Below are 66,845 nucleotides of genomic sequence, written 5' to 3'. Positions count from 1 at the left end.
CAGCGACTTGGATCTCGGTTCGCCCCCGCGGACCATCCTTCCAGGGCAAGTTTTTCTTAGTGTCACTCGATTTCCTGAAGTGGGAGAATGAATACCCAGTGTAGAAAAGGGGGAAGAAAAGCGTGTTAGCATGAAATATGGTCATCTGATGACTTGTCCATTATGTATTTGAGGAAGTGGAGATTCTGAAGACCTTCACCTACTCAAGGAGAGGAAATTGCCTCTGTCTACACCAGGACCTCTTACTTTTGCCACTGGTGACATTTTGTGTCCGATAATTCTTTGCTGTGGGCTGTCCTGGGCATTGTGGGATGCTCCTACAGTATCCCTGGCCTCTGCCCAGCGGACGCCAGCAGTCCTTCCCCAGCTGTGACAGCAGAAATGCCTCCTGAACTTGTCAATTGTCCGGGGGGCGGGGAGCTGGGGGGAGGGGGGCAGAGTTGCTCTGGGTTGAGAGCCCCTGACCCAGGCTCAGCAGGCACATGGGTGAAGTCTGGACTGTGTATGTCATGTCCTCTCTGGCTAACAATAATTGATGGAGTTAAAACTAGTAGTGGCTTCTGCTTGGTCACTGGGACAGCAGAGCATTCACTGTTCTGCCTTGAGAGAACAATTTTCCTGTGTTTTAACTAATAAGGCCCTTGTGATGGCTGGATTCTGGGCACCCCAACTAATAAGCGTGCCTATAAGGCAAAGAAACCAAAACCAACGTCCTCCCTGATTGCCAGGGAGGGGGCGTGTTTTCTTTCCTCTCCCTCTCCTGGATCCATGCAGTAATTAGCCAAAGTAAAATGAATTTTAGCTCATGCTTAACTGCCTTTACAGCGTACTCGCCAGCACGGATGCAGTAGCGCTAAACTAATTTTTTTAATAAATTTAAAAAAATGATTTATTTTTATTTTTGCCTGCCTTAGGTCTTTGCTGCTGCGCGCGGGCTTTCTCTAGTTGCGGTGAGCGGGGGCTACACTTCGTTGCGGTTCGCGGGCTTCTCATTGGGTGGCTTCTCTTGTTGCAGAGCACGGGCTTTAGGCGCATGGGCTTCAGTAGTTGTGACACTTGGGCTCAGTAGTTGTAGCTCGCGGGCTCTAGAGTGCAGGCTCCGTAGTTGTGGCGCACGGGCTTAGTTGCTCCGTGGCATGTGGGATCTTCCCGGACCAGGGCTCGAACCGATGTCCCCTGCACTGGCAGGTGGATTCTTAACAACTGCACCACCAGGGGAGTCCCTAAACCAATTATTTTTTTAACTTTATGGCTTTAAATAATCCTTGGCTCTGAAATTCCCTGTACCCCTCAGCTACGTAACCACAGCCCCCTCTGCCCTAAATCCTTTTCTTATACTTTTGTAGCTTTTTAAGCAAGGCCCCTCTTTAGGAAGACATAATCCCTTCTCTGTAGAAAACATGAAAGACCTGAACAAATCAAGATTTCTCCATGGAGAATTCAGCTAGTCCTGTGCTTAGCTCCAAACAAGGAAGTCCATCTCTCTACCAAGCATGCCATTACCCAGACTAATGCCTGACTTGAATAACAAGCAAATTGTTGTGCTTTTAATTGTACCCTGCTGTGTCACAAAGCTTGTGAGGGAGGAATGTGCCCAGCTTCTCCAGGAGAAACAGGTGAGGCCTCTAATCCCCCTTTTCTGTCACCTTCCCCTCTCCCTTTCCAATCCTTTCTCTTCCCAGCAGAGCAGAGGGACAAAAAAGAGACAGCTAAATTATGTTTAAAATGGAAGAGTCTAAAAGAAGAAAAACGGTGGTCAGTACTGACTTGGGAGAGGATGAATTATCTATCCACAGCCTCTGCAGTGTGGCCCATTTGAGGACAATCAGTGCTCTCACCGGCTTGCTGGAGGGTGATATCTGAGAGCCTAAACCAGGCTTTCTCAGCCTCAGCACGACTGCTGGGTGGGGTTGGATGCTTCTTTGCTGTGGGCCTGTCCTGTGATGGAAGAACATTTAGCCTCGCGTAAGCTGTGACCATCCAAAGTGTCCCAAGACACTTTCAAATGTCTCCTGGGTGCAAAATTGCCCCTGGTTGAGAACCACGGCCCCAAGCCCTTCCATATTGGGATGTACTTGCTCTCTCTCCCAATCTCTTCCCCCCCTCCCCAGTACACAAAACCCAAGAAAATCATGGTTCCTGTGTTAAAACTGGGGAGATCAACGTGCTCTTCATGTAGGTAGAATGAGCGGAAAGGAAAAAGACACTGACTTGCGTGTAGTCAGGGGACAGAGTGGGAACCTCCTCAACGCCAAGAGTGAAAAGAGTCTTAGGATGTGGGTGTGTTTGTGGCTCCGGCTGGGAAGTGGCAATGCCCCTGGTTGAACAAGCCAACTTTCGAACGCCTCTACCCTGTGCACTTTGGAATCGGGCTTGCTGTGGGCGAGATGAGGAGTGATGGCGAGGCTGCAGAGATGAAGGCGCCTCTGAAGGTGCTCACTGTCTCCTCCCACACTACTTGGGACAGGGGAGAATTACCCAGCTTCACAGAGATAGCCATTGCTCAGACAATGACGATCCTGTCTTGGACCTAAACATCGGGATGAAAGAGGGCTACTGACAAGACAGACGTTGTGCAAGCATGGGGTTGCACTTTCATTACAGACGTTGAGGCAAACATTTCACTCCTGGTGATATAATGAGACCTCCCTATTTTTAGGAATTTACAAGAAGCATTATTGCTTGTCCTTACCGGCCAGAAGGAAAGGCGGGAGAGCGAGCACACTGCAGTGAGCCCCCATGTCCACTAGATGGCGGAGTACATCTTCCTCAGAAGCCGGGCGGGCAGCGCTCCGGGCAGCTCGTTGGCCTAATCAAGACAAGGGCCACTCTACTTTTGGGAGGCAGGCGTCTCCTGTCATTGTCGGCACAAACAGCCCCAAACAATTGCACTGACCACACAGCTCTAAGCCACGTTCCAGGGCACTGCCGTCTGTTCAGGAGTGAATGCTGGGAAAATAAACCACGCTGCTAATTTGCTTGATTGGGGGCAAAAATAAGATCTCAAGTGACAGTGGGTGTGATTTATTTTTCCAACAAGAATAGGGGCAAAGCCATTTCATCCCCCCCCCCCGCCCCAACTGCAACCATAAATGAAAGCAATCACCTAATTAGTCCTGAATTACTAACTGGCAGGGTAAAGATCTGCTGGAATTCAAGCTGAAGTGGGGAGTCTGGAGAAAGGGATGTGATTTCTGCAGGGGAGGAGGGGAGGGGTAGGGCAGGGTGGGAGGGGCGGGAGGGGAGGGGAAGGCCTGAAGCCCATTGTGAGGTCCTGCGCCCCTGTGGTCTGGGGGCCGTGCTGGCCCTGACCCTGGGAGAAAAAGAGGCTCAGTGATGTCTTCAGGCCGTTCATTTTGTGCAGGAGAATGACTTTATAAAGTGAAGGAAAAAGAACCTGTTGGAGAAAACCTATCCGAGAGTTTCTCTGAAAATGCTACAGATGGAGATGAACTGGCTTGGGAAGGAGAGCACAGCCCTGTGGCGCCTGGCCACCCCGCTGCTGGTGGACCCCCCAGGAAGGTTCTGTCACGGAAACGACAGGCAGATCTGAAACCAAGTTGGGCTTTACATCATTAAGAAATCCCCCAAAGGAATGGAATAAAGGCCTCCTTTCACACTTTGGGTTTTGCATGTGTCCTGAGAAAGCGCCTCTTCCCCAGCTGAGACAGCGCGCTGTCCCCGCGACCCAGTGAGCGGCCCTCGTCCTGCGGGGAAAGCAAAACAGCAGCGGGGTGGGTGCGCGCCCAGAGCTGCCCCTCTCCCAATTGGTTTGTTCAGGGGTGACTTCTTGCGTTCTAGTTAGATGTGACTTTAATCGAAGTGCTTTCCTAAGGAGATTTATCACAACTGTGAACCGTCAGTTTGCACAGCTGCTGCTCTTTTAGGGAAACGCACAGGCTCGGGAGGCGGAGGGGCCGGCGCGGGCTCCCCTCTTTCCCACGGACCGGCCCGCGTGCCGCTCGCCCACCTGAAATATGTGCGCCGCGTCCTCAGAGGCCGCCGCTTCGGTGCTCGGGCTCCTCTGCTGTTTCTGGCTGCTGAACAGCCATCTCCTCTCTCCTGGGAGGGGCAGCTGGTTTCCTTTTGGGGCGCTCCCCTTCTCCCCGTCTCAGCACCTGCAGCGGAGACGAGGCTGCCCCTCTCTCCCTGCACGCTGTGGGCTGGGTGTGCAACACGGCTCGGGCCACAGTCCCCCCACCCCCACCCCACCCCCACACCCCCGTCCCCGCCGACCCCGCTCGGCGCCCACCACAGCCGGCAAAGCCCACACGGGGCGCTCAGTTAAAGCTGAACCTTAGGTGAAAACCACGACTTTTTAGGGTGTCTTCAACATTGCATGCAACATACTTCTATAAAAAAATTACTGTTTATCTGAAGTTCAGCTTTAACGAGGCGGGCATCCTGTGTTTTGTCTGGCAGCCTTCTAGGTTCTAAAGAAAATGTCCAGAGCAGATCAAATTGGAATCAGCCTAGGACTTTTAACTGGAGCTTTGGGACTGCTAGGCTGGTAGGATTCATGCTTGCAACCGCTGGGAGCCAGCTTTGCTATCATGTGGGGAGAGCTGCTTGAACTAGAAGCCAACACCACAGAGAGCAGACCTGTTTCATTTGAACAGGTGGATCCAGCTGTTCTTGAAGCTGGCCCGGTGGGTGGTAGAGGTCAGGGTGCTGATGGCCAGGAGGGATAATAATTTCCTACCCCTCAAATCTGGGAAGTGAAAACAGCAGGGCTGAATGTGCCCACGGGGCATGGCTTCTGTTCAACTGGAAGAGTGGTGAATGGCTATTGGGTGACCAAAACAGTCGGTCTACTATATTCTTACTTGGTTTGCTAATTGTTTTGCTGCATGTAAACTCTTTGTTGCATTAGCTCTTGTTCATGACATCATGTCTGGAGACAGGGTCTGATAGACTTACATGTGGAATTGGAGACTTAAATTTCAAATCTGCCTCTGCCTGGTTGAGTGGCTTTAGAGTCCTCCTAACCTCTACAGTGTTGAGTTTCTGGGTCTGAAACCGAAGGACAGAGGTTATCGTAATCCATTTGGGCTGCTATAACAAAATACCAGAGTCTGGGTAGCTTATGAACAACAGAAGTTTATTTCTCATAGTTCTGGAGGTTGGAAGTCTAAGATCAGGGTGCGAGCAGATTCACAGTCCGGTGAGTATCCTCTTCCTGGGTCACAGTTGGCGTGTTTTCTCTGTAACCTCCCATGGCAGAAAAGTCGAGGGACCTCTGCGGGGTCTCTTTTATGAGGGCACTAACTTTGTTCATGAGGGCTCTACCCTCATGACCTTATCACCTCCCAAATGCCACACCTCCTGATACCATCTCTTTGGGGGTTAGGATTTCAACATATGGATTTTGGGGGAGGCAAATGTTAAATCTATAGCAGAGGTACTTTCCCCATAGGATGGGGGAGAGGGAAAGTATGTAAGCACCTGTCATAGGGCCTGGTGGGGAGCAGGTGCCCCATACAGATGTTATTACAAAATATTGAGTATAGTTCCCTGTGCCATAGAGGAGATCCTTCTATCTGTTCTATGCCTTCTTTGAACGACCGTAGCACTTGTTGTCTGTATCATTTTTATGTCTGTTGTTGCTTTGTGACTGAAAATGAAAAATTTCTATTTGTCCATGTCCTGGCCCTTACATAAAAATGTGTTCATTTATCTATTTCATATTTATTGACTACATCTTAGACACCGTGTTAACTGCTGGTTCTAGATGTTAGTAAAATATAGACCTTCCTGCTCAAAGGGTCACAATATTTGTGGGAAACCAAAAAATGAACAACCTATGTCTCTAAGAGCTTTGTACTTCCCAGAGAGAACACACCTCGTAGGTACAATGAATACATGTGTCATACGTAAATGTATAACTAGTTAATGGGATTATACACCTGAGATAACTGCTTTTCGATTCTGACGAAATGATGATTATATTTCACCAGGAGCTCAATACCACTCTGAGAATGAGGGCTGAACCCCCGACTTGACTCACTGCATCGCTTTCCTATATAAAAATACACAAGTCTGTACATACGCTCTAGAAAAAGGCTTATCTGGCATGAATTTCAGATAGCAAGAAGAAAACTTCAAGAGGTTCAGAGAAGCATCCAGAAGCTCAGATGATTGTCTGGCACTAATACAACTTGCCTGACAGGGAAATAGAACTGTAAATCTCACAAAATTAAATGATCTTTTAATAATTTCAAAACCTCCTGCTATTAATTGGAAATTCTAGAAGAATAGCTTCTTTTAAAATGTACTGATAATATGCTTTACAGCTTAATATTCAGAAGCCTATGTTTTGGCTAAGTGAGCTTCAGGAAGGAAGGAAATTTGTGGTTTACCTCCACTTACTTTGGAACCGCTGGTTCCAAACATCTACTTCTATGCACAGTCATCTTATCATCTGTAAAATGGAGGCAACTCTAAGACAACAGAGTTACAGAGATGTTGCACAGCTCCATGTGTCATTGTCTTCCTTTGTTTCAGAATACCAATGACATCTAAGCTACTACTGAAAGAGTGCTATATTATTTGGGGTCATCTAGTGCAGCTCTGTCAAAGTAAAGAAAAGGGACCTAGAATGACTATAATTTTCCCAAGAGGACACAATTATTTTATGGTAAATCTGGGACACGAACCCTGATCTCTTGGATCCCATTCCATTGTTCTTTCATTGGGTTCTGAACAACCCAGAGAAATAAAGAGAAACAAAACTCCTGTGTGCTGTGTCACTGGTACAGGGCATGGCAAGATTGGAATTGGAGCACTACATATTAAGAGGTATCTGAGAAATTCTTCAAACTAATTGAGATATATACCAGGTACATAGAAAACAGTATGTTTTATGAAGATGATTCTGTGCAATGAACAGAACTGGTAACACACACTGGAAGGTGAATTCTCGTTTTCTGGCACCTTGAAAACTCCACCTCAACATACACGTTAAAATAAACATTTGAACTGGGTCATATTTAATTCTGCATGCTCTTGTAAGTCAGCAAAATATTCCATATATCATTTGTCACTCACTTTTTAACTTGACTTTGAATTTCTAAAAGTCTTTCCAAACATAAAACAGAGGTGGGAAAATGGTATACGGGAAGCTGCAGAGATGAAATAAGCTTATTTCACTAGGCATAAAGATGAATATCCAAACAACTTCTTCATGGCTGAAAGTGTCCAAATCTACTGTCTTCATTTTGTAGTCAACGCTTCCGGAAAAATATGCTAATGGATTCCTTATTACCCAAATGCCCCATATCAGTTTCAGTAGGTATCATTATATACTATGGAAATTTTTCTCAGTGACAGTGAAAGACATCCTGGCTGAACATCCCCCTGCCCATGACACAGAGATGATGGTCTCACGCTATCTTGAAGGCATTGGAGCCCACACTATCCATTACTAATATTAATGGAGGATAAAACTTCATATTCTGTTTGCTCTATATTTGTTAAATCACTTCTTCCCTTCATTAAACTGGATGGCCCATAATTGAGTCTGTAGTGTGTCTATCATTGGAAACAGAACAAAGTTTTGTTGGTTTTATTAATGTCATACGTTTCAAGGGAGGGTCTATTAAATAACTAAGTCTAGTTTCACAGTTACAAATAAATTATGATGTAACTTTGAATAAATTAAGCTCATCATAAAGGAAGGATGCTGAGAGTTGCTACTACCCCTTCCTTGAGGGGCTCTCGTAAAGCACTAAGTAAAGTAACAGCGGTGTATATGTATGCATATATTTTCAATGATATTTGTACAGACTTAAAAAGAACTCTACAGAATGCATTATAAAAACCTTAATGCTGTGTGTCCCTAGTTCCCAGCTCTCTCATTAAAACTACTTAAATGAACACAATCTTATCTGTTAGGATAGCTATCAGAGTACTCCAAATATTACTTCTTGCAGTACCCTGTCCCAACCATTTGCCATCCTCTTCCCATTAGTCCTCAAGTCAGAAGCCCCGAAGATCTGTTCATTAATTTATGAACACATTTCTTCATCCAGCCAAGAAAATTGATTGATCCCTTACCAAATTTCAGGCACCATTCTTCAGTATGATTTATAGGCATGTTCAGGAAACACAGCAGTGATTAACACAGATGAATATAGTCTCTCTTGAGCTGAGAGGGGAGAGAAAAGTAAATAAGCAAATATAAAATCGTAAGTATAGGGCTTCCCTGGTGGCACAGTGGTTGAAATTCCCCCTGCCGATGCAGGGGACACGGGTTCGTGCCCCGGTCCTGGTAGATCCCACATGCCGCGGAGCGGCTAGCCCCGTGAGCCATGGCCGCTGAGCCTGTGCTCCACAATGGGAGAGGCCACAACAGTGAGAGGCCTGCGTACCGCAAAAAAAAAAAAAAAAAAAAAAAAATCATAAGTATAAATATGTAAATAAAAATTAAATAAATGGATAGAATAGTATATCAGGTAAGTGTTGGAGAAAAACAGTAAGCAGGGAAGGGAGATGGAGATTGTTAGCTGGTAGGAGGAGGCTGCAATCTGAAACTAAGTGGTCGATGAGGGCTTTCTGGGGAAGATAAAATATAAGAGGGAACTTAAGGTTGTGAGAGGGAGCAAGGTGCATATCTGGGAAGTGAATAGTACAAGCAGAGGGAACAGTCAGATGGAAAGGCAATGAGGCAAGAGTGGGTTTGGAGTATCCAAGGAGCAGAAAGGATGTCAGTGTGTGGAAAACAGAGGGAGCAAAGTGGAGAGGAGAAGGAAACAGTCAGACAGGAAACAGAGGCCCACATTTCTAGGGCTGTGGACGCACTTTGAGGACTTTGCTTTTCCTGTGAAGGAGCCATTGAAGAGACTTAAGTGACATGATCTCACTTATGTTTTAACAAGATTTCTCTGGACGCCATGTTGATTAGAGACTGTAGGAGAGTAAGGACAAGCCCCAGAAGACCAATAGTTGATTCAAACAAGTGATTACTCAAACATGGTCCCCCTCCTCTGCATCAGTAAGGACGCAGAGCAGAAATCGGCAAAAAATGGCCACAAATCAAATCAGGCTCTCAGCCTGGATCTGTGGGACTGTGAGCTAATAATGGTTCTCACGTTTAGAAAGGTTGTTGAAGAAAAAAGCGTAGAAGTTACAGAAACTGTATAAGGCCCACAAAGCCTAACTGCTTAATTCTTTTTTTTTTTTAAGGGCAACTCATTCATTTATTGTTTAAAGATTGCAAGACAACTTCTGAATTTATGTAGCACAATTTAAATGTTTTACTTTTTTGATAAATCAGAGTATAATAGAGAAAACAATTAGTTTCCAGTAATATCTATATCTCTATTCAGAATTAAGTCTTCCACAGACATGTAACCTGGAAACAAAAGCCTGTTACAATAAGCAAAGCTTCAACAGAGCTGCTACTTTTTGGGCCAGGGAAAGGTTCATCCCTATAGGAGGAGGATGTGCTATGTAAAATGGCTGCAAGGTCACAGCCTTGAGGGCGCTGGAAGTCTATTATCCTATCCCACATTAAGTAGTTTGGTGAACTTCAAACGTCCGTTCATCTGCAACCAAGCTGGCAAACTTTAACTGATATTTCAAGCAGGTAAAAAATAAATTAAAAGAAATCCTTACACTGATGTTCCTTGATTCACACTGTTAAATGGTTCATTAACATGTGATTCTGGCTAAGAATTACATTTGAGACTCCTTGCTCAGATTTTGGTTAACAGTACAAATCTTTCAGAAATTCAAGTTCTTATTAATCAATAATTTGTCAGCTAGGATACATTCAGGCATGAGCTGCAACTACAGAATAGGTGCACTGCCTCAGCGCTGTGGAGAGACATAATCCAGAACGCTACTAGCAGACAAAACATCTGTTACTAGACAGCACAGGTGCAGTACAGCAAGACAAAACCATATATTCACGTGTGCCGCGGACCAGCCGGAGAAAGAGGATCTCACAGCCCAGGGTCAGAAGGGAAGGGGTAAGGAACTGAAGTAGCACGGACGAATGGGGTCAGAAGGACCAAGACAACTGACGGTTGCAAGGCAAATTTTATTATGCTACAGTTGCAGATAATATAGACTAGAAAAAGGAAGGTTGCCAGATGGTGGTTTACATTATCTACAGACTGTCTCGGCTCAAGGTTAACTTCCCTGGGAGAAAACCCATAAACCCAGAAGCATCAAAAATAACCTGCATGTGCAGGGGGGAGACAGCTTTGTTTGTCTCATTTTACATTCTTTCTGATCTCTGGGCCCTGGTGATTTATCTCCCATGGAATGGAACAAGGAGGGGAACAAGTAGGGACAGTCCCTTCGAGCGGCGGCCGCATGCCTGGCATGTCCTTACCTGCTCTCAAGGCTGACTGCTTCCCACAGGTCCCTCTTTTTTATTTTTTAACTTTTGCTGCAAAATAATTCCATGAAGTTTAGTGCCGAGAGTAGTATACCGTTGCATGAGGATACGAAACAGACATGAGAAGATTATTATCAATAATAGGCAAATTATGGCCAGGGTAATAAATCCTGACAACCTTCCAGTAATCCAAGACTGAGGGTTTAACCACTTTAAATGATCCAGTAAAGTTTGAATTACATCTTCTGGCGAAACATCAACAAGATGTGTATTTTGTATATCCTGAATTTCAGCATTTAATTTCTTAAGATCAAGACTAATATTATTATCTGACCAAACACTCAGCAGATGCATTTTTACTTTTTCCCATTCCCAAATACAGTCACTGGACTTTTAAGGAGTAACACACATCCATGTATACTTTGCATGACAAGCTACACGCATCCTCAATTTTAATGCTGCCATCTGATCTCCAATCCCCAAAATTGCCTTTTTAAATTCACCTAACTTGTTATTAATCTGTAAATCTATGTGACTTTGTAAAGATAAAGCAAGACTGGTATGTTGAGATAACGGATTAGCAAAGTGAGCATGATGAATACTCTGTGAAAGAGCAAGACCGGCAGTAGCCACGGTAGCAGACAGAGCAGCCGAGGCAAGTAAACTTACTATTAGCCACCCAAGAAAGCGTCTCCTTCTCTGCAAGGCTTTAGAGAGTTCCACCCATGCCTGTACTCCAGTATCTTCATACCAAGGTTCTCTCAGATGTACAGGCACCATAACATACATGGGTTGCTTTAGTATAAGCACAGATTGCGTTCCTGCAGAAGGGAACATACAACTGCTAAAAGTACAATTAACACAGCTAATATTATATCCTCCTTTGGAAGAATTACCAATGTTAATAGAACCACACAAACGTGTATATGGAGGAGCAACACAAGTTTTAACAGGTGTATTGGAATAAGTTAGAGCTAGTTTCCATATATCCCTGTTCTTTTGAAATGTGATAAACCTATCTATGATGGGAAAAGAAGAGATAAGAATTGACACCTTGGTATAATCTATAGTACACCATATTTGGTTATTATTCCAATATGCATTGCAACGTTCAAAACTGGATCCAGGAAAGTTAACAGTCATAAAAGGAGGCAATTGGTTTTTTGATTTTCTGTTAAGCATAGTAACCTTATGTCCAGCTATAAGTATCCCTTGTCCTCCAAGTAAACGCTTCATACAGAAATAATTTCCTGAATCTTCACCTGTAACCTTGGCTATAGTAATAGCGGAATCCCTAAGTGGTGAGGCGTATGAGATTTGACCTCTAATATTAATAGCTTGCCCATTTTATACCAAATGATGGTATCATTAAGATCCTCTCGTCGGCTGGTAGCCGGGCATGTAAGAGTAATGTTGGTTCCTGTAAAACGAAGGATGCCTGGAGAGCCTGACAAACTAATTGATTGATCCGTTCCCTCATAAACATCTGTATGCTCATAACTAATAGCCTTTACACATCCAGTTTCCAGATGCAATGGGCTAAGACAGACAGGATAGGTACTAAACCAGTTAGTATAATTTACATATTGATTTGTTTTATATTCCCAATAAGAGGCCCATAAACAGTTATCATTGTAAAATACAGGAAACTGTGCTTCAGACCAAGATATGGGTTGTAATAGTGGAGGATCAGGTACACAGGCCCAGTAAGTTGCTGCATTAACAGAGGGAACACATGAAATGGTTGCCAACAGAACCAAAAATAAAGTTACAGGTGTAACAGGATTATTCTGTTGTTTCACTGACTCTTGAGCTCGTGAAACCAGTTGTTTAATTTGTCCCCAAGTTGGAACATCACTCCTTTGAGTCGTCCTGGCAAGTGGTCTCCTCTTCTTCTTCTTTTTCTGAATCAACACTGTCAAATTTTCCGGAGAGGTGCAGAGCTTCTTCATCTTCTGAACTAGGTGAGCTGTGGCGAGCCATCTATTTGCTTGACTAAGCGCTCAGGAAGCCAGCAAGGTCCAGGCGCTGATCTGGGATAAGATACACACGTGACCACGTCCCCAAATCAACACAGGATCAGGACCACGCCAAGTGCTGGTTAACGGATCTTTCCAGAGGACCTCCGGAGATTAAGAGGCCAATCTTGGCTCAGCCACAAACCTTCCCCCTGCAGAGCAGCCAAATTTGTCAACAGTGAGAACATTTAAAATAAACAGAGCATGATTTATAAGGTTACGTGGTGTTGTTCTAGACAATTCCCCCCTTTTTATTTTTTCAATAGTTAGCTTTAAAGATCTATTTGCACGTTCTATAATACCTTGTCCTTGAGGGTTATATGGAATGCCTGTAATATGGGTAATTTTGTAATGAATTACAAAATGTTGCAAAAGCAGCGGGCCCATTATCTGTTTGAATAATTTTGGGAAGGTTCATGAAAGCAAAACAGTGTAATAAATGAGTGATAACATGTTTAGTAGCTCCTCCGGTCTGTGCTGTAGCACAGAGGAAATCAGAGTAAGTATCGATAGTGACATGAACAAACTGTAATTTCCCAAAAGACGGGATATGAGTAACATCCATTTGCCATAAATGTCTAGGTAATAATCCACGAGGATTAACAACATAATGTGGAACAGGAAGGTGAGGTAAGCATTGTGGGCATTGCTTAACAATTTGTCGGGCGGCTTCACGAGTAAGGGAAGATTGTGTGTGTAATGTAGCCGTCGACTGACGGTGTAGAGCGTGCAACGGCTGTGCTGCTTGTGAAGCAGTCTGATCATAACTTACCGTAATATGAGGGTGTCCAGGACATGGACCATGAGTATCAACAGTATGAAGATAATGAATGCAGTACATTAGCCATTCTTGACAGCATGACGAACGGAAAGGAGGAGTACAGTAAATTGGGACATGTCCTGCTTTAGGGAAAAGAGATTGAGGAGGAGGAGTAACTTCAACTCTATTCTTGGGAGGAAAATGTACAGGATAAAGATCACGTTTACATCGAGTTAAAACATCTGCAGTCGCATTAAGTTTAGTCAATGGACCAGGCAAGTTAGAATGAGCACGGATATACAGACCTGCAACAGGACCATCGTGGGAACGAATAAGCTGTTGAAGCAAACGAAAAGAGGATGATAATTCAGGGTTATTAGTATGTCCTATGGTCGCAGTCTCCAGAAGAAATCATAAGCTAATAAGATATTTACTATCAGAAAACAAATTAAAAGATATAGAAGGCAAATGTTTAAAAGCCATAATGACAGCATACAGTTCAACACGTTGAGCTGAAGTCAAGGAAGTTTCTTTAATGAGGTTTGCTCCGTCGTCAATGATTACAGTAGCCACTCCTGAAGAAGAACCGTCCGTAAACACCAAAGGTACATGAGGAACAGGCTGTTGCCTAATTATAGAAGGAAAGATATGAGTTAAGTTTGCTGAATTGGATCAATTTATCAGCAGGGTCATGGCATTCCAAGGTACCTGAAAATCCTGCAAGAGCAAGACCCCATTCATTACTATGTTGAAAAAGCCAATTTTGTTGACTAACTGAATAAGGGATAATAATTTGAGAAGGTTCTATACTTATAGGTTGTAAGCATCTAGTTCTACCTTGCATTATTAAATTACTAATAAGTTCATAATAAGGGTTAATAACTTTAGAGGGTGTAGTTTTCATATGAATCTATTCAATAATTCCAACAGTTTGCCATAAGACGGCAGTAGGCACATGAGGAGTTGAACAAATTATGAAGAAAATTGGAAGGTGAGTATGAATTCTAGTTAATTGTGTAGAACTGATAGATCTATTGACTATTTGTAAAGCTTGAAATCCTTCTGGAGTCATAGAGCGTGAAGAAGAAGGATCTGAGTCACCTTTAAGAACATCAAAGAAAGGCTGTAATTGAGCAGTAGTAAGTTTTAAGGAAGGCCTTAGCCAATTAATATCTCCAAGTAATTTTTGAAAATCATTTAATGTTTTTAAATTATCAACTCGAATTTGCAGTTTTTGAGGCCTAATAGTAGTCTTATCAATGTATTTTCCCAAATATAAAAATGGAGATTGTCTTTGAATTTTTTTTGAGGCAATGACCAAGCCAAATGATTGCAAGGACTGTTGTAAAAACTGAAAAGCAGTCTCTAATAAAGAAATATTATCAGTGGCTAAAAGTATATCATCCATATAATGTATGAGATATAACGATGGAAACCTTTTTCTCACAGGAGTCAAGGCCTGAGCCACATATTTTTGGCATAATGTAGGACTATTTGCCATGCCCTGAGGCAATACTTCCCATTGAAATCTCCTCATGGCTTCCTTAAAATTTAAGGAAGGCAAGCTAAAAGCAAAATGTTTTCTATCTTCAGGAAACAAAGGAATAGTGAAAAAACAATCTTTTAAATCTATAACTAAAAGATGATAATTGTGTGGTATGGCTGTTGGAGAGGGTAGGCCTGGTTGAAGAGCTCCCATTATTAGCATAGTTTTATTAACAGCTCTTAGATCCTGTAATAACCTATATTTTCCAGATTTTTTCTTGATAATAAAAATAGGAGTATTCCAAGGACTACCGGAAATTTCTAAATGCCCTAATTGTTCCAGTACTAATTGTTCTGCAGCTTCTAATTTCTCCTTTGTGAGGGGCCATTGGTCCACCCATACAGGGTCATCAGTCAGCCAAGTAATTGGATCAGCAGTGAGTGGAGGAGAATCCAAGGCCCCTAAGAAAAACCCAGACCTAGTCTATCATTTTTTATTATCACATCAATAGGATAGACAGTTCCTTGTTGATTTGTTCCCAGCCCTTTTGTGGGAAGAAATCCTTGATCCAACATCATATTAGAGACTTGAGAGTTTGGACTATAAAGTAATACTCCCATTTCTTTTAATATATCTCGGCCCCAGAGGTTTAAAGGCAGCCCAGGCAAAACATAAGGCTGGAAGTATCCTGAATGGCCCTCACTATCTTGCCATAATAAAAACTGACTACTTTGCATAGGAGAAGAACTTTGTCCTATTCTGTGAAGTTCTGTAATAGTAGGACTAATGGGCCAATGTTTAGGCCAGTGTATCTGCGTCATAACAGAGACATCAGCTCCAGTGTCTAACAAACCTGAAAAAACCTTTCCATTAATGGTTCATTTCATTTCTGGACGTTCTTTCCCTATCTTCTGAATCCAGTAGGCAGCATTAGACGATCCAAAAGCCTTTGTTTCTCTCTTTTGATGTTGTCAAATTTGTCCATGAGGTACAAAGGGCAAAAGTAGCAATTGTGCAATTTTATCACCAGGAGAAATAGTTATTATATTTTTAATAGTTTGTGCCATGACTTTTATTTCTCCTTCGTAGTCAGAATCTGTGACTCCTGGCATAACAGTTAAACCTTTCATGGTGACACTACTTCTTCCCAATAATAGTCCCATCAAACCCTTGGGTAAAGGTCCACAGATGCCCGTAGAGAGGGCCTGAGGACCCATTTCAGGAGTTAATACATATCGGGCGGAGGTACTGAGCTCCAGTCCTGCGCTTCCTGGTGTTGCTCTGGAGAGCGAGGATATTGTATGTTTTTGGTTTTGGTTAATGTCTGATTGATAATTTGAGGAGGATACACAGACATTGCCCTTATTATTTGTTGGGGCCGGGGAAGGCCCCGGGAGGAGTTCCCCGACAATGGTGGCCCATCCTTGTGGGCCACTGAGCAACCATCTTGTGCCCAATGTTTTCCCCTATTGCATTTAGGGCATAAACCAGGGATTTTCTGACCATCTGGAGGTTTTTGAGTAGGGAAGGAAGGACTAGGGTTAGAATTAAAAGATCTACATTCTCTAGCAAAATGACCTGCCTTTCCGCATTTAAAACAAGTCTTTGTTTTCTTTTGATTGTTTTTAAACCCCACTTTAGTTAATGCTGCAGCCACAGCAGCACCCTGTATGTAAGTAGGCCCAATGTCTGCACAAAGGCGAATATAATCCTCCAATGTTCCCCGTTTTCTCCAAGGTCGAATCGCAGCCTGACATGCATTATTAGCATTCTCAAAAGCAAGCTGCTTAACTACAATTGTACCAGTGAGTCCGTCCACAATGAGTCTCCCCACCGCCTGTGACAACCTATCTACAAAATCAGCATATGGTTCATCAGGTCCCTGTCTAATTGTTGAAAGATCCTCAGTTTTGTGTGTAGAAGGTCATTTCCTCCAGGCTTGTAATGCCAAATGATTTATTTGAGGATAAGCAACAAAGGGATAAGTTAATTGATCTTGTAAAGAAAGATATTGTCCTTCCCCAATCAGCATATGATAATCAACTGGAATATTATGGGCAGCATTCTTTTCTGCTTGTTCAGCAGCCCGTTCATAAAAATCAAACTTCCATATTAAATAATCTCCACCATTTAAACAAGCTCGTGCAACAGACTTCCAATCGGCGGGGGGAAGAGCTTCTCCTGTCAACCATAGCAGTAGTAAAAGGAGCAGTGGGCCCATCTGCCTATTGAGCACAGGCAGATTTTCAATCTTTCAAATCTTTAAAAGGGAGAGCCTGATGCTCCCTAGTAGCTTGTTGAGGATTATTAGAATCAGGTCTTTCTATGATGGGACAACGGAAAATAGGATCTTCTCCTCGTTTTATTGCTCCTTGTACAGCGCGCTGCAAGGGACTGAGCATTTTTACAGATGTAGATTTTTGAGGAAGACAGTCCTTATTAACCTGCAGCTTTTTCACTGACTTATCTATCATAGCCATTAGAAAATCATCCTCAGGATATTTCTCTCTTTTATGTTTAAAAGCCTCATCTGTTAAGTCCAAATGTTCCTCTTCATCTAAAATATTTAAATTAATTAGCTCTTTCGGTTTAGGAAGTGGCGACACAGTAGCTGATAATACAGTCTCTCCTTCTGTCAGAGGCTTATGTTTTTCTGACTTTACATTCAAATCAACACTATCATGAGAAGAATCTAAACATATTTTTATCAGAGTCCACAAACTATATGTAACAACAGGAGTATGAGTAGGCCCTCGAGACTCATAATAATTTTTTAAATCTTCTCCAACTTTCTGCCAGATTTCTATGTCAACAGAGCCGCCATCAGGAAACCAGGGAGATACACCATGGATATGCTGTAAAAATTCAGTCAACCGTGAGGTAGAAGCTTTATTACCCCGAGCTTTAAGCATTGAAAGTAAAACCTGAGCAAATAATTCACACTCCTTTGAGCCCTTCTGCCCCATCTTATTTTACTTCTATTGCCTTATGCCTCTATTAGTTTCACTTTTACTGGTGGCCACACATATTTTGCGTAAGGGTTCTCTTACCTGCACTTTCTTTTTCTTTTAATTGCCTTCACGCTTCAGGTCCCTGTTCGAGTGCCACTTGCTGCGGACCAGCCGGAGAAAGAGGATCTCACCGCCCAGGGTCAGAAGGGAAGGGGTAAGGAACTGAAGTAGCACCGACGGATGGGGTCAGAAGGACCAAGACAACTGATGGTTGCAAGGCAAATTTTATTATGCTACAGTTGCAGATTATATAGACTAGAAATCGGAAGGTGGCCAGATGGTGGTTTACATTATCTACAGACTGTCTCGGCTCAAGGTTAAATTCCCTGGGAGAAAACCCATAAAACCAGAAGCATCAAAAATAACCTGCATGTGCAGGGGGGAGACAGCTTTGTTTGTCTCATTTTACATTCTTTCTGATCTCTGGGCCCTGGTGATTTATCTCCCATGGAATGGAACAAGGAGGGGAACAAGTAGGGACAGTCCCTTCGAGCAGCGGCCGCATGCCTGGCATGTCCTTACCTGCTCTCAAGGCTGACTGCTTCCCAAACATATGTTGCCTTGTTTAAGCCTCAAGCCCTCGATCCTTTGTAGAAATACAATAATTTCATTCCTATGGTTTTCAATACCAAAAACTCAGCCTCCAGGAGGGCTAAAGTCTAATTTGTACTCCAAACCAAGTAGCAGTGCAGTTCGCTACTACTGAGGCTGAATCCATAAAGACTTCAACACCACGTCCAGAAGACAAGTTATTATATATAATACCCTAGAAGGTCTGAAACATAATTATCATATACATAGCTGGTCCTTCAGAGCTTTTTACCTGTAACATGTTTTTTGATGAAAGTTATTTAATGTACTGGAGATAACCGTGACTTACTGATCAAATATTTGAATACTTATACTTACCTGGGATTTCATTTCTGCTGAAAGAAAAAGGAAGAACAGGACTCACTAAAAAAACCACAAACTTTAGCAATGAAAGTAAAAATCTTAACACACACTATCACTTTTGGAAGCAGCATAGAGGGGCAGTCAACGGTAAAACACTGGTGAAATAGGTCAAAACTCTGGGCCAAAAATCCATTATTATTATCATCAGTGACAGTACCACAACTGTGCCCTTCAGAATTAATAATCGCTCCTAAGAAACTTCATTTGGCATCAGAAGATGTGTTTAAGAGAAACACTCTGGGAGGTTTTGAATCAGACTTGGTTTTTTGTTCGCCAAGTTACAGGAGAATTTTTAAAGTGGGGGGAAGGGAAGAAGGAAACGGACCAGGAAAAGAATTTAAGCCATCATCTATAAACCAACAAAGCACTGATAGTTCCAAACATTATGTCACAAACTAAAATGACTGATGTAGGCTCAAGTGGTTTATAAAACCTATAAAAAGACTACAGCAGCAAAGTCCCCATTTATCTGTAGAGTTCAGAAACTAAAACAAGGAATATTTTAGCTTAAAACCTTATCTCAAGAGAATCATATACACTTCACATGAATAAAAATACCTGAAACCAAACATTTTTAAAAGCTCCAATACCCAAAATATAAAGAAAAATATTAATCCAGAAGACTCAATCAATTCATGATAATCACAAAACGGCTGGGCAATCTCTATCTCCCTTCCACACTAACCATCCATCCCATGGAAGACCAAGGGAGATCAGACCTTCCAGACTTACCTTCCAGACCTTCCAGACACCTGGCTGCTGCAAAATTCTATGGAGACTCCTTGTGGAACAGCAGTTTCCCATCTCTTGTGTCTCTCCCTATCACGATCATGATCATGCAGGAAGCAAGTCTGGCTGTGCTATTTCTTATCATTGTCTGTCACCCATCTGCAACATGGTATTGTACGGATAAGGAAAAAGTAGTTCCCTTTCCCCCAGAAGGTTGAGGCTCAGGTACAGGGTAATTCTCCTGTGCACACAGTCATTATTTAGGCCGACTCAGTGACTTCAACAGGCTTAATCATGTGATCAGGTTTGTTGCCAGCTGCGTAATGCTCCCACATCTGTAGATAGAGCCGCTCTAGGTCCATTGTGTATTGTCTGGTGTTGAACAGAGGGCTAGATGTTCTCTGCTTCCAGACTTTGCCACGAATTTTCTTCAGGTATTCTAGATCAGTTCCCAGTTTCACAGCTATGTCTTCATATTCTTGACTATTTTTAGCAATAAGCTCAAGACAGCCTAAACAAGTGAGCTGGGAAGCTGCAACTCGGGAAGCAAGAGTCTCTCCTGGCATAGTCACCATGGGTGTCCCTGACCAAAGGACATCCATCCCTGTGGTGTGTCCATTACAGAGTGGAGTGTCCAAGCAGACATCAGCCAGCTGGCCTCGCCGAACATGTTCCTCTTTAGGAGCAACAGGTGAAAAAATGATACGGTTCTGGGGAAGGCCCATATTTTGTGCGTACTGTTGAATATTAGGTTCTCCTACTGCTGGAAAACGCAACAGCCACAGTACACTATTGGGAACACGCTTCAGAATATTTGCCCACATCTGCAAAGTAGATGGGTCAATTTTATATAACTGATTGAAGTTACAGTACACAATGGCATCTTCCGGTAACCCGTACTGAGAACGTGTGGTTACAATAATGGTACGGGGAACCTCCTCTCCAGTGGCAGCCTTAATGTTGATCTGGGTAGTTGCCAGTCCATTGCTAAGACTGAATCCATTAATTGTTATCTGGATTTGTCCTCTGTTAATCATTTCAATAACTGCCTCTGCAATAGTATTCATAGGAATGACAGGCATATTAAGAGCTGTATTACTGCTGTCTGCACTGTCTCCTCCATCAGGACATTTCATCTTGACAATTTGCACATCTGGGAGACTATCAAGAAATGCTTTGAGGTCGATGCCATTCAGCACAATCCGATTGTCATAAATGTGCCCATTGGACTTAAAATCGATGACTGCTTTCTTCTTCAGGTGAGGGAACATATTGGCATGATCACCAATAAAGAAAGTATGGGGCATATAAGCCAGTTTCTCAGAATACTGCTCAGCAACTTCAGCAGGTGAAGTTTCCTGATCAGTGATGATATAATCCATGAAAAGCACGCCACTGGTCCCAGGGTAGCCCAGCCACATTGCCTGAATAGGAGCTGGCCTGAGAGCAAAGAGTTCATTTCGAGCACCCCTGGTATAACCATTCATATTTACAAGGATGTGTATACCATCTTGATGGATGCGATCAGCTGCTTTCCCATTGCATGGAATCTGAGAAAGATCAATGAAATGATGGGCTTCTGCCATCACCTTCGCTCGGAAGTTTGTGCCATCATCTGGGCTCAGGGCATAACAGAAGACCTCAAATTTATCAGGATTGTGCGTGCCTGGAATAGACTGCATCAGATGAGAAGTAGGATGATTCCCAAAGTCAGAACTCACGTATCCTACACGCAGTCGACCATCACTGAGCTTCAAGTCTTTTGGATGTTCGTACGGTGGTTTATGAAGGACACTGATCTCATCCAAGCAGAGGTTCCCATGGCTCTCAGCAATAGCTTTCCTGAAGCCATGAGAAAGAGGATACAGCATACTATGATGAGGCTGCACAGAAGGCAAGCTATTCTTCTCCAGCTGCTCAGCCACAATGCTGACCAACTTCTTCATTCGCTCATCATAGTCTGTCCAATCACAGACAATCTGCAGGCAATGAGCCAAATCACAATAAGCGTCAGGAAAGTCAGGTTCAAGCTTCAGAGCAGTGCGATAAGAAGCAATTGCTTCTGGAATATTCCCTGAATACTTGTGAATGGAAGCCAGATTGCTGTGGGCATCCGCAAGTGCAGGGTTAATCTGAATGGCACGAGTGTAACACTGCAAGGCTCCCTGAACATCCTGCATCTCCTTTAGAGTGTTTCCCATGTTACAGTAGGCGTCAGCAAAGGTAGGACTGATTCGAACAGCCTCCTTATAATGCATCAGAGCTTCCTGCAGTTTTCCCTGCTGCTCCAATACACTTGCTAAATTTGAATGGGCAACAGCAAACTCTGGGAAGGCTTCTAACGCTTTACGATACAAGCGAACTGCCTCTTCAATGTTTCCCTGGTCTCCTTTGATATTGGCCAGGTTATTCAGAGAGTCTGCATGGGTGGGGCACAGCCGCAGAGCTGTATTATAACAATCTTCTGCTTCGGCAACACGGCCCTTCTCTTCCAGAGCGTTGGCTAGGTTGCAGTAAGCATCAGGGAAATGTGGTTGCAATTCAATAGCTCGCCTGTAGGTGTCTATTGCCAGATCCATCAGGCCTTGCTCATAGTATACACAAGCCAGGTTGGCACGTACCACTGCATGATTTGGGCTCAAGCTTAGGGCACAAAGGTAAGCTGCCACAGCTCTGTCAAAAATCCGTGCCTCTTTCAAGACATTTCCTAAATTGATATAAGCATCCAGAAAATTGGGGTCAAGGGTGACAGCCTTTTCAAAGTGATGAATTGCAAGCCAAATCTCCCCTTGTGCATTGAAAACACAGCCAAGATTACTCCAAGCTACTGCAAAGTTCGGTTGCGTCTCCACTGCTTTCAAATAACATGCCTTGGCTCCTTCCAAGCGACCCAGGGCTTTGAGCAGGTTCCCCAGGTCACTGCGAACACAGTACAAATCAGGATTGCACTGAAGAGCAGAGACGTAAGCTTGTACTGCCCCTTGCATGTCGCCTGCTGCTACCAAAGCGGCTGCCAGGTTAATATAACCATCGATGAAATCTGGTTTGAGATGCAATGCATGCCGGTAATGCTCCATTGCTTCCTGCAACTGCCCTCTTTCCTTGTACACATTCCCCAAATTCGAATAGGCTTCTGCCAGAAGAGGGTTCTGTTTAATTGCCAGAGTACTAAAGTGGGCAGATCTGTCCAGCCTTCGACACTGGAAGTGTAGAGATGAAAGTAATAAAAGTACTCCAGTATTGTCTGGCTCTTGTCTCCACAGCTGCATGCAGTGTCTCTCAGCTGCCTCAAAATCTCCTGCCTGATATTCTCGATGTGCCAACTCAGCTAACCCTTGGAAGGAAAGCATACGTTTCGTTGGTTCTGTGCTGTCGGCCACGTTGCCCACAGAAGACGCCATCTGGAGCTTCTGGAGAGAGTGAGAAAAGGGGGTAATTGAGTCCCGCTGCCGCCACTACTGGCAAGAATGTTTCTAGAGGTAGCAAATACGAGGGCAGCAGCCGTACCACTGCTTTGGCAGGCTTAAGCGGCGGCAACAGTTACAGGCACCGAACCTTAGGAACTCTGGTTGGCCATCTACCTCTCACGCTCTTGAAATCTTAATTCTTAACCCTGCCCTCTTCCACCATTTTTCTCCTAATCAGGGAATAAAAATTACCTATACACTTGCCTTAGAAGAAATCAAAAGTCAGTAGTCCAAACACTTTTTAAATTTTTGTTTTCTGTCCAGTTGGAAAGGAAATACATGATTGACTTTACTTCATCATTCATGTAGTCAATGTGGAAAACATTAGGGCCGTGTATTTCAATACAGTAAGATCAGAAAATTTTAAATTGGCCTTCCCAAACCACTAATAAGTAACCAACGTTGTATATAATGCTCAAATCTTAGAGACTGAGTTTGATATTTTAAAAGTTCTGAAAGGATTAGCTAATTTCTCCTCATCATATTTCTCATGCCTCAAACCCGAGTATTACTTTTTTAAAAATAAATCTATTTATCTTTATTTATTTTTATTTTGGCTGCGTTGGGTCTTCAATGCTGCGTGCAGACTTTCTCTAGTTGCGGCGAGCGGGGGCTACTCTTTGTTGCGCTGCCCGGGCTTCTCATCACAGCGGCTTCTATTGTTGTTCCACAACTCTATGGGTTCCTTTTTAGGTCCTATGAAGAACCCTAGGAATTAGTTCATGGAATTATAAGTTTTTGCAAACTTGTCAAAAGTGAGATATTTTAACTTCCATCAGGTAAGACCAGCGTCTCTTTCTTTGCCAATTTTCCTTCTATCATATTCCGCTATGTTGGATCATATTGGAATGGCCACAGGCTTTTTTGAAATCTGGCTAAGGAGATTTTCTTTTTTCTGTGGTACGCGGGCCTCTCACTGTTGTGGCCTCTCCCGTTGTGGAGCACAGGCTCTGGACGCACAGGCTCAGCGGCCATGGCTCACGGGCCTAGCCGCTCCGCGGCATGTGGGATCTTCCCGGACCGGGACACGAACCCGTGTCCCCTGCGGCGGCAGGTGGACTCTCAACCGCTGCGCCACCAGGGAAGCCCTAAGGAGATGTTTTAAGTGAGGCTATTATGTGATTTTCAGACACCGCCGTATGTAATTGACTATATACTATCCCATTACAGGAATAACTTCCAGTACTCATACTGACTACTCTACTGACTTAACCTAGCACAAGACACAGAAGCATAAGGACAAAAACCACCTTACAATATAGCCATGTCTTGCACTTCACAGCTCTCAAAGCATGTGCGTTTGAAGAAGAAAAAAACAACTGAAAAGTACAAAACCAGAAGCTATTCTGTGGAAAATTATTTCAATCATCAGGCATGTGAAAGATAAGTCAAAGATTCAGTTCTCATCAATGCTTAGTCAAAACGGAAATTTTCTTCTGTCAGGAATATACTCCAGGGGCTTCCCCGATGGCGCAGTGGTTAAGAAGCCACCTGCCAATGCAGGGGACAAGGGTTCTAGCCCTGGTCTGGGAAGATCCCACATGCCACGGAGCAACTAAGCCGGTGTGCCACAACTACGGAACCTGCGCTCTAGAGCCCGTGAGCCACGACTATTGAGCCTGCGAGCCACAACTACTGAAGCCTCCGTGCCTAGCGCCCGTGCTCTGCAACAAGAGAAGCCACCGCAATGAGAAGCCTGTGCACCGCAACGAAGAGTGGCCCCCAGTCCCTGCAAGTAGAGAAAGCCTGCGCACAGCAACGAAGACCCAACACAGCCAAAAATAAATAAATAAATGAATATACTCCATCAACAATGTGTGTAATGGAATGGTGTGAGTATTTTATCAGAATCCCTGTAATGCACAGACCTATAGCAGTACTGAAATCAGTAATGCATTTATAATAGTAAATACTTATGAGGAAGTAATCCATAGAGGTTTTCTCAAAGTTAACAATGAAAATTAATGTGACATTATCAATAATAAATTGTGAAGCTGAAATAAACTTTTCTAAACTATTAATAACTAGAAGCAAATTCTAATCAACCATGTTACAAGAAATCTATGTCTAAAAACTGCAAAGTTTATTTCTTAAAATTTTATTTCGAAAATACATAAACTGTCGTATGAGGAGGCAGTTAAAGAATACATAGCTAAAAGAGTGGGGGAAAAGTTTTATAGAGACACATCTGGCAGTAGTTAATTTTTAAATGTCATTTTTCTAGATTTTGTGACACCTATAGTATTGATATTTGAAAGCATTTAAAAAATTGTAATTTGAAGATTTGCTACTTCCAGGTAGAATAAAATATTTTGAAGCAAAACAACGTTTCCACTGAGAAAAACAAAAAAAGCCAAATAAAATAGCCAGCATTCAATCAAAAAGTTCTAGACAAACCAAGAGATAGAATCATATGGCTAAAATTCTAAGAAAAGAACAGATAATACAAAAATATTTATATAAGATATTGTGTATCTTTATCAGGAAAAGTCTTTATCAAGAAAAGACTTCAAAATCATCAGAATTAATATTATATTTTATTTATTTGTATGTTATATTTACATATAGATATTTATATATTTATATAAAGAACTTAAAGATAAAGCCCTAGTTAAGGCAGTGACAATAGCAGTAGCAGTGGGAGTGAAAAGAAATGGTTATATTCAAGCATATTTTGTCAGGAAAAGTCCAAGATCAAATGTCTGACTGCATACATGGGATGGATAGACGGAGTGGGAAAAATCAAAGTTAACTATAGAGGTTCTAGTGAAGATGGGGTTGCCGTCACCCAACCCAAGGGGCTGCGATCATCCCCAAAGTCTAGGAGACTCAAAGGGAAGGTCATGGTCAGAGGCAAAGTTAATTGGTGGGAAAATAAGACTCCCAGTCTCTCCATCTCCTTATACCAGTTTTTTTTTTAAACATCTTCATTGGAGTATAATTGCTTTACAATGGTGTGTTAGTTTCTGCTTTATAACAAAGTAAATCAGTTATACATATGTCCCCATATCTCCTCCCTCTTGCATCTCCCTCCCTCCCACCCTCCCTATCCCACCCCTCTAGGTGGTCACAAAGCACCGAGCGCATCTCCCTGTGCTATGCGGCTGCTTCCCACTAGCTATCTCTTCCTTATACCAGTTTTGTTTTTCTGCTCATATACGTAGCAGCATTTCATTCAAGGGGAAAGTCATTGATCTGACTGGTCAAATTAAACAACATAGTTCAAGGCACATTTACAGTGGTTAGTTCCTCCACAATTTAGAAAGTCACATTCACAATTTCCCTCTTCCTATGCCGCGGAACACATTGGCCATTCCTCCAAAGTTTCCACTCCACAGAGTGGACCAGAGATGACGTTAGCCCAGAACTGAGAGCTTGGCATGAGATGGTGTCAGCCCCACGTAGAGCTCTGGCATAAGTTATAACCCAACCCAGGTCTACAGAGAGCTCTGCATGGAATCCTGGGAGTAAACTCAGCCATAATAATGTGATTCTGTTTTTCATTTGCTTTTCTTCCTTGCTTCACTTTCCCTGGCCACTCTGACAAACAAACTTTCAGGCATTCCTGGGCCACTCACTAACTTTATTCCATTTAATGTCATCCAGATTCCCAAGAAAATTACTAACTATAAGGAGGGAAATTTGGAACATGGTGAGTTTTAGATGCCTGAAATATACAGGTCATTGAATCCAGTTAAGTAGCAAATTATCTGGATCTCAAACATGCCAGTAGAATAGCAGACTAAGCTCAATTTAATGTACTCTTACTGGAGACACATGTAAATTCTGGGTCAATTTTGAACAAGTTAAAAGCACCTAGCTGAGATTAAAAGAAAGAAAGGAACACCTGCATGTTTCAGAAAGTAACAGAGAAATTAAATCCAGAGAAAGAAGAGCGGACTGATGTCTGTGGGTTCCGTTCCTTAGTATAGGCCTTATGTAAATAGGGGCTGGAGCTAGAAATCTAACATTACCTTGAGGCCAGGAATTTAAACTCAGGATGGAACAATACTGAGAAGTTGGTACAGATATCCTACAGAAATTTCATGAGGAACTGCTTAGTCCATTAAGAGGGCCAAGGGCGGTGGTGAGGAAGATTGATATCTCTTGAAAACCTTCAGGTACAGAAAACATCAACACCTCTGAAAAGTGGGCCTGTCCTTCCCAGCGTTGTGATGGCCAGGTTGTCACTAACCTGTAAGGCCCTGTATGAATCAGAAACTGCAAGGAGAGTAATTCAAAGAAAAACAGATGCAGGATGGGTGTGGCAATAAATCCTAGGACCCTATCAGAAACAAAATTAAAACCACTCTAAAGGGAAATTTTAACAAACCAGAGCAGAGAGTATCCTAACCAGAACAGAATAATAATTCTGAGGAAGTTACTTTAGTTATTTAAGTAATATTCAATGCATTTCCATGGCCAGGCCCTTTTGAAGAATTCTAAAACATATACGAACAATTCGTTTACATCTTATATATCCGACCATCCAGAGCAAAATTCACTTAAGTACTGTACTGGTGGAAATTGGGCAGCACTATGGAGACAATAAAAAGGTGTTTACCATCAAAAAACATCAAGGTAAGAAAGAGAATGTCTAATTTTTAATTATCCTGTGGTTTATTGAAATCTTTTGGAAACCCAAAATAGAGAAAACCTAGGAGGCAAGGAAGACTTAAATCTTTAGAGATTTATCAACTCATCTATAAAAGCTTTATTAATCTCTTCTTTTAATATCATTCCTGAGAGGTATAAATGTGTCCAGTGACAGGGTTGAAGAAGCCTGAGAGAATTTCAATTGTTTACTATTCTTGGTCAGCTATTAAGACCTTTCAGGAGCATCTTGATTTTCATGGCATCATCCAACAAAAAGCAGGATATTTTACAGAAAGTCCTGGTCCACTTTTTGGCTTGCTTTTGTGTTTATGTTTTTGGTTTTCTCACATTGGGCGGTACATTAGGCTACCTATTGCACACTCCCTCATTCATGCATGCATTCATTCAAACAATATTTACTGAGTTGAGATATTTAATTAACACCCAATAAATGATGTTTAGATGAATGAATGCGCTTTTTATCAAAGTAAGTGTAAGTACTGAGAAAAATTACAGAATGTACGATCCCAGCCCCACAAAAGCGTATAATTGTGTTGAGGATATAACACATGCTGGTGAAATAACTAATATATCATATTGGACAGCTTCTAAGTTCAAAAATGAGTTTTTATAAATAATCAGAGCCTAAGGAGGACAAAGAAGGGACAGTTCATTATGGGTTGACTCTATCAATAAATGTACATTTCAGATGAGATTTGAGATTGACCTTAAAGAAAGAAGAGGACTTAGATATATGAACAGAGAACAAAAAAGGCATGGTGATAGCATGTGCATAGATAGTGTGGCCAATATTTACGTTCTTCATTAAAGACAGTCAGAGATAACCCAAATGTAACTGTTTCCATGGGTCCATTCTCAGTATCCAAACAAAACGGCAAATCCTATCTTAGTAAAACTAATGAAAAACACAGTCTTTAACAAAGACATTGTGAAGGAAAGGGGGAGAGAAAGGCTTGCATCCCACACCACACAACAAAACTTATTTAATTATTTGTTTCATTTTCTCCCTCTGAAAATTTCCTCTCCCTCTCTCTGTACGTCTCTCTTCTCCCACATCTGGCCACACTCTACCAGCCACCTTTCCAGATCTTTCCACAACTCTCCATCCTAGTTTCATTATGCCACAAGTTGAACATCTCACAGGTCTCCAGGATGCATCCTCATCACTTATTCCACAAAGACAAACAAAGGACACTTCTCAGGATCACGTTTCTTGGAAGGAAGAGGTCACGAGGAGTGATTATAAATAATATAAGGTGGAGAGCAGTGACTTAAAATACCATTTTTTCCTCTTAGAATGTGAATGCAGGGAACTTTGGGAAACTAGAACATCTAGAAAGGATTCATTGATAATTATTTATTTTCAAGGAATAAAATAAAATGTAATAATACGGCTAAACTCTGACAGTTTAACCTTTTCAAAAGTTGCTTTCACACACCTTCACTATTGGGATGTTTGATAAACACATCTTTCTTCTTTCTTTGCAGATACTGGCACCAAACTTTCAAACAATAAGAACCTTCCCGTAAGTCCCTTGCCAGGCGAGATTAAGGTATAACAATCCAAACAGATTTTTGAAGAAGATAACTGGTTGAAAGCACAGGAAAAGAGCTGGGTTTCTCTTTTTTCAACAGTCACATAATGAGTAATGTGGCAATTGGTTTACAAAGTCTCTCTCCATGAGGGGCTAAGGTTAAGATTAGAACTTCTGAGGCCAGAAGAGCAAAATAACTACAACAACCCACATATTTTCAAGAGCCGCCCTTTGGATGTGAGGGATTGATTTTTCCCACGCTTTTTTCAGCAACCCAACTGGTGTCTTTAGTAAATGACATAAGAGAATACAGTGTGGCCAAGAAGGCTTAGATTTCCTTAGCCCCAAGTCAGATATTCTCAAGTGACTGTCCACTCAAATGAAAAAGAGAGATTTACAAGAGGAAACTGGATACAACTGAGTGTACTTTTATTTCAACCCTTTACCTGAATGTTTTGTTTTGTTTTCAGTTCTCCACTGAAGTTGCCTACATTAATATATTTTTAAGAGCATTTCCTTAAGTTGAAGTATTCATTCAGTATATTCATTTACTATAATTGAGAAAAGCCAAATGACTTAGGCAAATTCATTTCTATATTGCCACAGCAGTGTATTGTGAACTAAATGACACCTGGCAGTTCTTTCCTCAGATACTAACTCAATTAGAAGGCAGAACAAGGATACCTACCCATTCAGGGAAGGAAAGGTCACTTAGCCTCTGTAGCTGTCTTAGGTCTCTTATCATCACAGTAACAAACTGAAGACTAAAAACCATACGATCACCTCAATAGATGCAGAAAAAGCTTTTGAAAAAATTCAATATCCATTCGTGGTAAAAACTCTCCAGGAAGTGGGCATAGAGGGAACATACCTCAACATAATAAAGGCCATATATGACAAGCCCATAGCTAACATACTCAATGGTGAAAAGCTGAAAGCATTTCCCCTAAGATCAGGAACAAGACAAGGATGCCCACTCTCACCACTTTTATTGAACAGAGTTTTGGAAGTCCTAGCCACAGCAATCAGACAAGAACAAATAAATAAATAAAAGGACTCCAAAATGGAAAGGAAAAAGTAAAACTGTCACTGTTTGCAGATGGCATGATACATAGAAAATCTGAAAGACACCATCAAAAACCTATTCGAGCTCAAACATGAACTTGGTAAATTTGCAGGATACAATAGATTTCTATATATAAATTTTGTATTTCTATACACTCACAGTGAACTATCAGAAAGAGAAATTAAGGAAACAATCCCATTTACAAGCGCACAAAAATGAATAAAATACATAAGAATAAACCTGCCTAAGGAGGTAAAAGACCTGTACCCAGGAAACTATATGACACTCATAAAAGAAATGAAAGATGACACAAACAGCTGGAAAGATATACCATGGTCACGGATTGGAAGACTTAATATTGTTAAAATGACCGTCATACCCAAGGAAATCTACGGATTCAATGCAGTCTGTATCAACATATCAAGGGCATTTTCCACAGACCTAGAACAAATAATTTTAAAGTTTGTATGGAAACAGAAAAGATGCTGAATAGCTAAAACAGTCTTGAGAAAGAAGAACACAACTGGAGGAATCACGCTCCCTGGCTTCAGACTGTGCTACAAACCTACCGTAGTCAAAACAGTATGGCACCGGCACAAAAACATCCATCACTGGAACAGAATAGAGAGCCCAGAAAGAAACCCATGCACTTATGGTCAATGAATCTATGACAAAGGAGGCAAGAATATGCAATGGAGAAAAGTCTGGGCTTCCTTAGGGATGGTTTCATCAATTAATTTGTTTTCTTAAATGGACCATACTTTTCCATGTCTTTGTATACCTTGTGAGTTTTTTGGTCGAACATTTGGCTTTCAAATATTATAATGTGGTGTCTATGGAAATCAGATTCTCCCACTTTCCCAGGGTTTTCTGGGCTTTTGATTGTTGAAGGCTGTAGTAGTCTGTTTGTTTAGGGACCTTTCCAAACTAGCTTTGCAATGACTGTAATGACTTTGACTTTCCAAAATAGCTTTGCAATGACTCCTTATCGTATGTAGGCACTGAAGTCTCTGTCCCTTTAGTTCATGTTTAGCTAATGTTTTGACAGAGATGTCCTTGAATTCCTGCACCTAAGACAAACAAAAACAAATATACACAAGCACATCCACATGCACACTCAAAACCACACACCTCTCCCCATTGTGCAGATTGCTGGATCACTCCTTCAACATTTAGCTGACCTGCACACTGAGTTCAGGGCTCAGCCCATGGTGAAAGCTTAGAGACTCCTCTGGTGTTTTCAGAACACGCATCTTATCTTGAGTATGCATGCGGCTTTCCTAATTTCTCTGGACACATGTGTACTTTTTGTATGTTCTAAGTTCCCAAAGAATCTCCCCCAACTTTTGCTCCTGCATCTTATGTGGTCTATTGTATTTCAATGCACAGTCTTCTGCCCCAGCCATCTGTGCTTTGTTAGTTCACCTTGCACTTTTTTTCAGCAATGACCGCTGCTTTTCCAGACTGTGTTCCAGGTTAGCTAAGACAGAGATAAGCATCTTGTGTCAGTCCTTCAGGTAGCTCCCAGACAGGTTACAACAGATACACATAATAATCTGAGAGTACGGTCTCTTCTGCTCCCTCCTGAAGCAGGATTGAGGGTCCCATACTACGAATGGTCTGCTGCTACTTTAAGACTATCACTGCATTAAGACTCCACCACTTTAAGACCATCTCTACACTAACAGTGGATGGGGCAAGGGCAAGTAAAAATGCCACAAAGCTTTCCTGCCATTTTCCAATTGCCTCTTCCCTGGTTCAGTATGTGTGTGGTTGCTGTAAATCTTTGGCTGATTTCAGGACTAAGAGAAACTCAAGGAACCCCACAACAAGAAACAGTATAATCAAACTCTCAGATGCCAAAAGACAGAGAAAGAATCTTTTCTCCCAAAGGAGAAAGAAAAAACAAATTTGTTACAAAGCAGGGATCCTCAAAAAGATTCATAGCTAATTTTCTATCTGAAACCACGGAAGCAAGAGGCCAGACATATTTAAAGGGCTGAAAGAAAGAAACTGTCCACCAAGAATTCTATATTTGGCCAAAATGGTTTCAAAACTTAGGGAGAAATTAACACATTCCCAGATGAACAAAGGCTGAGGGCGTTTGTTTTACAACTTCCTAACACTGCCCTATGACAAATGCTAAATTGAACCTTCAGGTTGAAATGAAAGGACACTAGACAGCAACTCGAAGCTGTATAAAGAAATAGAAGTCTCCAGTAAAGATAAATACATGGGCAGATACTAAAGCCAGTATTGCGCTACTGGCTTGTAACCCTACTTTTTATTTCTTACATGATTGAAAAAACAAATGCATAAAATAATTATAAGTCCATGTTATTGGGCTCACAAAGTATAAAGGTGTAATTTGTGACAACAATAATGTAAAGAGGAGGAATGGAACTGTAGAGGAACAGAGTTTCTGTGTGCTATTGAAGTTGGTTTCAATTCAAATGATATTGGTTGAACTTTAGAAGGGTAAATGTAATCTTCTTGATAACCACAAAGAAAATATCAATAGACTATATGCAAAAAGAAATGAAAAAGGGATCAAGAGTTCACTACAAGAAAATCGGCAAACCACAGAAGAAGTCAGTAATGGAGTAAATAAGCGGCAAAAAATGCATAAGACATACAGAAAACAACCAGGAAACAGACAGAATTAAGTTCTTCCTCAACAGTAATTTTTGAAAAAGTAAGTGGATTAAGCTCTCCAATAAACATATACATATTGGCCAATGGACTTTAAAAACAACCATAATCCAAGTATATGCTGTCCGCAAAAAACTCACTTGATTACAAGAGACACAAGTTGGTTGAAAGTTAAAGCATAGAATAAAATATCCCATGCAAATAGTAACAAAAAGAAAGAAAGAGAGAGAGAGAAAAAGAAAGGAAGGAAGGAAGGAAAGAAGGAAGGAAGATAGATCTGGGATGGCTACGTTAATATCACACAAAATAAACTTTAAATCAAAAACTATCACAAGAGGAAAAGGAGGCCACTATATGTTGATAACAAGTTCAATCTATCAAGAAGATATAACAACTATAAACATATATGTACCAAACATCCCCCAAATATGTGAAGCAGACATTGACAGAATTGAAGGAAGAAATAGATAGTTCTAAAATAATAGTTGGAGATCAATACCTTGCTTTCAATAATGGATAACACATCTAGACAGAAGATCAGTAGAGAGGTAGGGGGACTGAATAACACATTTAACCAACTAAACCTAACAGCCATATATAGATCACTCCACTCAACAACAGCAGAATACACATTTTTCTCAAGTACACATGGAACATTCTCCAGGAAAGACCATATGTTACGCCACAATACAAGTACCAATACATTTTTAAGAAACTGAAATCATACAAAGTATCTTCTTTAACCACAGTGAAAGGAAGGTAGAAATCAATAACAGAACCATTGGTAGCCATTTCCCATCATGCCTGCCACACATGATATAAAGCAATGAAGGGAAAAACGTAATTGACCATTTAGAAAAGTGGGAAAGAGGACATATCATTGACACAGAGTGTGTGCTGTTTCCCGTTGTCAGGGATAGAAATAAATTAGCATCAATTATTCATTAGTGTGTTAATTTCTTGGTCAATCATTGGGCAGCCAGTGTTTCTGCCTGATGGGAAGATTTCCTATACTCAGGGTTGAGTGCAGACAACCTTGAAAGGGACATTTAAAAGGATTATACTGTGATGGGCTTAGCAGTACCCTTCCTCCTATGCCAGTATTTAGGCTGGGGTATTTCCATGCAGTGTGTACAATCGTAGGCCCCAGGTCACCAGAATTTAGTTGGATTCGTTTTGTTAATACATTCCTTCAGTACTTTGTCTTTTATTTGACTGTTGCACTTACTTCATTCTTTATTATCACTGCGAAACAACTTTGTTTCCTGTTCAGATGCCAAAAAGTGGGTATCAATACCTCCTGAGTTTTACACATCACAGATCTGTTTTACATATCAGAGACAGAGACAGCAACTATTTCCAATGACTTTGAGACATACTTTGAACATGTGATTAACATGTTGAGTGTTGAAATGTGTGTCGAGCTCATTATACTTGCTCTAAAAGGTTTCAAAGATTTAAAGATTTGCAAAGATTTAAAAACCTTTATGTTTGAATAGTTTTCCTGTGCTGTCCCTTTGTGTCAGACTGTTAATGTGCAGTCTGGCACCTTCAAATAACGTGGCTTTGTAACCAATTATTTACATGCTGTTTTATCCACAGAGAATCTTTTTTTTAAAAATAAATTTATTTATTATTTATTTTTGGCTGTGTTAGGTCTTTGTTGCTGCACATGGGCTTTCTCCAGTTGGGGCGAGTGGGGGCTACTCTACATTGTGGTATGCGGGCTCCTCATTGCTGTGGCTTCTCTCGTTGCAGAGCACGGGCTCTAGGCGCTGGGGTTTCAGTAGTTGTGGCACGCGGGCTTCAGTAGTTGTGGCTCATTGGCCCTAGAGCACAGGCTCAGTAGTTGTGGCGCACGGGCTTAGTTGCTCCGCGGCATGTGGGATCTTCCCAGACCAGGGCTCGAACCCATGTCCCCTGCACTGGTAGGCGGATTCCCAACCACTGTGCCACCAGGGAAGTCCCCACACAGAGAATCTTAAGGTCAAAACATACAACTCGATTAACTACACGTCCTCCTGTTCACATTTCCCTCATCTTTTCTTCATCTTCTGTCTATGTTTCCTTGGCCCTGTTTATATTAAGTGCTTTTGCCATTATATTTGATTGTCTGTATTCCGCTGAGATACCACAATGCTTTATGAGACACGGTAGGATATAAATGCATTTAAGTTATATATATATATATATATATATATATATATATATAGTTTGCTTGAGTGCAGTGTTTTTTGTTTTCTGTACTGAATTCATTAGCATGGGTTGGTATAAAATTTAGCATAGGTCAATATGTAATTTGTAAACTAATAAGGTCTTAAAAGTGAGGAATTAAGTCTTTTAAATATAATTATTTATTGTAAAGAGCAGAATAGCATACATAAACAGGTACCTAAGGAAAACTTGTATTCTAATATGGAACTCTCATGAACACCGTTTTTTTTTTCTTCTAATGGTATGATAGTAGGCCATTTGATTATTTCTATTTTTATGGCTTTACCTTTAGAACAATGAAATATTTGTAAATTTTAAAAAGTATTTTTCTTTATTTGATGCGGGTGGGATACTGGAGAAATGAAAGGTCAAACACCTATTGAGGAATCCATACTTGTCTATATATTTAGTGTACTTTTATTTCAAGAACTGATTTAAAATTCCTAAAAGGATGCTATAATAAGTTATTATGCCATTTTACAGACTGAATTAAGTGAATTTCAGGGAGGTATGAAACTTGCCTAAGGCTATCCAGCTGCCAAGTGGTAGAAGTGAGAATTAAATCCAGGTATACCTATCGCCGAAGTTTCTGCTCATCTCTTTACATCATCCACTTTTAATAGCCAATGCTTTCCTGCTTACAAATATGACTGAGGTTTCCAGAGAGTCAACAGTCCTTTTTAATCAGATAGAAAAATTACTGTTGATTCTCTAAAGACATATTCCTTTTCCATTAAGTGACTTTAGTTGTTCAAATAATACTTCCAGACAGTAGTAATCATACAGTTGGAGACTAAGAACAGAACTCAGGGATGTGTCTAGCAGTCAGTAAAGACCAACTGGGCTCACTGATGATATTTACGGTCATTTCCTCTAGACTAACATAATCTTATTAATAAGACCCTAACAATTCACAGTACTGCCCTTGCCTGATTGTTTCTTCTTCTCCCTCTATCACTCTCTCTTTCCCCATATTATTATTATTTTTGGCAATTTTTGGTGAATTAAATTCAGGGATTAGTATTCAGGAGTACTCGTCACAAAAGCAGAGAATCTTAGCTCACACCAAAGGAAAAAAAGAGAGAAAAAGTATAAATTATATGAATACACACACATACACACATGTGCCAACTATATGTTGCACTTCTCCAAAATCTATTCAGTATCTGCACATTTACTGTATATTAGCAGTAAGACCAGAAATGAGCGTAACGCTCTGTTTACAAGGCACAGAAAACAGACCCAAATATGGAAATTACCAGCAATGAGAATGGGGAAGAAAGACTACAACAAGGCATGTAGATGATATTTTTGTTTCCTAGCTATGATGCCAAATATTGAACTTTCAACTTGAGACAAGGAGGCCATAAAAAGTTGTATTAGTTTCCTAGAGCTGCCATGACAAAGTACCAGGGACTGAGGAGGTTAAACAACAGAAATTTACTCACTCACAGGTCTAGAGGCTAGAAATCTGAGATAAGGTGTCAGCAGGATTGATTTCTTCTCAAGTATCTCTTCTTGGTTTGTACATGCCATGTTTTCCTTTTGTCTTCACATGGTCTTCTCTCTGTGCATGTCTGTGTCCTAATATTTTCTTTTTATAAGGACACCAGTCATATTGGATTAGAGCCCACCCATTTGACCTCATTTGACCTCAATTACCTATGTAAGGGCCTTATCTCCAAATACAGTCATATTACGAGGTATTGGGGGTTAAGACTTCCACATATTAACTTGAGCAGGACACAATTCAGCTGATAATAGAAGATAAGAGTAATTTAAGCAAGTAACTGTTGTTTACAGTGAGTTGCTTAAGGATATGAATTTACTCAAGAAAGACAAGAAGAAATTATATAACACTGTATGTTATACAAAGATATTAAATTAATCATCATAACATCCTGTGAGATGGGCATTAAATTAGACTAAGCAAGATTAAGCAACTTATCCAGAATTGTAGAGTTGGTACTTTCCAGAATTTAAACCAGGTATTTTCCCAGTTCCATTCTACATTATATATTCATTTCATTGTTTGAAATGAATTTTGAGTCTTCATTTTGCTTAGTTTCTGAAGTTATATGGGGATAGAATGGAGTTGGATATTTTCAGTGACATTCACACATGGGGAAGGAAATTGAGTCCAGAAGCTTCAGCAATGTTTCCATGGAGAGCACTAACAACAGAACCAGAAACACCGTTATCCTTTTGGTTCAGTGATCTTTCCTGAAGCACTCCAAGAATCAATTTTAAGAAGCCCAGTGTTTTCCAAACTTTCACCAATGGGCTCTGTAGGGTCCTCTAACAGTATCTAAGAGACTAACTAGTTTCTCATCCCAAGCCACTTAAGACAAGGAGTTCTGATTGTTCTCTGTGAGGAAATCAAGTGACAATCATAGCTGGTGATTTAGGATAGTTTCTTCAGGGCCCAGGCAAAACCTAATACACAGTAATAATCATTGTTAACTGCATCTTTGACAAGGATTAATCAGGTATCAAAGAGGTCTATAAATTGGCAGAAATGATGATCAAAGAGAAACATAGACCACAGATATTTAATTAATGCTCAATTATTTATGAGTTTAACTTTGGTTAACCTAATTTTCCTTCTTCTAGACAATTTCCGTCTCCACAAAGAGACCAGAATAAGCACCTTCCAATACAAGATTTATTGTGTTGCTTTAATTTAAAGCATACAGTGACTTCTACATTCACTCCACCAAGTTTTGCCAGGAGAGAAAAGGAGACGTGATATTTTGTCTTGAATTAGATATGCCACCATACTTGACTTAGCTCATCCCACTGGAAGCACTTTGAGGGCAGATTCTACAGTCTTGTCTTACATCCTCTACGGAATCAAGCCAAGGGAATCACACACAGTTACAGCTGGAAAAACATTTGTTCTGGGTTAATACTTTTAGCCTTTACCACCAAGACTTTATCACCAAGACCTATCTTTACAGTCTCTAAACAGGAGACCTTCTTGCCTTCCCTTTTCATATTGACTAGGAAGGTAAAGGGAAGAACTGAGAAGTACCCAAAGTCAGCTAGCAGCCAGCACAGATAAATCATCTGTGGAGATATTGTTTCTTTCAAAAGATATAAACATAAGAGGAAGTCCTAGTGTTTGAAACAACTGTGCATAATAAAATTCCATGAAAACCTAGAACTCCAGATGCAGATCAGTAACATATTGGTTAAATAAGCTGTTATGTTCATGCAATGGACAAGTGCACATACATTAAGAAGAACGAGGTACTCTTTTCTATGAGATTCTCTTTTCACTGAACTCATCAGTGCTGCAAAAACAATGTTACATAATACTTTTTCTTTAACATTATATCAGGCATCCTCCTCTTGTCCTGCATTTATTGCCAGTGTCACTAAAGTCTACCACTTACCTCTTTCTCTTTTAGACATATAATTTCTTCTTATTTTGGAAGCATTCATCAATCCCTATTTTACTCTTTCTTTTAAATTACAAATGAATATTGAATTTTATAAAATATCTTTTGGGGGATATTTCAAGTGATTGTATAGTTTTGCTCTCCTTTGACCTTGTTATGTGGTAAATTATATTTTGTTATTTTATATTATGTTATTTATCATATATTGTATTATGTTTACTAATGACATTTACTATATTATAATTACATTATTTTTAAGGTAGCATTTTGTTTTAGATAGACAAAACAACCAGTGGAATAGGAAGCATCTTAAAATTAGATGCAAGAGCATAAGGGAATTGAGATGAAAATAAAATTCACGTTTTGGATCAGCAAAAATTATTCAACAAAAGTGGGAAAATATAGCTATCATAGAATTAGTAAATTCTAGATACAGCAACGACTTAAAAGTTAAAAAATAATGAAAGTGTAAAAGTATCAGAAACCTGGGAGACTTGAAATAAATTATTCATGAGGAATACCTTTCTAAGATACAAAGAAAAAAGGATACATTTAATTATATAAGAATTAAAATTCTCCTCATGGCAAAATGCACTACAAAGGTCAGAAAACAAGCCAAAGAAATTGGGAAATATATTTAGAAATGGATATGCCTTCTTTACAACTTTTGAGAGAAGCACATGTTTCTTTTTCCTTTAACCTGTTATGTGGGTATTAATCTATAATGTAAGTGCATGGTTCCTTTCCTTTAACCTGTAATGTGAGATTTAATCTATATGGTAAGTGCATGGTTCCTCTCCTTTCATCTGTAATGTGAGTGTCAACATGGGGCACTGTTTCCAAGCACAGACTTTGGATGTTCCTGTACTGGTCCCGTCACTGACCATCCACAAAAACTTACAAATGTTGCTTTACTTTCCTGGGGGTTAGAGTCTTAGCTAAGAAATGGAAGCAAAATAGAACTTTCCCCCAGGGATGATAGAAGGTTTAAAGGAGTAAATATGTAAGTGACTTGGCACAGTGCCTACTACAAGAGAGATCAATATAAGTACTTACCAATTTTTTAAAGACACAGATGAAAGAAATAAAATGTGGTGATTTCAATCTATTGATATATATTCTTGACATTAAACTACCTTTTCATTCATTGGATGACCTAACTTGCTCATGCTTTTTCTTACTCTAGTGAACTTGGGTAGCTAATATCATAGTTTTAAATTTTTCCTTTTATAGTTACAAGTAAATTTGACCTGTAAATTTCTTTTTCCTTACAGTCCTAATCTGTTTTCAGTATTAGGATTATATAGACTTCATAAGATGAATAAAGGCGCATTCTTCCTTTGCTACTCTCTAGAAGTTTTTCTTTGTTAATATTGATGTTATCTGTTTAATAGAAGTTTGATAGAATTCACCTCCCAAATGATCTGGCCGGGTCTGGTATTTTCTTGGTGAAAGATTGTAAACTATTGACTTAATTCCTTTACTGGTGCAAGAACTCCAGCTACAAATTTCCTCTTGTGTCAGTTTTGGTAAACTTTAGGAGCTAGGAAATTGTCCACTTTACAGAAATGTTCAAATTTACTGGCATTTCATATATTCTCTGTTTGTACTCTCTGCTATAACATTGTCCTGATTCTTTCTGTATATTATTTACTTACGTTTTTGTTTTGCTTAATCAAAGTTTTGTTTTTTTAAATCTTTTCAAAGAATATTCTTTTGACTTACTAAATCACCTCAATTTTATACTTTTTTCTGTTTTATTAAGTTCTGCTCATATCTTTATTGTCTATTTTTCTATGTTCTCAGGGTTTATTGTTTTACTCTTCTGATGTCAATTAAAACACTTGGTTATTCATTTTAATAAATCTTTTTACTTATAAATAGTTGAACTTTTTGAAGGTTCCAGCTTAGTTGTACGTATCTAAGGGTCAGCTCCTCCTCATAGTTGCTGGCCTAAGGCTTAGTTCACCCTATAGCAATGTATATATTGACATTTTTTCCCCTCGACTTTCTGTGTTTTGCTACTTCTCACTTTTCTTTGCAGAGAAGCCCTTTGAAATACCCTCAACTTATTTTACAGCCAATAAGTCTTTAAAATACTGTGTATTTTTTAAGATAAATCAACTTATATAATTAGGCAGGAAATCTGATCTGCCATATTTTAAAAAGCAGCATCATTTCACTCTTCTCCACGATTAATCTGCTGTATTACACGACCTTCGAGTTTTTAGCTTTATCAATGACATGTATTTTAAAAATGTTTGAAAGATCCTACCCAGTCTTTTAAAACATCCTTGCTCCTTGTTTCAGTTCTAGTTTTATGTATATGTTCTGCCTGGCACCTGATTATTCCAACATCTGATGGATGGCCTTGGGAATTTCATTCTGGTATTGATTGTTTTTGCTGATTCTCTCCACTTGGAGCTGATTTCTTCATTATTGTGTAAATTTAGATCATGAGCTCACGTTTAGCTAAACTTTATCTGTGGGAACGCTATAGGCCTGTGTTGAGGGTCTACCTCTCCAGAAAGGGTTTAGTTTTGTGTTTGGAATACCACCGATTTGGGAGCATTTTAAGTTAATTTCTTGGCTTCTGTTTGCAAGACCGCAAATAAATTTGCAACCCAAACACTGTGAACACAGATCGGCGGTTCAGAATTCTCAAGATTTCCTACCTGTTTCCTACCCAGAGCAGAGGCCAAGAGAATTTGCTCTTAGTCTCCCTTTGCCAGCAGATATTTTTTTCTCCTGGCACACCCTTTCATTAAAGGTGAAGCTAGGGATAGATAGGTTTAGTTCTAACTTCCCATCTAGTAGGGATGGAGTCTTACCTCCTGCCTCCCATGTGGTCATGGCCATTTAAAAACAAGTCTCTATACCAGGTGTGTCATTCAACTACGGCCTGTATTCCAAATCCAGACAGCTGCCTATTTTTTATGGCCTATGAGCTAGGAATAATTTTCACGTTTTAACTGGTAACATTTTAAATGGTTACCTAAGTACCTAAATAATATCCTCAATTTTGCCTCTTTGGTCTACAAAGCCTAAAATATTTGCCATTTGGCTCCATAAAAACAGGATTTCCAGCTTCTGTTCTAAGCTATCAAGATCTTCAATCCACTCTTAATAGAGCTATAACTCTTACACATGTACCACCCTTCCTTCATGGGTCCTGGAAATTTCGACTGCACACTTCCAAAATCAACCACGCACTTAAAAATAAGTTGTGTACATTTAACCTAGCATACCTAACCCATTTCTTTTAGGAGAGTTTTTCAAGTAATCTTGCCCACCGTATTCTTCAGAACTTCATTAATAATGGCAAAAGACTGGGCTTACCTGGTGGCGCAGTGGTTGAGAGTCCGCCTGCCGATGCAGGGGACACGGGTTCGTGCCCCGGTCTGGGAAGATCTCACATGCCGCGGAGCGGCTGGGCCCGTGAGCCATGGCCGCTGAGCCTGTGCGTCCGGAGCCTGTGCTCCGCAACGGGAGAGGCCGCAACAGTGAGAGGCCTACGTACCAAAAAAAAAACAAACATAAAACAAAAAAAGGCAAAAAATTAAAACAACTTAACATTCAACAAAAATGGGAAATGTTCATAACAATTATAGAAGCACATACAGTAGAAAACTATAAACTGTTATTGAAACAGTGAGACATAACTTTTTATTCTTAGAGAACTATGTTTATTTAGGTCCCTTTTGTTTAAATAAGTATATTTCTGTGTATGTATGTATACAGTCATGTATTGATATACACATACATTGTTTGTATGATATATTTATATAAACATATGAAATACATACCTATACACATACCTTTGATTTATATTTGTATACATACACAGGAATATAATTATATATTACATATTTATATACATTGAACTGAAAACTGGTAGTATACATGTATATCGTGTATAAATGTGTGTCTACGTGCATGTGTAGAAAAGCCGGTTGAGAGATATGGAAGCATGAGTTAGACAGGGTTCAAGATTTTAAAAGTAGTTATGTGTAGGTAGTGAGGTTAAGGCCCATTTGATTGAAAATATTGCATATTTTTACATCAATTGTTATGATGACCAGATTCCTATGTAAATAAAATTATAAATAGCTATACATACTCGTATGTGTAATGTATAACTAAAAGATATATAGTTTTATATATGTATTATATTTATATTATATAATACAATTATACTAATACATTATATATTGTGTTATATAGAATATATTAACTATAGTGTATTATATCAGATAATAATATATATTTATATATTATGATATAATTGTTTTATAATCAATATTACAGGATATATCATATTAATATTATGAACATATTAACCATAGAAATACATTTCATTACTCATATATTTTGTATATAATATATGCTAGGCAAAAATATATATTAATATAATACATAATTGTTATACACTAATATAAATATTAGTATATTACATTTATACATCAATATAATATTTAATATTGGTATATTTATATTATTTTTAATATATACAGAGCTAATGCTCTTTAAAGCCATCTGCTACAAGTAGAATAAGACCAGGAGTATGGCCAAAGCAAATTGTAAAAATATTAGATGACTTATATTCATTTATATGTCATTTTCCTGGAATCTGCATCTGGCTACTAGAGAGGACACACAGCAAAATCAACAAAAAGTGCCCAGGACATAGGATCCTTTATTCATTGGAACCTCAAAGGAAACACAGTGCTATTCAGTCCCCCTTCAAAGAGCCAAGAGCAAACCTTGAAGCACCCAGTAAAAGCCAATTCAAACAAAAAAGCTTTTCCACTTAAACTGGAAGAAGTTAAGTTCCCAAGAGACCCCCTACATCAACCACTGAAGCTCATTTGGCAGTAAAAACAATAATGTTCACCGAACAACAAGAAACGCAAAACAATAGGTGTTCTACCAAAAACACAAAAAAGCAGCTAATTAGTGTCTTTCCTGTTTGAAAGAAGGGGGTGGGAAGTGGGCAGAAGACCTGATAGCAAAGATGAAAAGGAAAATAACAGTTTCCAGTTTGACACTCAAGCTGTCTTCTGCATCCATTTCGTCAAGACCACCAAGTCAATGTGGAGGCTTTTTCCTCCTTCCCTTTTCTTTTCATGAGACCGATCACAACCAGCACTGCAGATTCCATCCAATTAAGGAATGCTGTTGCCTACATGTGTGAGTGAGCTGTGAGTAAAGTACTGAAGTAGAGGACACCTAAAGTGAAACGTCTTCATGAATGTCCACGTGGCTGAGCAGCAAGCTAACCTTTCACAGATGTGCTAAAGAAGAAGAGTTGGGTTTTATCTTATTTACTTCTCCCTGGACTGTGTCGAATGACTGTCATCGACAAGTTCAGGCTACTTTTTGCTGAGGATTAATGCACTGGGAGAGCTGAGAGAACACTGAACGGTACAGCTGTCTTTTTCTTGACCAGTTCACCTTAGTTTCCCAAACTCTAAGTCTTTCCCTAATTCCTTCTCCTTTTTATTGTAGTAAAATGAACATAACACAAAATCCACCATTTTGATCATTTTACAATTCACTGTACCATTCCGTGGAATTTACTACTGTCACAGTGTTGTGCAACTATCACCACTGTCCAACTACAAAACATTTTCACCACCCCAAGAGGAAACACACACCCATTTTGAGGAGTCATTCCCTATTTCCCTCTCTTCCAAACCCCTGGAAACCACTAATGTATAATATTTTCCGTGTGTATGGATTTGCCACTGCTGGATATTTCATAAATATGGAACCATACAATATAGAGCCTTTCGTGCCTGACTTCTTTCACTTAGTTGCATCCATGATGTAGCATGTATCAGTAATCCATTCACTTTTATGGCTGAATTCCCTGATCCTGTTTTCTTCATACTGTTTGAATACAAAATTTAAAATAAGTTGAGAGTGAAGCTCTGTTTTAAGGGCACATCTACGAGGCCAATTCTTTTAAAAAAGGTGAAAATGGAGATATTGTTGTGAAATGATAATCGTTGAGAAGCCTCAGCCAATTTGATAATGAAAAGTTTGGGAAATGTTGCAAAAAATTATCTGCTTTATATTAAAAGCCTTTTAAGCAAGGATTCAGGAGATTGTCTTTTTCTTGCAGGTAACTTAAATGAGTCAGAAGGAAATAACTGCCCTTTAAAACAGATTTTGAAAGGATTCTATTTATTCTTAATAGACGAATGGGAGTACAGGTAGTTCACATCCAATATGGACTCCCTGTCCAAACACTGTTTATCGTTTTAGCCACCACTATCGAATTATATTTCTTGAGAGTAAGGCAGCTCAATTCCTGCATATTACTTTTTTTTTCCTGCATATTACTTTTTAAAATTCATCTATCAAATTATCAAATTCATCAATCCATTAATACAGTATAAACAAGAGATGTTCATGTTTCAGTGCAGTTCAAATATCAGGTATAAAGAACCACCAGCAAGAAAAAGAATCCTATATCTCTTGCCAGAATGTGGTCAGCTCTGGGGTGCTTTGCTAGCTGAAACACACTTTCATTGTTAAGAGGATAGAGGCTGTTTAAGAGGGATGAGAGCCAAAAAATGTTAACTACGTGTATGGGTTAAGAACAGTGCTAGGTTATCTCATATTCTAGATCAGCCAAGGCTCACCATTTTACATATGTGAAAAGCGAAGTTAAAAGTGTTTTAGTAGGGCTTCCCTGGTGGCGCAGTGGTTAAGAATCTGCCTGCCAGTGCAGGGGACGCGGGTTTGAGCCCTGGTGCGGGAAGCTCCCACATGCCACGGAGCAACTAAGAGCATGTGCCACAACTACTGAGCCTGCACTCTAGAGCCCGTGAACCACAACTACTGAAGCCCACACACCTAGACCCCGCGCTCAGCAACAAAGAGAAGCCACCACATTGAGAAGCCCGCACACCGTAACGAAGAGTAGCCCCCGCTCACCGCAACTAGAGAAAGCCCGCGCATAGCAAGGAAGAGCCAACGCAGCCAAAAATAAATCTATTTAAAAAAAAAAAAAAGTGTTTTAGTAACTTCCTAAAAGGCACGCAATCAGTAAACTTGAGCAAGAATTCAATCCCAAATCTGTCACACTGAAGTTTAAGCTAATACATGAGATTAATAAAAACAGCACTAAATTAAAAGTTCAGAGATATTTTTAATTTCATACTCTTTCTCTAACGCTCTTTGGAGAGAAATCATTTCTTTTATATGGGCCTTAGTTTTCACAACTATAATAGTTGGAAGCTTGACTAGATGATCTGTATGTAGTCTTCCAATTCTAAAATGTTCCACTCATTTGGATTCCTACAATAATTGCCCTTGCAATACGTGCATGGTGCCACCAAGTAGCCGTACAGACTATTAGTTCCTTTTATATCCCTAGTGGAGAGTGCATTTTGACATCAGACTTACCGGTCAATAGTACAACCTGTTACTATAACTATAAAATAACAAAATAATCTGGTATTATTTCCTGTAAAGCAGAAGCTTTACATTGTCTGTGAATCATATCAGAATCACCTGTAGGTTTGTTTTGTTGTGTTTTAACATATTTATTGGAGTATAATTGCTTTACAATGGTGTGTTAGTTTCTGCTTTATAACACCTGTAGGTTTTTAAACATAGAGGAAATCCATAACCCATTAAATGAGAATCTTCAGAGACAGGATATGGGCATCTGGATTTTTGGGCTCCCATCATCCGTATATTTTATTCTATTTTTTGCCTATGTAAAATATTTGTCACATCCTCTTGAATCTTTAAATGTTTCTTTTTGTTTTAAAATTTTAGAATATTCCATAATCTTCACCTACTTTTCATAAGGTGTTATCTGTTATGTTTATTCGATCTTGTGCTTCTCCTGGTTAAGTCTTCTTTTTTTCCTTTTTTTTGGGGGGGGGGCCCTGCCTCATGGCTTGCAGGATCTTAGTTCCCTGACCGGGAATTGGACCCCAGGGCCCCAGCAGTGAAAACGCCAAGTTCTAACCACTGGACCACCAGGGAAGTCCCAAGACTTCTGTTTTAAATGACTTTTTTTCCCACTCTAATTCATTCCTGGGATCAGTTTCATGTTTGAACATTAAACCAACCTTGCATTACTAGAATAAAGCTACTTTGATTGTGATATATGATTGTTTTACATACCATGGATACAGTCTGTGCTTCTGTTTACACATTTTGCATGCATGTTCAAAAGAGAAATTGGCCTGTGATTCTATTCTTGTAATATTCCTTTTAGTTTTGATCTGAAGCTTATGTTGGCCTTATAAACATTTTGAGCAATATATACTTTTCTGTTTCCTGGAAGATTTTTATGTAAGATTACCAATATTTCTTCCCTAAATATTTGGAAGAATTTACTTGGAAAGCCATTTATCCCTGGAAATCATCTTCTGTAAAGGTACTTAATTATACAAACAACTTTTGCAGTAGACATAGGGTTTTTAGATATTTTTTCTTTCTTGGGTTAGTCTTGTTAGCTTGCATTTTTAATGAATTTGTCATTTTCGATGAATTTTCAAATTTATAAATATAAAATTATCATAATTTTAACAGCTTTATTGGGATGTAATTTACATACCATAATTTCAACACATTAATGTATACAATTCAGTGGTTCTCAGTGTAACCACTAAAAGGCTTGTGTAAGCATCACCAGAATCCAATTTTAGATTTCTGTCCCCCCACAAAAAAACCATTACACATTAACAAGCTTTCTTCAATCTCCTCAACCCTCTCAGCCCTAGGCAACCACTCATCTACTTCCTGTCTCCACAGATTTGCTATTCTGGGCATTTCATATAAATGGGACCGTACAATATGTGATCTTTTGTGAGTGGCTGCTTTTACTTTACATAATGCTTTCATGGTTCATCCATGTTGTAACATGGATCAATAGATCATTCCTTTCTATAGCTGAATGCTATTCTATTGTATGGATATTCCACATTTTGTTTATTCATTTATCCGGTTGTCATTCGAATTATTTCCACCTTTTGTTTTTAGAAATATGCTTCTATGAACATTCACGTAGAAGCTTTTGTGCAGACATAAGTTTTTATTTCTCTTAGGTATATATTTAGTAGTGGAACTGCTGGGTCACAGGGTAACTCTATGTTTAACACTTGCAGGAACTCTCAAGCTGTTTTGTAAAATGGCCGCACCATTTTACATTCCCACCAGCAATGTATGTGGGTTTCAATCTCTTCTCTTACAGCCTAGCATGTCATCTATGCTGGAAAACGTTTCACATGTAGTTGAGCAGGATGAGTATTTTACTGTTTGGTTGAGTGTTCTGTAAACATTTATTAGGTCTTGTTAATTCATAGTCTCGTCCAAGTCTTCTATATCTTTGTTGACCTTCTGCCTAACTGTTCTATCCATTATTGACTGTGGAGTACTGAAGCCTCTACCTAATGTTGTGCAATTATCTATTTCTTCCTTCAATTCTTCATGGATTTTGGTATTTTCTTCTTCATGTACTTTGGTTTTACCTTATTCAGGGCAAATATGTTAAAGATTTTTGTATCTTCCCTTTCTTTATCATAAAATGTCCCTTTTCATAGCTAGTAACTTTTTTGTTTGTTTTAAAGTCTATTTTTTCTGGTATTAGTATAGCCACTTCAGCAATGCTTACGGTTGCCATTTGCATGATGTATATTTTTTCATCCTTTTACTTGGTACACATTAGACTTTTGAATCCAAGCAGTGCCTGCTATAGAAAACATCTTTTAATACCCAGTTCGACAATATCTGCCTTTTGATTGTATTGTTTAATTCATTTACATTTAGTTTTTATTATTGATATGGTAGGATTTATTTATGTCTATCATTTTACCTTTGGTTTTCTACATGTCTCATGTTTTTGCTTTTTTGTTATTGTTCCTCCATTTTCCTTTTATAGTAAGTAGATATTTTCTACTGTAACATGTAATTCCTTTAATGATTTTTAACCACATTGTTTGAGTAATGGCTGCACTAGGGCTTATGTAATACATCTCAGAATCTCTTCAGATTTTTACTAGGTTCATTCCAGATAGAAACAGAAACTGTACTTTTATAGAGCTGTATGCCTTCCCCTCTTTTTTGTTTTTATTACATTTATATATGTTACATACTTAACATATTATAATAATTACTTCTCACAAGCTTATTTTTTCAAAGAGCTTAGAGAAGAAAGTTGAGCAAATAAATATTTTTGAGTTTGTCGGGTTAATCTATTTACCATTTCTGGTTCTCTTCCTTTCTTCCTGCGGATTCAGCTTATGATCTACTGTCATTTTTATTCTAACACAGCTTCGTTCTCACTGCCTTCGTTGTGCCATATCATCAAATATATGATATTTTTTTATGTTATATAGAGAACAATCCAAATATAGTCATATTGTTTAGGCACTTACTTTTTAAATTAGTTAAGAGAAGAAAGGAGAAGAAATTTGAAATTACAGTATCTTTTATAATTCCCTACACAACTGCTCTAGTCAGCATTCTTTGTTTTGTTTTTATGGCTTGAGTTACTGTCTGCTATCATCTGAAGAACTTCCACTAGTATTGCTTGTGAAGCCCGTCTGCTAACAATGAACTCACTCAGTTTCTTTTTCTGTTTCTGAGTTATGGTGAAGTATTGATGATAAGTTGTGGAGTGGTAGGAAAAACTAAAATGCGATGTGCTGTATGATGTATGTTTCACTGAAGTGTCTTGGTCAAATACTAATGATTTATGATAGAAATCACATAAAGCAAGCATCACAATTCTCCAGGAATGTTCTGTAGAATGCTAATGTTAATGATGAATATGTGATCCCAAATCTTTCACTTGTATTGACCTTATCTCATTAATTCTTCTCCCAACAATGCCATAACTAGAGTTGAGTTCTAAAGTCTACCTTCCTCTTTTACAGTAGAAATGGTCCCACAATTTCAGAAAGTTCTCAAAGGTGGAAAAGTGCACACGGCGTTTATCACGTTTGCAAATGCCAATGAAAATGCTAAGGTAACACTGTCCAAAATGCAATATTCTTCTGCGAGGGCACCCAACTTTAAACAAGTACACATATTCTAAATACAGCTTAGATCTGTGACATGTTTTGGCCAATGAAGTGTGAGCAGACATGATGGCCTTCAATGAGCAGCAGAGGCCTTAAGTGGGCTTGTGCAGTTGGGCTCACCTCTTATGTTTCAGTGAACTTTGTGAGAAGACAGGGCCTGGGAGCTGCGGCCTCACAGTTGGGCTCCAGAGGAAGATGTGTGTTACAGACCTCAAACTGACCCAAAACACGGAGCAAAACCAGCCATCTAGAGGTCTAAAAGAGAGCCACTGCAGCTAGCCAATAGGTCCAAGAAAAATAAATTCTTGTTTATGGAACTGAGTTTTGGGTCGATTTGTTCCAAAGCATTATCACAGCAAGAGCTGACTAACACAGCATCCTCCAAATCATTGTTATGTAAATGGCTGCCACCATGCCTACAAGTAAGGCAACTGTGTACTCAAATTGTGAGAGTTCTTGAACTCTTGGTGCCTCTCCAACACAATGTACATGGCTAAATTTCCACAAATAAGTTCACTAATATACCACAAAGATCTCCCTAAGCTTTTATTAAATGTAATGCAAAGTGCTTTCTTTTCATTTCCTGCTTCTACATAGTTAAAATGCTTTTTATCAATGTAAAATGGCTCTTACCTTTTGGCTTCTGTCGTGAGAGTCTTTTGAAGTCTGAAACACTGTAGGATATCACCTATATATGGAATCTAAAACATACAACAATTGAATGAATATAACAAAAAAGAAGGAGAGTCACCGATAGAGAGAACAAACTAATGGTTGCCAGTGCGGAGGGGGAGGAGGGGGCAATACAGGGGTGGGGAAGTGAGAGATGTAAACTACTGGGTGTACGACAGGCTCAAGGAGGTATTGTACAACACAGGGAATATAGCCAATATTTTGTAATAACTGTAAAGTAACCTTTAAAAAGTATATAAAATTTTTTTAAAAAGAAATCATACTTAAAATTCGAAACAATTTAAATGTCCATCAACAGGAAAATGCACATATAAATTATTGTATTTCCCTACATGGGAATCCTACGTAGCGAGGAAAGTACATGAACTAGACAGACCTTTACATGTCAGCATGGATGAACCTAGCAAAGATAACACTAAATAAAGCAAGTAACAAGAGAAAACAAAATAGAATACGATATGCAGTTTAAGAATACTTAAACATGTAGCCTACATAGAAAGACATCCATGCCAGTGATGGAGACCAAGTTCAGAGGAGTGGTTACCCAGGGTCAGCTGGGGAGTGGCTGTGTTTGGGAAAGTGGTCACACCAGAGACTCTTCAACAGGAATGGTAATGTTTCACTTCACACGCTGGCTGGAGGATGGAGGAGTATCTGCGATGTTATAATGCGAGCACGCTGCATGTAAAAGCCATTGCTGACCACATCTAGGGGAACTGATGCGTGGGAGCTGGTAGTGGGTGGAGGCATCCAGAAGGTGGTGGTAGAAGAGGAACGTTGTACACGTAACGCCTAAGGCCTGACCAGAGGACGACCACTGCTCTAGAAACTGGACACAAATCCAACCTCTACGGCCAATCTTAGAAGACAAACTGAGGCATATTTAAAATTTGAACACTTTATGTGCGCAAAAATAGATTCAATTCACGCACCACAAAGCGGAAGAGGTGAGGAGCACTCCAGCCACAGGAGCTGCAGAGATGTTTATTTTAAAAGGGCAGAAGCAAAGCAAGGAAACGAGTGATTTGCTATGGCTTTAAGGCCTAGTTGGTGCTTTGTGACTGGGTGTCCTCGGCGCTGTTCGTCACCCTGAGGCGTTGACAGGCTTAGATTTTGGTTGGTTTAACTAGGCGGCCGCATCGCTAGAGCCACCGCAGGCTAACGGCCTCCTTGCAGGCTTAATTTACTAACACCAAATGTCTGAGTCCTTCCTCTTACTCAGTCACTTCACTTCCTATGCCTCAGTTTCTCTTCTGTAAAGTGGATATTCAGTAGTAAATTCTCTGTGGAGGTGTCAGTACAAAACAAAGTATTAGGAACCACGATCATGTCCTGAATGCACGGAACACGTCACCGTTTGCCAACCACCGTGTCAAGTCAGCAGAAACGACAGAAATTAAGAGCTCTCCGCAGAAATTCACACACCCGTGCACCACGTAAGGGACCACAGGCAGACGTTCACTCAGCCTTTCCTGCGTCCCTCACGGAGTTCACGCTCTCTCCTGGGCGGGGCGAGCACAGACACTTTGCGGGAGTTTAACTACTTTTAAAATGCGCTGATACAACCATGTCTCACTTTTGTTTGGATCAGTCAGCAAACGCTTTTTGGAAACCCCAAATTCTCCACACCTCCTACCTTTCGCGCTGCCGTAGTCTCGAAGCTGCCGACACCGCTACTCAGGCCGCGTCGTCATGGGAGGCGGGTCTGCGTGCTGCTCCTCAAGCCGCGTCGTCATGGGAGGCGGGTCTGCGTGCGGACGCACGGCGAGCGCGCAGAAGTCCTCGAGCCCCGCCCCCACGGGCCCGCCCGCCCGGAGGCTTAAACCGCAACCCCACGGCTCGGGAGGGCGTTGATGCCCGCGCCAACAGCAGGCCGCGCGTGGGCTCCAGAGCGCGGCATGGAGGGCCCGGCCTAGCTGGGGCCCGTGGCCCTATGTCTTCTGGCTGCGACGCCGGTCCTGCGCACGATGCGGGGCCGCAGCCGCCGGGCCGCAGCCGCCGGGCGGTGGGCGCCCGAGGGGCCGGGAGGCGAGCCGGGACCCACAGGCGGGTGTGGGCATCCTGTCTGCAGCCAGCGTCCCCGAGGCCGCGCTCAGGCCATGAACACTCGGTGAAGCTGCGCCCGGACAGCGCGGCCGACTCCTTCTCGCGCTCTGAGGACCTGTGCGCGCTGCAGGACTCGGTGCCTCTGCCCTCCGTGCGGGCTTCCCTGAGGGAGGGCCTGCTGGACTTAACGCCGACCGCCTCCGCGGGGTAGACTGGGCGCCGCTCCTGAGCACCCTCTGCCCCTGATCTGTATCCAGAGCTTCTTCCAGCCACGGCTTGTCGAGACAGGTTTGTACTTCCCGCTTCCAGGGGCCCTCGCGTGGGCGCTGAGAAGCGGGGTTTTAAATGGTTAAAGGTGGAGGGCGGGCACTAGAACCGGTGCCCAGTGCCCGGGTGTGCGTGCACTAGACGGGGCGTGCGGCCTAGGACTCCTGCCAGCTCGGTGAGCCCGGCCGAGTGCCTTAAGGCTTCAAGGCCTCAGTGTTCTCATCTGTAGCGTGGGCTTAACAGGACCCAGCCTCCGTGGCGGTTACAAGGATGCACTGTGTTAATGCTTCTCGACTCTACAAAGTAGAACACTTAGCACAGTTTGGAGCATCGTTCATTGTTGCACAGATGTTACCTGGTCTGCTGAATGACTTTGCCTGGTACACACCAAAGCGATTAGGAAATGCATATATCCCAGCTTCATTTCCTTTCCATTCAAACAGGGCTCAGGAAAAAAAAAATGTTTTTCAATAGGTGTATCATATATAGTGGAAAGAGCACCGGTGTCAAGGCAGCTTAGGGTTTGAATTCCAGGGCTTATGCTCTCTGTGGCCTGGACAGGTTTCTTTTGCACTACAATCCCCACACTTGTAAAATGACATTAAAAACCACTCTTTCTGTGGGTTCTTAGAATTAATGAAGCAGGTTATGTGTGTAAAGTATCCTGGCACTTGAATGAGTTGTCAGAACCAAGGGCTGCTGGAGACGATGCTTCTGCCCTAGGCAATCTTCCCTTCTACTGGGCAGCAAGTAAACACAAGCACAGGAGTCAGTGCTCTGGAAGAAGTGAGTTCTGCTGCTACAGAGCACAGAATCTCTTTTTTCTTTAATTTAATTTTTATTCTATATTGGAGGATAGTTGATTTACAATATTGTGTTAGTTTCAGGTGTACAGTAAAGTGATTCAGTTATACATATATCCATTCCTTTTCAGATTCTTTTCCCGTACAGTTTGTTACAGGATATGGAGTAGAGGTCCCTGTGCTATGCAGTAGGTCCTTGTTGATTATTTTATATATAGTCATGTGTATATGTTAATGCCAAACTCCTAATGTATCCCTCCCCGCCATCTTTCCCCTTTGCAGAGCACAGAAACTTGGAAGGGAAAGTTCAGGGTAGGATTCTTGGAGGAAGTGCCATCCTTTCTAAGGATATGTAGAAGCTCCTGGGGTGGCAGGAGAAAGCAGTGTGTGTTGAAGTTTGAGAAATGTAAGAAAATATGGCAAAACTAATGTACAGGACTGGAACTCAGGGTTTGGGAAAGAAATGAGAGTTGATACTGAAAACTTAGTGGGGCCCAACAGAAAGGCGCCTTGTTTGTCCTGTCAGAAGTTTGGATGTTTATCCTGAAGGCTGCGGGAAACACCAAAGAACAGTGAAATGGAATTCTGGTTTAGAGGCTCACTTGGACCTCCATGTGGAAGGCAGTTGATTGGGTGCAGGGTGAATTGTAATCTGAGGGTCCCACTTAAGTTACAAAAGGTGGGACCGGGTTTTGCAGATCTGAGAGAGAATGGGTGAGGCCTGGCGACCAGTTAGAAAAGGGAGGGCAGCAAGCGTGGGTGACAGTTTACAGCTGCATCTTTTTGAGAGACACAGAGCACAGTAGAAAGGGATTGGGGGTGGCGAGAGGATCTTACTTCATCTTCAGTGCTTTAGAGGGGCCTGGTAGACAGGTCTGGGCCCAAGGTACAGATGTGGGCTTTTGGGAGGACAGGTGTTTGAAGGCATGGTAGAGACTTAGGTTTATCCACAAGAATATCCAAAGAATCATAGGTCTGAGAGTTTTTTTAAGTGGGTATATTTGAGGATGTTTATAAGCTGCGAGAAAGTAGCCAACAGAGGAAGGGTGTAAAGATCTAGGAGAGGAAGTGATTGTTCATTTGTTTTTGAAAAGCTGAACACTTATCGTGTGCCTGGCCCGTTTCTAGGATCTGGGGTTCACACCATCTGTTACCTCTTCTGCAAGGACAGTTCAGTTCATCCCCTGGTGAACAGAAGTCAGATTATTCTTTGCATCCCATTCAGGTGTAAGAACTGTTTTGTGCCTCTGAAGGGAAGCAAGCTCTATCCTTTGGTCACCTGCTGATGATAATAGCATTGGCTGAGAGCTGACCATTTACAACGAAGGCACTTCTGTAGGTAATAAGTTCCAGGAGGGCCCGAACTGAGTATGTCTGTTTCAGCATTTAGCATGGTTTAGCATCTGAGAGGCCGGTACATTATTGGCATATAGTAGACTTAAAAATGAATATTTGTGGATTGTCTGAATGAGTGGATGTGTGTGATTCACATCCTATTTGCGGGTCTTATGCCCTACAATGGATTTTCAGTGTCAGGTTGTGAAAGTATTTATGACGGGGATTGGCATTGTTCCCTATCTAATGGATAAAGATTACACATGAAAGGACTTTACACTGACATCCTAAAAGCCTCATAGGAATTACTTAACAAAAAAATAAAATTGGATTCTGTATAATTTCTAATTTGTAAGCTGGCCAGAACACTGGTATTTCAGCCAGTCCTCTGGTAGTTCCGATGACGTCCCCATGATCACCCATGCATGATCAGAATGGCTTTAGGATTTGGGAGCCAAAATGTTCCTCAGTATTTACGGCTTTGCTAGTCCATTTAAGAAAATGGACTATTGAAAAAATAGCTTCAGACACAATATGGCATTTTATGATTTAGCATGAAATCTGAGAAATATAGAGGTTATCGGAAGCCTGTAATGGTAAAGTTCCCTCTGCTATTGAAGTTATTGTCTTTAAACAAAGATTCTACAACACTAATGCTATATATATATATTTTATGATATTCAGGTTAATTTCCAATTCTAAGGAAGTAATTGGTTGGTTGGTGTGAGAGATGGTGTGGCTTCCAAAGGTGAAAAGCATTATTTTGTTGTAATTTCCGGCTACCTAAGGATGGGAGAGGCCCAGGACACTGCAGTCAGTATATTACGTGGAGCAGGTTATATTGTGGTTTATTTATGAACTTTTACATGTTTATTTTCTTCTTTGCGGTATGCGGGCCTCTCACTGTTGCGGCCTCTCCCATTGAGGAGCACAGGCTCCGGACGCGCAGACTCAGCGGCCATGGCTCACGGGCATAGCCACTCCGCGGCATGTGGGATCTTCCCGGACTGGGGCACGAACCCCTGTTCCCTGCATCTGCAGGCAGACTCTCAACCACTGCGCCACAAGGGAAGCCCACATGTTTATTTTCTATGCAAGTTTGTGTGCTCCTTTTTGAGTTTTGGTAGATAAGTGTTTTGTAACTTTGGAATACTTGGAGTTTTATGTATATATATATATAAAACATATATATATATATATATATTTTAATGTAGTAGTTAAAGCCGTGGAGAGTGTACTAGTCTACCTAGGTTCAAATTCTGGCTTTACCCTATGACTTCCCTGTAGCTTCCTCTGCTCACCTATTAAAAAGGAGGATAATAAGACTGCTGTGGTGAGTTACATACTAAGTGCTATTTAAGCATTTGCTATAATGATCATGTATACTCGAAGGCAAGGAACTTGCCCCTTGATCGTCTCTGTATTCCTAGTGCTTAAGAATTCCTAGTGCTTTCCTAGTGCATTGTCTTAGGATAGAGATAGCTCAGTATAGTTCTTCTCACTATGAAGCACTGTTACGTTGAAAGTCTTTGCTTGTGTACTAATAATCTATGACATATCTGCTGAGGACAAGGAAAGGAATAGCTTTAAAACTGCAACGGATAACAAAAGATTGTATGATGTAATGCCTTTATTATGTAATTATAAAACTAACAAAAGATCATGGTAAAAATTTGAAAAACGCCTAGACAAAAGAGAGATCAACAACATTTGGAGTACCTTTCAGAGTGTAGAGTTGTCCGTGAATATTAGTGCTTTCATATTTTCCAGGACTTTAAGTAGACTCTGCTTCTTAAGAGTCTATTCATGATATTTTACTTTAATGATGTTTTCATCATGGGGACACACACACACAGAAATCTGTTTAAAAAAAAAAAAAGAAAGGCATGTAAATCACTGATGTTTCAGATAGCCACATGAAATAAAGTGAGAAAGGTCAACAAGCTGAAAGAATGTGGAGTAGCATCTCCTTAATTGCTTACATAACTCTGATAATTACCTCTTTGTGGATAAAGTAATTAATGGGGAATCTAATTCAAGAAAAATGTATGAACTTCAAGCCTTCTCAAAGCCAAGTATTTCTTTCCACAAAAGGTTACTTTCCACGGCCATTCTTCCTTATTACCAGACAGGGAAAGAGTATTGTTATGGCAAAGGATCTTCCTGAAGGAGGGTGCTTCCCACACTGATTGTCATAAATGACTTCGGAATTACTGTTGCTGTATTACCAAAATCTTAAACTAGGATATTTTTGACAAATGCGGTCCTTAGTTAATTTTTAGAGCTACAAACTGTCAGATGGCTCTGCAATAACAATTGTCTGGCTATTCTTCAGGGTGATCACAGTATGGTAATGACCTTGAGGTATCACTAAAAAGCAGGAAGGTGTGAGTCTTCCTTTGGTGCCAGAGTGAAATGCGAGTTGGGGTTGGAGTTGGAAAAGAGGCCCACAACCAAGTGATAGAGAAGGAAATGTGAGGTCATTGGTAAAAAACCAGGTTGAAGTTAAGGTGAAGAGGCATGAGGAAATGGGCAACTGTTACAGTATTACAAAGATCATCAAGAAGCATATCCATGAATGTAGTTTGTATTGCAATCTGCTGAAAAAGAGACAAATATCCTGGCCTGGCCTTCGTGGAGATTATATTTTATTGATTCTGATAATAGATTACTGTTGAAAAGGGCCTCCTATAAATTATAACCATGGAAAGGCAGCAAGATAATTTTTTTTTCTTTATGTATGTGTTTCTCATTCCTACTCACTTCTCTCTTAGGGGAAGAGAAAATCACACACACAAAAAATGTCAAGTCTCAGCTATTCCTTTTCAAAATAATTTTTTTCCAAATTCCAGTGGAGGCAATAGGTTAACTGTTAAGATTTGTAAGGCTCAAAAAGCTAGATTTTTACAAAGTGTAGCCAAATTTCATTCCATAAATAATAGCTTTGGAAAGAATATGTGGTGATGCAAAGTTGGAAAAAGCTGGTTTTCCTTCCGTGAATGGCTTCACTGTGTTGGGAGAAGAGGCAGAGAAGAAATCAAAGTAATTAAACATGGGGTGAGTTTTCCTGATAGGGGACTCTAGTGCTTTAAAATAGACTAGATAATCCTAGGGATAATCTGAGGGTAGAACAGACCAATGCCTCATTTCCAATCTGGTGCCCTGGAAGAAAACAGTGTATTTCCTTTGAGGTCTTGAGAGGTTTTTCTTCTGCTTTGTTTTGGTTTTGGTTCATTTTGTAATCAACCTTATTAAGGTATCATTTACATACAATAAAATGCAGACATTTTTAGTCAACGGTTCAGTGACTTTTAATTAATGTATACATTTGTTTAACTACCACCCCCATAAAGATAGATAACAATTCTAAAACCCTAGAAAGTTTCCTCCTAGGCTTTTGCAAAAGTATCCCCATCTCCCACCCCAAGGCAACCACGGATCTGTTTTTTTATCTTTAGAGATGGCTTTTGCCGAGTTTACAATTTCATGTAAGTTGAATAATACAGTAGGTGCCCTTTTGATCTGGCTTCACTTGCTCAGCATATGGTTTTTGAGATTCATTCATGTTGGGATGTTTTAAACCAGGACTTTAGCCTGGGTGGCTGATGTTGTCTGAAGGCACCTATAGGTACATCTGAGTCTCTGGCATTGTCACTGTCTGTTCTTGGCTCCGTATTTTCAACTTTACTAAGAAGCACAAGGTTGAAGTAAGGAAGATCATTGTCAGTATAATGGAGGTGAAGTGGGTTCTGTTATATAATATTCTCAGCAAAAATTGACCTGCTTGGAATCATTGTGTTGATAATCGACAAGGATTCTCTTCCTCCAAAAGCCTTGATACTATATAAAACTTCTAAAGGATGCTGTCCTAGGACCCTTCTTTGAGTTTTCATATTTTGGGAAACATTTCTGGAAAATTCAAATGCTCGCAACCTGAAAGAAGCAATTATTCACCTGAAGGCTAACTCTGCTAAAGTTGAGTCGTCCGACCTTTATTTACATGCTGATAGAACCCAAACAGCCTTGCAAAACAATGCTCTCTTATTGGATATAAGCATACAGATTGTTTAAGATGGACGTGTATATGCAGTAAAGTGAAAAAACAAAGAATCTTTGAGTTTCCCTTGCTGGTTTTTTTTTATTTTTTCATTTAAGTTTCTACAGCTTAGCTAAAAGCTCAGGGAAACCTCAGGTTAGTTTTAGGTCCACTCTTTACATAAATGTTGAAGTACTCCATACCCACCTTTTTTCTACCTTCCTTCTTTTCTTCCATCTTCCCTGTCTCACTTCTTATAATCCATTATACTTAATCCTGCATTTGCTGAGGTGGCAATTAGTGTAGGAAAATACTGTGAAATTTTGCTGTTCAGAATGCATGTTGACCAAACTCTATATTGAGAAAAGGTCTGAATTTACCCAGAGTAACCCTTTCTCAGAGTCTTTGAATAAAGGCCTTAGAAACTGGGCTATATATAATATCCTGACAGGTATGTAGAACTCATAGCAATTGCCCTAAAGAGCTTACCTAGCATAGATGCATATGAATGCGTTTAATGATTGTTTTATTGGCAGCAGTGCCAACATACACAGTCTGTTTTGTTTTATATCATTCTCATTACCTGCTGTTTACCGCTGTACACATTGCTAATGGCGTGGTTTCTATGGCTTGTGAATTTCGCGGCCAAATAATATGTAATTTATTGCACACTTCAGTGTAGAAGATGGAGACTCCATAACTTTTCCTGTGCTCTTTGCGCCTTTGGAATATATTACACTGAGATCAGGCAAAGTAATAAATTTATTTCAAATGTGCGTGATAGCTAAGCATCAATTAGGACTGATGGGCAGTATTTCTTCTTCCAGCAACATAACAGTTTTTAAAGACTAAGCCATTGAACGTGGAGCTACTGAACATGGGACTCAGTTCACTGGGATCCTTCTTAGAAAACTAAAGAACAACTTGAATTGGATTTGTGTGGCTTATTCAAGTAGTAACTAATCAGCTACATCTTGGTGAACTTAATTTGTCACAATCGTTTGGTATTTTATTAACTCTCTTCCCCTTCTTCCCCCGACTCTCACGAGAACGGATCATGAGTATCTTAAAACATACTAAGTCGTCTTCCATCCCTGTTACTCTAACTACAAAAGCACACTTTCCTTATCCAATGTAACTTACTGTCTTTTAGAGTAGCAGGGGTTTTAATTCTCTACAAAATTAAAACCAGCAAAGAGAAACATTTTCAAGGAGCCACCACATTGTAGCGCTTTAGAAAGAAGACTTTAGAATTAAGGGCAACTATATCATTTTATAGCTAAAGCACCTGAGGCCTAAAGTAGGCAGGTTACCATCGAGGTCAGAGAAAGGGGTTGAAGATCAGGTTTCCAGCTGAGAAAAAGTCTAGAGGGACTCAATCTGAGCAGGTCAAAAACTGAAATGAGGCCACGAATGTTCTGGGAAGGCTGGCATCTGGCCTCAAGTGTGGGATTCAGACAGGGAGTGGACCCAGCGGAACTGAGCTTCTGCGGTAGGCAGAGAAGTCCACCTCATCTCCGGAAAGTGCCACTGACATCGGAGTTGAGGGGAAAGAGCAATGAATTCCAGTCCACCTGAGAAAGGAGGCCAGTCTGATTAACTCTGAATTTAGGCTTATTTCAGATACTTCTTGAGAAAGAACTTGGACAAGAGCAAGTCCCACGCAGCCAGCCTCTTTTAAATCCATGCCCGGTATTTTCTGGTGGAGCTGCTTAAACCCTCCAAGTGACTCCAGTATTTTAATTTCACTCTGTATTTAATTCCAACAGTTCTATGATTGATTATTTAATGGGCAAATAAGTAGGGTAACAAAAGAGTGTGAATGTATTTTACAGGATGAGGATGGGCGGGGTGGAGCAGTCTGGAATAGGACACCAATAAAAAGGGATCTTGGTAAAGAAGAACGTCTATTAGAAATGGAGAGGAATTCGCAAGGAAATTAGTGCCTGACACCACGCCCTTCTCTCTGCATGTTTAGAAGCTAGTTTCTAATTCTGTTTTCATAGGAGATGTGCCTGTGATGAATTGTCTTTTACCTCCACACTTTTTTTCACATGAACATATTGTGAAGTTTGTGTGAGAGAAAGCAAGTATTAGAATTTGTTTTGCAAGGAGCTATAATCACTTCCTGGAACAATCTAGGGTAGAAGGAAAAGGAAAGGAAGGTGGAAACAAAGGAGAAAGACAGCTAATGATGCTGGAGTCTCTCGCTGGGATTTGTGGTATCTCGTTTTGAAACGAAGTACAGAAAATCGGAACTTGACTGATTGTTTCTTGATCACAGTTTGTTTTCATTTTTGTTTTTTTTCTTGCTCTCTCATTAGTTACTCCAGCCAGTGCCATGTCATTTTCAGTTTCAGTAAGCATGCCTGTCTTGTTTCCATCTGCATTATTCATGCAAAGGTTGATTGAACTGATGACCCCGAGTTATCACGGAAACATTAGATACACCAGTGGATACATTTCTTAATTTTAGAAAAAAATTACCGAGTGAAGGTTAAAATAACTCCTCTTCAATTTGTCATTTAAAAAAAACTTCTCCTAACATGCAATACCTCATTGCCTAACAATGCCAGATAAATGAAGAATTCCTATGTATTCATGAATGCAGGCTAGTCTGTATATTTTTTGGCAGGTATGACCGTTACCGAGGGTAACGGCCTGGTTTGCTGGCCATGTGGTTTCTCCTAGAAAGTTGTACTTTCTGTTGTCTTTAAGTTGGGCCATTGGATATCAGAGGTGAATTTATAAAACTATACTTCCCTTTACACTTACTTTGTTTTGTTTTGTTTCCCTTGAAGACTAGTTGATTGACAATGTTGTGTTTCAGGTGTACAGCCAAGTGATTCAGATATATATATTTCTTTTTTCAGATCCTTTTCCTGTACAGGTTATTACAAGGTCTTGAATATAGTTGCCTGTGCTCTACAGTAGGACCTCATAGTTTATCTACTGTATATATTGTATACACTTACTTTGTGTGATCCACGCTGGTCAGACCACATAATTATTTTCACTTCTGATATAATATTTTACGGTCCAACCTCAAATCTTTGATGAGAAGATATTTTAAAATAAGTTTAGCATGTGTGTGCTCTAAATCCAACAGTAGATATTAGAGAGATGATTTTGCACTAGGTATTCCTCTCTTTTTTGTTCTTGGCCAACCAATTGAAAATTAGTTTTTATTTTCTGGTTGGTTTGCTAGATGTTTATGACTATAATAAAAGTCTTAAATTTTGTCTCATATCTTAAAACACAATCTGAATTAGCAATGGGTATTGTGTTATACATAGGGGCTGTGATATAAATATAGTTTCTAACTTCAAAAACATATAACCTAGAAGGGAACACAGACACATATGCAGCAATTATGGCAACTGCATTTGTTTACTAAGTGAAATAGTACTGAGATGGATAAAGTGCTAGCAAGCCTTGAATAGCCAAATCAGCTTCAAAAATAGATGCGCAGTTCTTTAAAAATCTTTTTAACATTTTTCCAGCTACATGTAGCATATAACTTAGCATAAAAACGGTATGGGTTTTATTTTAAGTAATTTAGCATTTTGACATCCTCATAATGAAATTAAATCCAGAAGGAGGTTTCTCTCCATGATCTCTTGAAATGGTCCTTGATTATCCGCAATATTTCCCATCATCACAAAGGTGGTACCAAGGGCAGGGAATTCCAACATTATTAAAGTTTCATAAAGCAAAGTCAATTTTAAGAATATAATGTCCCCAAACTGGTAAAGGTCTTGACAGATAATTTCAAGGGAAGCATAAATTATTTTTTGTTTGTCAGAGGGCAAAAATATTTAGGTTGAGTTAATGAATGGTAGAGTTTTTGAGTGGAGAGTGTCCTTAAAATATTATGTAGATCTGTACTGTCAACGGATGCTAGCCACGTGGCATTATTTATATTTAAACAAATTTAAAAATAAGATTAAAAATTCAGTTCCTCATTTGCATTTGCCATATTTCAAACATGTTTATTAGCTTCATGTAGCTATTGAATACTGCTTTACATAGTACAGATATAGAATATTTTCATTATCAACAAAAATTCTATTGAGCAATACTAAAATTATACCCAGATATGCACAGAGAAGGCAACCAAGTCTCAAGGAAATAATGTAACTTCCCCAAGATCACACAGCTGTGTTTTTAAAAAAAAAACAAAATGACACAAAGGAAATAGTAACAGAGGCATTAACGAAACCCAGTAAGTTTCTGGAGCAGTCAAAGTAGGGTTTAAAAGTGCATACTTAGCTGTTAGCAGGGTTGAAGCTCTTGATGGTTGGTAAGATCAACCTGCCTGAATTTGGACATTAGCATTTTATGCAATGAATTAAAAGCAAAAAGTAATTTCAACGAATGGCTTCCAGCTCCATATTTTTAGCCACTGCCATGCTTCCAGGTTATGTTTATCACTTTCATATACAGGGCACCACTGTGAAATGTGATGGTTTATCTGACCCCAGAGAAATCAAGAAATCTTGTGGGGATTATGGCTATATTTGAAAAGGTTGATTTTTAAATGCATCATGCAGACTGGCCCTGTTTTAAAAGGGATTCCTGCCATCAAAAAATCAAAATGTAAACTGTCTTCTCACCTTGCAAAAGTCAAAGATAGTCCCTGCATCTTTATTATTTCATTGAAATCCAAATATTATTTTTCCATTCTCTAACTTGTTTTCCTCACAGTGTGATCAACTATTGCCAAGGAAGGAAAGGTTAGATTTATCAATCAAAGTTTGCTAAAGGCCCCCTATGTAACTGAATCCTCAGGAGAAACAATCGTCATGTATTCATTTTCTGTTGTTTCAGTATCTTCGTAAAGAGTCATTTCAATATGTTTGGTTCTGTAGCAGAGGTTCTGTGAAGTGCTTATCTTCCTCAGAGGTGCAGAAAGCCTGCGAGTCTGTGGGTAAAGATGGGTAAGGAGAGAGAGGGAAGGAGGCTAGACAGAGGCTCAGTGCTGAGATAAGGACAGTGTTCTAAAGCCTCCTGGGGGTGAGGCTGGGGTGCACAAACACCCACGACTAATCTAGACAGAAAGTGAATAATCAAGGGGACGACCAGTGTGAAGTCATGTGGTCACCTCTCCCTCTAGAAATAAACATTGCCCTCAGTAAGTCTCCCCCCACCCCAGAAGAGCATTAGGAAGGTCTGGAGAGGGGGATTATTGGCAGAAATGGGAAAAGCAGGTTGAAGGGATTAGCCTGGAGCAGAGAGCCCAAGAAACCTAAACCAGTAGATGGAAGGCAGACTTTTCATGGAAGTCTCCAAGCCCACGTCAAGTTCTGGGACCACCAAGTACAAGTCAAAGAGTGCTCATTTAACCCCTTTGGGCCCCCACGGGAGTGGAGGAAGGCTGGACAGAGAGGGAGAAGGGGCCATTGAAGGTACAGTATTTACTATGGGATTTAACTCCTCAAAGGCCTCCCAGTAGCTTCAGATCTTCTCAAGAATCCTTCCTGTCCTGCTGGTTTGCAGCGAGTGGCTCACAGCTTCAAGGCCTCCTCTGCCAGATGGAGAACTATTTCAAACATCCTGCCTCTATTTTGTACTGTAGCGATGCAGTCAGGAAACCTGACCCCATTTTCAGGTTCTAAAGAGAAATTCTAAGTACCTGAAAGACTGAGGAACATGGTGGCTTTTACTTAAGATGTGGAGATAGAGAGCACATACCTGGACTTGGGCCTGCAGCAGCACCAAATTGCACCAAGTGTTCCCTTTATTTTCTCTCGCATCTCTGTTTCTCCTTTTCTCTCTGCTGGATTAGCCACGGGGACTCCAAGTTCTTTCTTGTGTGGTCCTGGTACCAAGATTCTCCTGGGAATTATAAAGCTATTCACCTTCTACATCGAGCACTTCTTATTTTTTCCCCAGCAACATAAGTCATCCTTAAGAGGGGTCAGGGTGCTAGCTCTTAAATATATTTTAGTCATCCCTTTGTACATTAAATTCTCTTTCTTGGAGACTGCTCCTGACATGGTGTTCACCGTGCTCTCAGCTGGCCTCCTGAAGTTCTGCCCTGCCTTCCCCACCAGGTACAGTTCAGGAGCTGCCTACCTCAGGGTGATAGGTTCTCTTCTAGTTGCTTTATTCCTTTCCGTTTTACACTTAGAGAGTATAATTGGAATACATAAACTTCTCTGTGACCACAGCTTTATTTGCAACCCACAGGTTTTGTTATGGCATATTTTCATTATCATTGAATTAATAAAATTCTAATTCCCATTGCAACTTTATCTTTGACCTACATAATGATCAGAAGTATGTTTTTAATATCCAACTATTTGGTAAAATATTGGTTATATAGGTTTAAATTTCTTGCTTATTCGGAGTCTTGTTTTATAACCAGAATATAGTCAATTTTATAAATGTGCCATGTGCACCTAAAAATTTCTGCATAATATATATATTCCATCATTGTTGGTGCAGTGTTTTATGTAAATTTAGGCCAAAGTTTTTAATGATGGTATTCAGATCTTCTATAATCTGCTGATTTGTTGTTGTGGTTCTATGTTACTGATCTAGGTAATTTAGATTTTTCTATTTCTACTTAGATTTTTGGAATTTCCCTTCATATATTGCATTGAAGTTTAGATTTATAATATATTCCTCATAAAGTAACAGTCGGTTTTATTATCCTGCCTTATCGCCAGTGATACTTTTTGCTTTCAAATCTATGTTAAGATTAAAAAGTCTTCTTCAATTTTACTTATTGTTGTTATGACATAACTTTTGAATCCTTTCATTTTCAATCTGACTCTTGTCTCTTGTAGGTGGCATAGAATTAGGTTTTTTGTTTGTTTCAATAATCCTTGTCCTTTAATTTGAATATTTACAGTTAATGTATTTTCTTACAGACGGTTTACTCCTTGTTTACTCTTTGTCCCACCTTGTTATGTTCCTTTTGCTCTTATTTCTTCCTTTGATATTTCTTCAAATTCCATTTTCCCTTATATTAGCTTGTTACTTTTACACAAGTAGCAGTTACACATGTACCATGACTTATTAGCTCTTTTACTGCTTCTCAAGCAATGCTGAGATCTTAAATTTCTTTTACTACATTTTCTTCTTCCATTTGTTTTAATGCATTCTAATTTTTGATATATTTTATTATTACTCTTTTGTGCTGTTAGATTTTATTTAGTTTTATCCACTTATTTCCGTGATAACTCGGGGTCATCAGTTCAATCAACGTTTGCATGAATAATGCAAATGGAAACAAGACAGGCATGCTTACTGAAACTGAAAATGACATGGCACTGGCTGGAATAACTGATGAGAGAGCAAGAAAAAAACAAAAATGAAAACAAACCGTGATCAAGAAACAATCAGTCAAGTTCTGACTTTCTTTACTTAGTTTCAAAACGGGATACCACAAATCCCAGCGAGAGACTCCAGCATCATCAGCTGTCTTTCTCCTTTGTTTCCACCTTCCTTTCCTTTTCCTTCTACCCTAGATTGTTCCAGAAGTGTTTATAGCTCCTTGCAAGACAAATTCTAATACTTGCTTTCTCTCACGCAAACTTCACAATATGTCCATGTGATAAATAGTGTAGAGGTAAAAGACAATTCATCACAGGCACATCTCCTATGAAAATAGAATTAGAAACTAGCTTCTAAACATGCAGAGAGAAGGGCGTGGTGTCAGGCACTAATTTCCTTGCGAATTCCTCTCCATTTCTAATAGACGTTCTTCTTTACCAAGATCCCTTTTTATTGGTGTCCAATTCCAGACTGCTCCACTCCGCCCATCCTCATCCTGTAAAATACATTCACACTCTTTTGTGACCCTACTTATTTGCCCATTAAATAATCAATCATAGAACTGTCGGAATTAAATATAGAGTGAAATTAAAATACTGGAGTCACTTGGAGGGTTTAAGCAGCTCCACCAGAAAATACTGGGCATGGATTTAAAAGAGGCTGCGTGGGACTTGTCCTTGTCCAAGTTCTTTCTCAAGAAGTATCTGAAATAAGCCTAAATTCAGAGTTAATCAGATTGGCCTGCTTTCTCAGGTGGACTGGAATTCACTGATCTTTACCCTCAACTCCCTGATGTCAGTGGCACTTTCCGGAGAGGAGGTGGACTTCTCTGCCTACTGCAGAAGCTCAGTTCCCCCCGGGCCCACTCCCTGTCTGAATCCCACACTTGAGGCCACATGCCAGCCTTCCCAGAACATTCGTGGTCTCCTTTCAGTTTTTGACCTGCTCAGATTGAGTTCCTGTAGACTCTTCCTCAGCTTGAAACCTGATCTTCAACCCCTTTCCCTGACCTCCATGGTTACCTTCCTGCTTTAGGCCTCAGGTGCTTTAGCTATAAATTGATATATTTGCC

At 40.2% G+C, this 66,845-nt stretch overlaps 1 pseudogene; it reads right to left on the bottom strand.

Annotated features, from left to right (window-relative positions):
* Positions 1 to 10,378: 10,378 nt before the first annotated feature.
* LOC149749905 (UDP-N-acetylglucosamine--peptide N-acetylglucosaminyltransferase 110 kDa subunit pseudogene) lies at positions 10,379 to 37,366 on the bottom strand (annotated as a pseudogene).
* Between the last annotated feature and the right edge of the window lie 29,479 nt (positions 37,367 to 66,845).

Source organism: Delphinapterus leucas, chromosome 3 (assembly GCF_059928025.1).
Source record: "Delphinapterus leucas isolate spDelLeu-1000000601 "Yukka" chromosome 3, BTC_Dleu_Yukka2, whole genome shotgun sequence".
NCBI classification, from domain to species: Eukaryota; Metazoa; Chordata; class Mammalia; order Artiodactyla; family Monodontidae; genus Delphinapterus; species Delphinapterus leucas.
The sequence above is the reverse complement of the archived record's forward strand: the minus strand, read 5'-3'. Positions and strand labels throughout refer to the sequence as shown.